General features: G+C 43.6%; 1 long non-coding RNA gene across 1 annotated transcript; it reads left to right on the plus strand.

Annotated features, from left to right (window-relative positions):
* The first annotated feature begins 5,578 nt into the window (after positions 1-5,578).
* On the plus strand, positions 5,579-51,084 carry LOC126177074 (uncharacterized). Its single transcript, XR_007535743.1, has 3 exons — positions 5,579-5,717; positions 38,117-38,329; positions 51,007-51,084. It is a non-coding gene; the product is annotated as an uncharacterized LOC126177074 (long non-coding RNA).
* The last annotated feature ends 21,005 nt before the right edge of the window (positions 51,085-72,089 follow it).

A 72,089-nucleotide genomic window follows, 5' to 3' on the forward strand; every position in this document is an offset into this window, starting at 1 on the left:
GCAGTAGGTGGCACCACAATGCATCTAATATGAAAAACGTATGTTTTTGGTGGTGTCCAGATACTTTTTATCACATAGTATGTCTGAGATGTCACTGGACAATTTGAAGAGGCTGTTATGGAGGTGCGGCTGTACAGCACGCTATTGTCTGTGTTACCCTGGTGGCAACGCTAGTAGGTGACTGGTAGAAGGTAGCGTGTCGGCTGTTTGTTGCCTGTGCCACTCTGATAAGTGACTGGTGGACAAACTCTCGTTGGTGATTGGAAGGCAACTGTAAATCGCCATCTTGTACTCGGGGGGGGGGGGGGGGGGGTTCCTGCAGCGAGGCGTCAAGGCAACACCGACTCAAAGGAAGGCCTCGGCGCTTGTTGGTGACGTCACGTCAGCTAGGCACGGCGAACGTCAGGTCTGTTGCAGGCAGAAACGCCTGGGCGTGCTTATCACTATAAATCTCTTATTTTTGGACAAAATGTTTGGTATTTGGATTCTGCAGTTTTATTTAGATGAAAGATTTTCTTACTATCGTAAAGCTACAAATGAAGATCATAGTTCTGTATTACTGAATCCTGTCGATACAAACGTAGATCAATATGAGAAGACGCTTTGCCCCATTGCGAGCCTAGGAAATTTTACATTCAAGTAATTATATTTACTTGATGAATTTTGTTATCGAAACTTACCCCAACCCCCTTACAATGAATTCGTTTCTTTTATTTATTTATTTATTTTCGTTTGACATCGTCACTGGAAATGTGAACTAATTTACATGTGTAAATGTCCAACTGTTGCCAGTCATTAGATAACAGTCGTTTTCAACGAAAGGAATTCTAAACAGGAAACAAAATTAGCTTCATACATCGAAAATACTGCTGACCTTAAACTTTTTTAAACATGCACATTAGAAAAGATAAATATTCCCCTCTTGCAACTGAAATGAGAAACTTTATAAGATAAAAAAAATTATTTGATAAAACAAGCATCTCTCTTTTGCCTCTTCTTCTGTCCCCCACCCCCTCCCCCAACGTGTAAAACCGCAAGATATTTCATTAACATTCAGTGCTCCTCACCCCATAGTCAACCAAAATACCTAAAGAAGAGCACCAATATGTTCACAGTTTCTTGTAAAAGCAACCCAGTACAAACGTAACTTCCTCAGATTTACAAATAAGGTAAAGAAGCACGAATTCTGTCGCTGCTGGACCATGAACTTGTTTTTGTATGTCAATCCTTAAAACAGGTGGAAATTTAAGTTCAGGAGTACACTATTTGTTAAGAAGTGAAATGAATTCACAATTAATTGATCGCAGAAATCTCTCAGAACAATGTGTGTTGGTCAACTACCGCCAATAGATTCACATTTTCCTGTGTCAGGGAGGGAGACACCACCATTATGAGTATGCCTGCAACAGACCTGCGGTTCGCAGTGCCTAGCTGACGTGACATCACGAACAAGCGCCGAGGCCTTCCTTTGAATCGATGTTGGTCAAGGCCGCCTGGCAGTTTTCTCGCGGCTACCGTCTACAATGCCAAACCCCGGTCAAATTACGCTGCCGGCCGGCAAACACAATTCATCTACCGGGCTGGAATCGCCCCCGGCAGCCAGGCCGCAGGTAACTTATAGCCATCCTCCCTAGGGGGCTCAATTATTTCAATGCCCGCCCCGATAGCTGAGTGGTCAGCATGACGGATTGCCGTCCTACGGGACCGGGTTCAATTCCAGGCTGGGTCGGGGATTTTCTCTGCTCATCATCATTTGTCTTCATCATCATTTCTACCCCATCCGACGCGCTGGTTGCTCAATGTGGCGTCGAATGTAATAAGACCTGCACAAAGTCGGCAGCTCGTGGTCGTGCGGTAGCGTTCTCGCTTCCCGCGCCCGGGTTCCCGGGTTCGATTCCCGGCGGGGTCAGGGATTTTCTCTGCCTCGTGATGACTGGGTGTTGTCCTTAGGTTAGTTAGGTTTAAGTAGTTCTAAGTTCTAGGGGACTGATGACCATAGATGTTAAGTCCCATAGTGCTCAGAGCCATTTGAACCATTTTTGAACCTGCACAAAGGCGGCCGGACCTCCCGGAAATGACGCCAAACGCTCGTTTCCATTCCCATTATTTCAATAGCTTCTTTAACTTCCCTTGCTGCATCCACGGGTGTCGAGCAAGCACGCGAGGTTCTTGAAACGGCTGCCGCGAGGGATCAGCCCTCCGACCTTAACACGTCCCTGCAGGAAAACACCTTCCCCTGCATACGAGCTACCGATCTGATGTTGCCTTCGAATTGCCAACCAGATTTTGCTCTCCAATCGCTTACCACAGTGGCACAGGCAACAGACAGCCGATACGCTATCTTGTACCAGTTACCTACTAGAGTTGTATTTCAATCAGCCACCAGGGTAGCATAGACAGGAGCGTACTATACAGCCATCCATTCATAACAACCTCTTCAGACTGTCCAATGACATCTCGGATATATGACCTCGGTAGCCGCGCGGGATTAGCCGATCGGTCTTAGGCGCTGCAGTCCCGGCGGAGGTTCGAGTCCTCCCAAGGGCATGTGTGTGTGTGTGTGTGTGTTTGTCCTTAGGATAATTTAGGTCAACTAGTGTGTAAGCTTAGGGACTGATGACCTTAGCAGTTAAGTCCCATAAGTTTTCACACAATTTTTTTTTTTTTTTTTGATCTCGGTAGCCACCAGATATTCGGAAATGACAGTATATAAAGGAAGATATTCACCAGTTCAAAAAAATGGTTCAAATGGCTCTAAGCACTACGGGACTTAACATCTGAGGTCATCAGTCTCCTAGACTTAGAACTACTTAAACCTAACTAACCTAAGGACATTACACACATGCATGCCCGAGGCAGGATTCGAACCTGCGACAGTAGCAGCAGCGCGGTTTCGGACTGAAGCGCCTAGAACCGCTCGGACACAGAGGCCGGCTATTCACCAGCATACAGCAGTGAACACCCCTGAAGAGAGCCACAGGAAATCGGTCAGAACGCCGGCAATTTAGCTGTTTGAGTTGTTACAATGACGTGGCCCAATACGAAAAATTATTTTATCCAAAACTGATATACACTATCTGATCAAGAATATCTGCACAACTATTAGTGGATCGTAATATGGGGCGTATCCACCTTTAGCCATTATGAGGCCTTGAAGCCTGCTGGTGACACTTACTTTCGCGTTTAGTATATTCATAAACGTAATATAGGAATCACACCATAACCTCGAAAGACACCCCGACACTGTAGAACTACCTCTTATGTACTTCATCCTCCACAATGCTAGACTGCCCCTCTCCACCAGTACACGAGGTCTGCATGGAATGGTTTATCTGTGGTTATTCCTTCGCGTTTCCACTTGACAATCACATCACCAACAGTCAGCTTGGTTGAAATGTCGATGATGGGTTTGTTAATCGGCTGACATCCGATAACTAGTACACGTTAGAAGACAGTGAGGCTGATGTTATTGCTTCCCCACTGATAACACAATACTCCCAACCTCCTTTTATGCTGCGCGGGTCCACCTCCCGTAACACCTAGTGATCAACATTGTTTTACATTGAGGTGTCCAGATATGTTTGGTCAGTTAGTGCAAACAAGTTGCCATAATATTGCAACTTTTTTATTTCATTGCTATTGTTATCATTAAGTCTTAGACAACTTTGGTATGTTCAGAGTGAGAATATAATCACATGATATAGAGAGTTTAAAAACAAGTATTGCAATCCTACAGTAGTATATTTCAAAATTAGAAAAGAGTGTTCGTTTAATGATACATCTGGATACCACTACCTCTTAAATTTATATAGCAAAAAAAGTTTTGCATCACCTCGGTTCCGAGAGTTCCGGAACCTATACAGAAAATTGGAATAGAGATCAACATAAACATAATTTCCGCCCTTTTTATTGTTCATGAAACCCACACATTGCATGTTGTACCACCATACAGCGAGACCTTCAGAAGTGGTGGTCCAGATAGCTGTACACACCGGTACCTCTAGTACCCATTAGTGCGTCCTCTTGCAATGATGCATGTCTGCATTCGTCGTAGCATACTATCCACAAGTTCATCAAGGCACTGGTGGTCCAGATTGTCCCACTCCTCAACGGCTATTCGGCGTAGATCCATCAGAGTGGTTGGTGGGTCGCATCGTCCATAAACTGCCCTTTTAAACCAATCCCAGGCGCGTTCGATAGTGATCATGTCTGGAGAACATGCAGGCCACTCTAGTCGAGCGATGTCGTTATTCTCAAGGAAGTCTCACAAGATGTGCACGATGGGGCAGCGAATTGTCGTCCATGAAGACGAAAGCCTCGCCAATATGCTGCCGATATGGTTGCACTATCGGTCGGAGGATGGCTTTCACGTGTCGTACAGCCGTTACGGCGCCTTCCATGACCACCAGCGGCGTACGTCGGCTACATATAATGCCACCCCAAAACAGCAGGAAACCTCCACCTTGCTGCACTCGCTGGACAGTGAATCTAAGGCGTTGAGCCTGAACGGGTTGCCTCCAAACACGTCTCCGACGACTGTGTTGTTGAAGGTATACACGACACTCTTCGGGGAAGAGAACGTGATGTCAATCCTGAGCGGTCCATTCGGCATGTTCTTAGGTTCATCTGTACTGTGCTGCATAGTTTCGTAGTTGCAAAGATGGACCTCGCCATGGACGTCGGGAGTGAAGTTGCGCATCATGCAGCCTACTGCACACAGTTTGAGTCGTAACACGACGTCCTGTGGCCGCACGAAAAGCATTATTCACCATGGTGACGGTGCTGTCAGGATTCCTTCGAGCCATAATCCTTAAGTAACGGTCATCCACTGCAGTAGTAGCCCTTGGGCGGCCTGAGCGAGGCATGTCATCGACAGTTCCTGTTTCTCTGTATCTCCTCCATGTCGGAACAACATCGCTTTGGTTCACTCCGAGATGCCTGGACACTTCTCTCGTTGCGAGCCCTTCTTGGGACAAAGTAACAAAGCGGACGCGACCGAACCGTCTAGGCATGATTGAACTAAAGACAACATGAGCCGTGTGCCTCCTTCCGGTGGACCGACTGGAACTGATTGGCTGTCGAAACCCCTCAGTCTAATAGGCGCTGCTCATGCATGCTTGTTTACATCTTTGGGCGGATTTAGTTCAAATGGTTCAAATGGCTCTGAGCACTATGGGACTTAACATCTGTGGTCATCAGTCCCCTAGAACTTAGAACTACTTAAACCTAACTAACCTAAGGACAGAAAACAACACCCAGTCATCACGAGGCAGAGAAAGGCGGATTTAGTGATATCTCTGAACAGTCAGTGTCCGTGATATATCCATAGTCAACGTCTATCTCCAGGAGTTCTGGGAACCAGGATGATGCAAAACTTTTTTGATATATAGTGTGTGTGTATGCTCGAATATGTGTACGCGTTTGCTTGCTTGTTTCTTCGCTAATCTTTTGGTGAATTTTAAATATTTCTATTACAGCTGACTTAGTTCGGGTGGCGTTGATACTAATGACAGTGCTACAGAAGAAAACAACCGTGTCATAATCTTTGGATTTCTTGTTCAAACAGGTCTCCAACTGGTGGCACATGGATAATGGGCGGGTTCCTTACTGCACATCGCACTTAAGAGGACTCTTAAACCAACATGATCGTTTGTGGCTCGTCAGGGACACAGCCAGGAGCTGTTGCCCACCCGTAGAGATGTACTCCCCAGAGAAAGGTATGCTTCCGGATGTAGTTGCATTTCATGACAGTAAAATGAAGTGTGTGAAATTTAAATTTTTCCTGGTGTGTAGACTACTCAATGAAATTTCGGGCAAAATGCCGAATGTATGTTAACTGGTGCCGTGCTACTTCGGCTCAGATTCTTCTGGTCTTCTTCAGATGTACGAGGTGTGTGAGAGAAGCAATGAGGCTGACAACAGTTCAAGCGGTCTCGCAACACTGTGTTGTTCTACTTGTGTAGAGCGGTGTGCTGATCCCTTCCAGATGCTCAGTCCGATTTTCAGCTGCGTATGGCCACCACCTGATTTTTCAGAGCGCCATCAGTGGTTTTTCTGCCGTGCGTCATGAAAGTGGAAGAGCGAAATTTCAAGCAATATTATGCCATAAGTTTTGTGTTAAACTTGGGGAATTCACGAGAGTGAGCTTCGTAAAGCTGAAACAGGGCTATGGGGAACATTGTTTATCAAGAGCATAAGTTTTTCGCTGAAAGAAATCATTTCTGGAACGCCGAGAACATGTTGATGATGAATCTCGCTCTTGGAGACATCAAATTTCGAAAAACCGACGAAAATGTCAGTAGGGCATCGTGCACAAGGATTTGTTCCGCCAGGACAAACTGTCAACGAAGTGTTTTACAGTGGTGTTCTTGAAACGTTTATGAAAATGGTGAACTGAGACCGGACATTGCAGACAAGTGGATGCTGCATCATGACTCGCCCCATACTATACGGTCACTTCCATCACGAAATTTTTGACCTCAAAAGGCATTTCTGTTGTTCCACAGCCACCTATTCACCTGATCTCAGTCCTTGTGATTTTTTCCTGAAATTGAAAAATTCTTAAAGTGACATCATTTCCGGACTTTGGAGAACATTGAAGAGAATGTGACCACATGTTAAAGGCCGTACCAGTTGAGCATTTCAACGCTGCTATCGAGATTGGGAACAACGACTCCGCCGGTGTATAGCTGGCGAAGGAACTGCTTTCAGGGGAACAATACAGCTGATTGAAAAAATCAAACCTTGGCAGATGAAAATCAGTCGTGTAATGGCGAAAATACACTGAACTCTCTTATTTAAGACCCTGTCATAACAAGGGCGCTGTAGTTATTTACTGCTTAACGTTTTTCATAGAAGAAATTTAGGATAGTATATTGAGAAACTGTATAAACACTTCATTATATTGCATTGTTGAATAGGGTTTGACTCTCAGCAACGATGGCCAAACTGCTATTTTCATATATACGAGATAACTTCAGTAAGTAATGCAATATATTTTTTTTCTGAAAGCAGGGTGGTTATATTCGGGGTTCCAATACATTGTATTATTCCCCACTCTTTTGGGTACAATTTTTCAACACAATCTCCACTCAATGGTTCAAATGGTTCAAATAGCTCTGAGCACTATGGGACTCAACTGCTGGGGTCATCAGTCCCCTAGAACTTAGAACTACTTAAACCTAACTAACCTAAGGACATCACACACATCCATTCCCGAGGCAGGATTCGAACCTGCGACCGTAGCGGTCGCGCGTTCTAGACTGTAGCGCCTAGAACCGCTCGGCCACTCCGGCCGGCCTCCACTCAATGCGACGGTCTTACCCCACCTTATTGGAAGAGCCGGCGTGCCCACATTGTACAACTTTACTGGTCGACGTCGGAGCCAACTTCTTGCTGCAGCAATAACCTCCCATCATCCATGTACTGCTTCTCGCTCGGTGCATCCTTCATTGGACCACACAGATGGAAGTCGGAATGTGACAGATCCGGACTGTAGGGAGGATGAGGAAGAACAATCCAATGAAGTTTTGTGAGCACCTCTCGGGTGTGCAGAGGTGTGTGAAGACTCGCGTTGTCTTGGAAAAGGTTTGAATTTGTCCGGCCACGAACATTCTGAAGTCTTTTCTTCAATTTCCTAAGGGTTGCGCAATACGCTTCAGAGTTGATCGTTGCACCATGGGGGATGACATCAAACAGAATAACCCCTTCAGAGTCCCAGACGACCGTCGCCATGACTTTACCGGCTGAGGAAGCGAACTTTAATTTTTTTTTTCTTCGGAAGAGAAGTGGTGTCGCGCCATTCCACAGATTGCCGTTTTGTTTCCGATTCGAAGTAGGGGACCCGTGTTTCATCGCCGGTGGAGATGTTCATTCAAAAATCGTCACCCTGAATCTCGTAACACGCAGGTAATCCCGCACAGATGGTCCTTCGTTGTTCTTTATGATCATCTGTTAGGCAGCAATGAACTCAGCGGGCACACATCTTTGAGTGCCCCAAATGGTGGACGAGTGGATTGGCACTGGCAACGGTGAGCTCAGACGTGCAGCGAGGTGTTTGATTGCCTTTCGTCCATTTCCAGTGAGAGTGTTCGCTCTCCCTCGAACACTGCAGGAGTCACAGCTGTATGCAGCCAACACCCACGCAGGAGATCGGACAGGTCTGCGTGACCTCGTCGTGATGATGACACACCTCGCCCAGCGACTCATCGCACTTTTGTTCACTGCCAGGTCTCCGTAGACATTTTGCAAGCGCCTTTGAATATCTGCGAAATTCAATGACAGTTCTCTGCTTGGAACACACCTCCGTCACAGACGACATTACAGAAGCTACATATAGCGCCGTAACTTATCGGAACTTCATGAAACTGTAGGGACTGAAGTGGAATACTCCACAAAGTCCCACTACAAATTCCGCATTTTTCAACCAAAACTAGCCAAGAATAAATGTGTTGCATTACTTGTTGAGCACCCCTCGTAGAAACAAAAGTCTCGCGACTGAGTTTACACCGTGAATGAACAGAATCAGTGTTCAGTAAAAAGAGGTTTTGTACTCATGAGCAACTGAATTAGTGAGAGCAACGTAGCAGAGCATTGTTGTTGTTGTTGTGGTCTTCAGTCCTAAGACTGGTTTGATGCATCTCTCCATGCTACCCTATCCTGTGCAAGCTTCTTCATCTCCCAGTACTTACTGCAACCTACATCCTTCTGAAGCTGCTCAGCGTATTCATCTCTTGGTCTCCCTCTACGATTTGTACACTCCACGTTGCCCTCCAATGCTAAATTTGTGATCCCTTGATGCCTCAGAACATGTCCTACCAACCGATCCCTTGTTCTAGTCAAGTTGTGCCACAAACGCCTCTTCTCTCCAATTCTATTCAATACTTCATCATTAGTTATGTGATCTACCCATCTAATCTTCAGCATTCTTCTGTAGCACCACATTTCGAAAGCTTCTACACTCCATACAAATACTTTCAGAAACGACTTCCTGACATTTAAATCTATACTCGATGTTAACAAATTCCTCTTCTTCAGAAACGCTTTCCTTGCCATTGCCAGTCTACATTTTATATCCTATCTACTTCGACCATCATCAGTTATTTTGCTCCCCAAATAGCAAAACTCCTTTACTACATTAAGTGTCTCATTTCCTAATCTAATTTCCTCAGCATCACCCGACTTAATTCGATTACATTCCATTATCCTCGTTTTGCTTTTATTGATGTTCATCTTATATCCTCCTTTCAAGACACTATCCATTCCGTTCAACTGCTCTTCCAAGTCCTTTGCCGTCTCTGACAGAATTACAATGTCATCGGCGAACCTCAAAGTTTTAATTTCTTCTCCATGGGTTTTAATACCTACTCCGAATTTTTCTTTTGTTTCCTTTATTGCTTGCTCAATATACAGATTGAATTACATCGGGGAGAGGCTACAAACCTGTCTCACTCCCTTCCCAACCACTGCTCCCCTTTCATGCCCCTCGATTCTTATAACTGCCATATGGTTTCTGTACAAATTGTAAATAGCCTTTCGCTCCCTGTATTTTACCCCTGCCACCTTCAGAATTTGAAAGAGAGTATTCCAGTCAACATTGTCAAAAGCTTTCTCTAAGTCTACAAATGCTAGAAACGTAGGTTTGACCTTCCTTAATCTAGCTTCTAAGATCAGTCGTAGGGTCAGTATTGCCTCACGTGTTCCAACATTTCTACGGAATCCAATCTGATCTTCCCCGAGGTCGGCTTCTACCAGTTTTTCCATTCCTCTGTAGAGAATGCGCGTTAGTAGTTTGCAGCTGTGACTTATTAAAGTGATTGTTCGGTAATTTTCACATCTGTCAACACCTGCTTTCTTTGGGATTGGAATTATTATATTCTTCTTAAAGTCTGAGGGTATTTCGCCTGTCTCATACATCTTGCTCACCATATGTTATAGTTTTGTCAGGACTGGCTCTCCCAAGGCCGTCAGTAGTTCTAATGGAATGTTGTCTACTCCCGGGGCCTTGTTTCGACTCAGGTCTTTCAGTGCTCTGTCAAACTCTTCACGCAGTATCGTATCTCCCATTTCATCTTCATCTACATCCTCTTCCATATTCATAATATTGTCCTTAAGTACATCGCCCTTGTATAGACCCTCTATATACTCCTTCCACCTTTCTGCTTTCTCTTCTTTGCTTATAACCATCTGAGCTCTTGATATTAATACAAGTGGTTCTCTTTTCTCCAAAGGTCTCTTTAATTTTCCTATAGGCAGTATCTATCTTCCCCATAGTGAGATAAGCTTCTACTTCCTTACATTTGGTCTCTAGCCATCCCTGCTTAGCCATTTTGCACTTTCTGTCGATCTCATTTGTGAGACGTTTGTATTCCTTTTTGCCTGCTTCATTTACTGCATTTCTATATTTTCTCCTTTCATCAATTACATTCAATATTTCTTCTGTTACCCTAGGATTTCTACTAGCCCCCGTCTTTTTACCTACTAGATCCTCTGCTGCCTTCACTACTTCATCCCTCAGAGCTACCCATTCTTCTTCTACTGTACTTCTTTCCCCCTTTCCTGTCAATTCTTCCCTTATGCTCTCACTGAAACTCTGTACAACCTCTGGTTTAGTCAGATTATCCAGCAGTTTCTTCGGTTTTCATCTACAGTTCATAACCAATAGATTGTGGTCAGAGTCCACATCTGCCCCTGGAAATGTCTTACAATTTAAAACCTGGTTCCTAAATATCTGTCTTACCATTAGATAATCTATCTGAAACCTGTCAGTATCTCCAGGCTTCTTCCATGTATACAGCCTTCTTTTATGATTCTTGAACCAAGTGTTAGCTATGATTAAGTTATGCTCTGTGCAAAATTCTACCAGGCGGCTTCCTCTTTCATTTCTTAGCCCCAATCCATATTCACATACTACGTTTCCTTCTCTCACTTTTCTTACTACCGAATTCCAGTCACCCATGACTAATAAATTTTCTTCACCCTTCACTACCTGAATAAATTCTCTTATTTCATCATACATTTCTTCATTTTCTTCGTCATCTGCAGAGCTAGTTGGCATATAAACTTGTACTACTGTAGTAGGCGTGGGCTTTTTGTGTATCTTGGCCACATTAATGCGTTCACTATGCTGTTTGTAGTAGCTTACCCGCATTCCTATTTTCCTATTCATTATTAAACCTACTCTGCATTACCCCTATTTGATTTTGTATTTATAACCCTGTATTCACCTGACCAAAAGTCTTGTTCCTCCTGCCAACGAACTTCGCTAATTTCCACTATATCTAACTTTAACCTATCCATTTCCCTTTTTAAATTTTCTAACCTACCTACCCGATTAAGGGATCTGACATTCCACGCTCCGATCCGTAGAACGTCAGTTTTCTTTGTCTTGATAATGATATCCTCTTGAGTAGTCCCTGCCCGGAGATCCGAACAGGGGACTATTTTACCTCCGGAATATTTTACCCAAGAGAACGCCATCATCATTTAACCATACAGTAAAGCTGCATGCTCTCGGGAAAAATTACGGCTGTAGTTTCCCCTTGCTTTCAGCCGTTCGCAGTACCAGCACAGCAAGGCCGTTTTGATTAGTGTTACAAGGCCAGGTCAGTCAATCATCCAGAATGTTGCCCCTGCAACTACTGAAAAGCCTGCTGCTCCTCTTCAGGAACCACAAGTTTGTCTGGCCTCTCAGCAGATACCCCTCCGATGTGGTTGCACCTACGGTACGGCCATCTGTATCACTGAGGCACGCAAGCCTCTCCACTAACGGCAAGGTCCATGGTTCATGGGGGGGAGCAGAGCATAGCTCACCATTTAACGATGCCGACAGTGACAACGTTTTGTGACACAGACTCCCTCAGACAGTAAAAGCGTTAGGGAGTCATCCTAATCCTCGACCGCTCAGGACCACCTATAACTATAGGAAATTGGTCATGTCTGGTAATAAGAAGGGCATGTCTCGTTTGAGGCAGATGTATCCAGAAATTATTTTAGTATTTTCATTCTGTGTCTTACTACACTCATCAAGAAAAGTTTTGCATCACCTCGGTTCCGAGAGTTCCGAAACTAATACAGGAAATTGGAATAGAGATCAACATAAACATCATTTCCGCCCTTTTTATTGCTCATGAAACCGACACATTGCATGTTGTACCACCATACAGTGAGACCTTCAGAAGTGGTGGTCCAGATTGCTGTACGCATCAGTACCTCTAATACCTAGTAGCATGTCCTCTTGCAATGATGAATGTCTGTATTCGTCGTGGCATACTATTCACAAGTTCATCAAGGCACTGTTGGTCCAGATTGTCCCATTCCTCAACCGCGATTCGGAGTAGATCCCTCAGAGTGGTTGGTGAGTCACGTCGTCCATAAACAGCCCTTTTCAATCTATCACAGGCATATTCGAAAACATGCTGCCCACTCTAGTCGAGCTATGTCGTTATCCTGAAGGAAGTCATTCACAAGACGTGCACGATTGGGCGCGAATTGTCGTCCATGAAGACGAATGCCTTGCCAGTCGCTCCCGAAATGGTTGCTTATAGGTCGGAGGAAGTCATCCAAGTATCGTACAGTCGTTACGGCGCCTTCCATGACCGCCAACGGCGTACGTCGGCCCCACATAATGCCACCCCAAAACAGCAGGGAACATCCACCTTGCTGCACTCGCTGGACAGTGTGTTTAAGGTGTTCACCCTGACCAGGTTGCCTCCAAACACGTCTCCGACGATTGTTTGGTTGAAGGCATATGCGACACTCATCGGTGAAGAGAAGGTTTTGCCAATCCTGAGGGTTCTATTCGGCATGTTGTTGGGTTCATCAATATCGCGTTACATGGTGTCGAGGTTGCAAATATGGACCTCGCCATGGACGTCGGGAGTGAAGTTGCTCATCATGCAGCCGATTGCGCACAGTTTGAGTCGTAACACAACGTGGCTACACGTAAAGCATTATTCAACATGGTGGCGTTGCTGTCAGGGTTCCTCCGAGCGATAATCCTTAGACAGCCGTCATCCATTGCAGTAGTAGCTCTTGGGCAACCTGAGCGAGGCATGTCATCAATAGCTTCTGTCTCTCTGTATCTTCTCCATGTCCGAACAACATCGCTTTGGTTCACTCCGAGATGCCTGGACACTTCCCTTATTGAGAGCCCTTCATGGGACAAAGTAGCAATGCGGACGCGATCGAACCGCGGTATTGACCGTCTAGGCGTGGTTGAACTACAGACAACACGAGCCGTGTACCTCCTCCCTGGTGAAACGACTGGAACTTATCTGCTGTCGGACCCCCTCCGTCTAATAGGCCCTGCTCATGCGTAGTTGTTTACTTCTTTGGGTGGGTTTAGTGATATCTCTCTGATTGTCAAAGGGACTGTGTCTGTGATACAATATCCACAGTCAACGTCTATTTTCAGGAGTTCTGGGAACCAGAGTGATGAAAAACTTTCTGATGTGTGTATATGAATGTGTATACCCAGAACTTAATTTTTTCGCATATTCGTATGAAACGAATTGCTGCAGAGTCGACTACCACTTGCTCAATCACAGGTATACACTATATGATCAAAAGTATGACACCTGTTAGTGGGGTTTTAATATTGGGGGTGTCCACCCTTTGCATTTATGAGAACTTTAACTCAGCTTGGGACTCTCTCAGTGAGGTGTCTGAATGTCTGTAAATAAACGGCAGCCGATTATTCATCAACAACCCAAATCACAGATGATAGTGGTGCTGGACGCTGGAGCCCCGAGCGAAGCCGACGTTCTAACTCATCCCAAAAGCGTTCCATTTGACTTAGATCTGACTGGTGGATTGGGCAGTCCATTCGAGGAATGTTATTGGCCATAAACCATTGCCTCGCAGATGCTGCCTTATGGCATCGTGCTGATACAATCATTGTCACCGAATTGTTCCTCTACTGTATGCGGTACACAATGTCGTAAACTAAATTCTTATCCTTCCATTTTTAGCTGTTTTGTGTGTGCAAAAAGGAGACGATACTATAACCACGGAAATCACCGTTATATCATTATTTTCATCATGGCAGCAACACCAGCAACCGTTACGAAATTGTTTCGAATGAAAAACAGCCCACAGTTGCACTAATTATATTTATACTAAATCTTGACCACGTACCATAGCGTTGTATGATTACTTCAATTACTGTTTTAGGACAATGCTCCAGCAGGAAATCGTCGTAAAGAGGCACGAACTATTATGTTAACAGTAGTTTGTGTTGAGACAGTTATGTTAATGTGCCTTTCACTATCTTGAGCCATATTACCGCACTTACGCATTAGACTACTATTCGTAGAACTATCGCCATTCATATACAACGATTAAGTTCGGCTGTAGAATTATCCCTATAAGCTGTTAGGGAGTATGATGTACGTTGAGTTTTATTTGTATATAATAGCGCCGTTTTTGAATGATGCTTCAAATAATGGTGCAAATTTTGTTATACGAATTTGTTAATGTTTGACCACTTCAATGATTGTATGCAACAGCATTTTAACTGTTGGTTAGTCGTTTTAATGAGTATATGGTCCTTCAGTTGCACTTGTAGGCTTTAATATTTTATCGTAGATATCGACTAGGTTCCTGATAAACGGTGCTCTGTAGCTCAATGTGTGGAGCGCCACCTATGGCGCGCGGGGTGTAGCACATTTGACGACCGTGCGGCTAGTATAACATATGTAGTGGCGGAGGACATACGGTGCCACATGTAGTTTTACTTATGATCGAAACAGGCTTATGTCTGTTGAAGTTATTTTATTTCATTGATCGTGACGCAGCCGCTGGGCTAAGACGTTTGGGATTTTAGAAGCTTATGTAAGCAGTACGTTATCACATACGTAATTTTAGAAGTTTATGTATAGATTGTGTTACTGGTCTAAATGTTATTTTGATCTCTTTTTAGGAATTCTGAAGAAGGCTATATTATTATAGTTGAAACCAATGTCAAGATTTAGTATAAACATAACTAGTGCAACTGTGAGCTGTTTTTCATTCGAAACACCCTTATATCGTTAAACCACATTCTCCACATTCTCCAACGAAGCAGTCTTTCTTCGGACATGGATGCATATCCGAAGAAACAGGCACTGCGGGACTTCAGCCCTTATGAAATACCGTCAGAAGGGAATGTCGCCGCCCGGAGTGACCGTGCGGTTCTAGGCGCTACAGTCTGGAACCGAGCGACCGCTACGGTCGTATGTTCGAATCCTGCCTCGGGCATGGATGTGTGTGATGTTCTTAGGTTAGTTAGGTTTAATTAGTTCTATGCGACTGATGACCTCAGAAGTTAAGTCGCATAGTGCTCAGAGCCATTTGAACCCTTTTGAACCAAGGGAATGTCGACAAAGACCACTTTGGCAGTCCGTGCATAACTCATGACCAGACCCGAACTTCCAGAAGTCGTCGCTTCTGCGTCGCATCTTGTACTTATACACACGTTATATACTCGTGATTCCCTTAGAGGGGAGGACATCTTAAATGAAAGTCGCTGCCTACTATTGAAGATCAATACGATTTTGCAGTGCCTGTGTTGTTAAGAAGAACGATGCAGTGTTCGCTCGGACATGAATGCCTGTATTTATCCGCCGATACCGGGCAGTGACTTTCAATTAAAATATATGAAGATGGCATCTGTTCTTTCTGACGTGTGCGAAAGAATAGATGCCATCTTCATATCGTTTAAGGCTAATCGGCTGATGACCTTCTTCAGTGCGGATGCACACGATTTGCCTGAACTCTTACGGGACTCGGTGGATTGTCTGCCACGAGTAATGGGTGTAACGGCAGGGGCACTACGACCGCGTCCGCCGCTCGTGGTCTCGCGGTAGCGTTCTCGCTTCCCGAGCACGGGGTCCCGGGTTCGATTCCCGGCGGGGTCAGGGATTTTCACCTGCCTCGAGATGACTGGGTGTTTGTGTTGTCCTCATCATTTCATCATCATCCAGGAAAGTGGCGAAATTGGACTGAGCAAAGGTTGGGAAATTGTACGGGCGCTGATAACCACGCAGTTGAGCGCCCCACAAACTAAAACATCATCATCACACACTACGACCGCAGTGTGTGGACTATAGGTTGACAATGTGGGTCTCATGGGGAGCGCGCCCGGGATAAATCCCTGCAGTCATACTATCCTCTGTGCCCTCGGTGGCTCAGAGCGTCTGTCATGTAAGCAGGAGATCCGGGAGATCGGGGCACACATTTTCAACTGTCCACGCTGATATCTATCAACACCCGTCGGCAGCTAATGGTATTGATTTAATTGTAACTTCATTCAATTAAAATGTCCTTCTCTGTGCAGGAATTACATAATGTGTGTACGAGTACAGCTAGTGACGCAGGAACGGTGCCATACGGAAGTTTGCATCTAGCTGAGAGTCGTGTACGGATAGGCAAAGCGATTAAGGCGACCGCGCGTGTAATTCCGGAAATCCAGGATAGAGTGTCTGTCTGGCACAAATCATCATTGTCGTCATTGCCTCATACAGCTGATGATTGTTGATATTAGCAAATGCGAATACATTCCAGGTCCTCCATGTTTCACTGTTGACACTGTACATGAGGGGAGGTAACATTCTCCAGGCATTCGGCAAATCCAAGCCCTTCAATAATGTTGTCGCAGGGCACAGCGTATCACTCCAAACAACTCATTTCTAGTTCATCACTGTCCAATGGTCTCGCTCTTTACACCCTCTCATATGTCGCTTTGCAATGACTATAGAAATGTGTGGCTTATGAAGAGCTCCTCTACCACTGTATTCGATTCTTTTAACACCCTACGCACATTCACTGTGCATGCTGGACTGCTGCTAGCACTTCGAAGCTCATTCCTTCCGCCGATACCACACGATTTCTTACAACCACCCTCGCAATGGTCGACGGTCCCTGTCCGTCAGTAAATGAAGTGCACCTGGTCTTCTACATCTACATGGATACTCTGCAAATCACATTTAAGTGCCTGGCAGAGGGTTCATCGAACCACCTTCAAAATTCTCTGTTATTCCAATCTCGTATAGTGCGTGGAAAGAATGAACATCTACAGGGTGGTCCATTGACAGTGACCGGACCAAATATCTCACGAAATAAGCATCAAACGAAAAAACTACAAAGAACGAAACTCGTCTAGCTTGAAGGGGAAAACCAAATGGCGCTATGGTTGGCCGCTAGATTGCGGTGCCATAGGTCAAACGGAAATCAACTGCGTTTTTCTTTTCTTTTAATAGGAACCCCCATCATTTATTACATATTCGTGTAGTACGCAAAGAAATATGAATGTTTTAGTTGGAACACAGTTTTCTCTTTGTGATAGATGGCGCTGTGATACTCACAAACACATAAGTACGTAGTATCACGTAACATTCCGCCAGTGCGGACGGTATTTGCTTCATGATACACAACCCATGTTAAAATGGACCGTTTACCAATTGCGGGAAAGGTCGATATCGTGTTGATGTAAGGCTATTGTGATCGAAATGCCCGACAGGCGTGTGCTATGTGTGCTGCTCGGTATCCTGGACGACATCATCCAAGTGTCCGGGCCGTTCGCCGGATAGTTACGTTATTTAAGGAAACAGGAAGTGTTCAGCCACATGTGAAGCGTCAACCACGACCTGCAACAAATGATGATGCCCAAGTAGGTGTTTTAGCTGCTGTCGCGGCAAATCCGCACGTCAGTAGCAGAAAAATTGCGCGAGAATCGGGAATCTCAAAAACGTCGGTGCTGAGAATGTTCATCAACATCGATTGCACCCGTACCGTATTTCTACGCACCAGGAATTGCATGGCGACGACTTTGAACGTCGTGTACAGTTCTGCCACTGGGCACAAGAGAAATTACGGGACGATGACAGATTTTTTGCACTCGTTCTATTTAGCGACGAAGCGTCATTCACCAACAGAGGTAACGTAAACCGGCATAAAATGCACTATTGGGCAATGGAAAATCCACGATGGCTGCGAAATGTGGAACATCAGCGACCTTGGCGGGTTAATGCATGTTGCGGCATTATGTGAGGAAGGATAATTGGTCCCCATTTTATCGATGGCAATCTAAATAGTGCAATGTATGCTGATTTCCTACGTAATGTTCTACCGATGTTACTACAAGATGTTTCACTGCATGACAGAATGGCGATGTACTTCCAACATGATGGATGTCCGACACATAGCTCGCGTGCGGTTGAAGCGGTACTGAATAGCATATTTCACAACAGGTGGATTGGTCGTCGAAGCACCATACCATGGCCCGCACGTTCACTGGATCTGACGTCCCCGGCTTTCTTTCTGTGGGGAAAGTTGTAGGATATTTTCTATCGTGATCCATTGACAACGCCTGACAACATGCGTCAGCGCATTGTCAATGCATGTGCGAACATTACGGAAGGCGAACTACTCGCTGTTGAGAGGAATGTCGTTACACGTATTGCCAAATGCATTGAGGTTGACGGACATCATTTCGAGCATTTATTGCATTAATGTGGTATCAACAGCTCTAGCAGCATGCGTTCCCAGAAATGATAAGTTCACAAAGGTACATGTATCACTTTGGAACAACCGAAATAAAATGTTCATACGTACCTACGTTCTGTATTTAAATTTAAAAAACCTACCTGTTACCAACTGTTCGTCTAAAATTGTGAGCCATATGTTTGACTATTACAGCGCCATCTATCACAAAGCGAAAAAAGTGATACAACTAAAACATTCATTTTTGTTTACGTACTACAAGAATATGTAATAAAAATGGGGGTTCCTATTTTTAAAAAAAACGCAGTTGATATCGGTTTGACCTATGGCAGCGCCGTCTAGCGGGCCAACCATAGCGCCATCTGGTTTCCCCCTTGAGGCTAGACAAGTTTAGTTCTTTGTAGGTTTTTCGTTTGACGCTTATTTCGTGAGATAGTTGGCCCGATCACGATCAATGGACCACCCTGTATATTCGACTAGAAACAGGTTTTTCCTTCGAAACAGTTCATTCATGTTGTTGTTGTTGTGGTCTTCAGTCCTGAGACTGGTTTGATGCAGCTCTCCATGCTACTCTATCCTGTGCAAGCTTCTTCATCTCCCAGTACCTCCTGCAACCTACATCCTTCTGAATCTGCTTAGTATATTCATCTCTTGGTCTCCCTCTACGATTTTTACCCTCCACGCTGCCCTCCAATACTAAACTGGTGATCCCTTGATGCCTCAGAACATGTCCTACCAACCGATCCCTTGTTCTAGTCAAGTTGTGCCACAAACTTCTCTTCTCCCCAGTCGTGTTCAATACTTCCTCATTAGTTATGTGATCTACCCATCTAATCTTCAGCATTCTTCTGTAGTACCACATTTCGAAAGCTTCTGTTTTCTTCTTGTCCAAACTATTTATCGTCCATGTTTCACTTCCATATATGGCTACACGCCATACAAATACTTTCAGAAACGACTTCCTGACACTTAAATCTATACTCGATGTTAACAAATTTCTCTTCTTCAGAAACGCTTTCCTTGCCATTGCCAGTCTACATTTTATATCCTCTCTACTTCGACCATCATCAGTTATTTTGCTCCCCAAATAACAAAACTCCTTTACTACTTTAAGTCTCTCATTTCCTAATCTAATTCCCTCAGCATCGCCCGATTTAATTCGACTACATTCCATTATCCTTGTTTTGCTTTTTTTGATGTTCATCTTATATCCTCCTTTCAAGACACCATCCATTCCGTTCAAATGCTCTTCCAAGTCCTTTGCTGGGTCTGACAGAATTACAATGTCATCGGCGAACCTAAAAGTTATTATTTCTTTTCCACGGATTTTAATACCTACTCCAGATTTTCTTTTGTTTCCTTCACTGCTTGCTCAGTATAGAGATTGAATAACATCGGGGACAGGCTACAACCCTGTCTCACTCCCTTCCCAACCACTGCTTCCCTTTCATGCCCCTCGACTCTTATAACTGCCATCTGGTTTCTGTACAAATTGTAAACAGCTTTTCGCTCCCTGTATTTTAACCCTGCCACCTTCAGAATTTGAAAGAGAGTATTTCAGTCAACATTGTCAAAAGTTTTCTCTAAGTCTACAAATTCTAGAAACGTAGGTTTGTCTTTCGTTAATCTAGCTTCTAAGATAAGTCGTTGGGTCAGTATTGCCTCACGTGTTCGGATATTTCTACGGAATCCAAACTGATCTTCCCCGAGGTCGACTTCTACTAGCTTTTCCATTCGTCTGTAAAGAATTCGCGTTAGTAGTTTGCAGCCGTGACTTATTAAACTGATAGTTCGGTAATTTTCACATCTGTCAACACCTGCTTTCTTTGGGATTGGAATTATTATATTCTTCTTGAAGTCTGAGGGTATTTCGCCTGTTTCATACATCTTGCTCACCATATGGTAGAGTTTTGTCAGGATTGGCTCTCCCAAAGCCGTCAGTAGTTCTAATGGAATGTTGTCTACTCTTGGAGCTTTGTTTCGGCTCAGGTCTTTCAGTGCTGTGTCAAACTCTTCACGCAGTATCGTATCTCCCATTTCATCTTCATCTACATCCTCTTCCATTTCCATAATATTGTCCTCAAGTACATCGCCGTTGTATAGACCCTCTATATACTCCTTCCACCTTTCTGCTGTCCCTTCTTTGCTTATAACTGGGTTTCCATCTGAGCTCGTGATATTCATACAAGTGGTTCTCTTTTCTCCAAAGGTCTCTTTAATTTTCCTATAGGCAGTATCTATCTTCCCCCTAGTGAGATAAGACTTTACATCCTTACATTTGTCCTCTAGCCATCCCTGCTTAGCCATTTTGCACTTCCTGTCGATCTCATTTGTGCGACGTTTGTATTCCTTTTTGCCTGCTTCATTTACTGCATTTCTATATTTTCTCCTTTCATCAATTAAATTCAATATTTCTTCTGTTACCCAAGGATTTCTACTAGCCCTCGTCTTTTTACATGCTTGATCCTCTGCTGCCTTCACTACTTCATCTCTCAGAGCTACCCATTCTTCTTCTACTGTACTTCTTTCCCCCTTTCCTGTCAATTGTTCCCTTATGCTCTCCCTGAAACTCTGTACAACCTCAAGTTGTTTCAGTTTATCCAGGTCCCATCTCCTTAAATTCCCACCTTTTTGCAGTTTGTTCAGTTTTAATCTACAGTTCTTAACCAACAGATTGTGGTCAGAGTCCACATCTGCCCCTGGAAATGTATTACAATTTAAAACCTGGTTCCTAAATCTCTGTCTTACCATTATATAATCTATCTGAAACCTGTCAGTATCTCCAGGCTTCTTCCATGTATTCGATCTTCTTTTATGATTCTTGAACCAACTGTTAGCTATGATTAGGTTGTGCTCTGTGCAATATTCTACCAGGCGGCTTCCTCTTTCGTTTCTTACCCCCAATCCATATTCACCTACTACGTTTCCTTCTCTCCCTTTTCCTACTATCGAATTCCAGTCACCCATGACTATTAAATTTTCGTCTCCTTTCACTATCTGAATAATTTCTTTTATTTCATCATATATTTCTTCAATTTCGTCGTCATGTGATGAGCTAGTAGGCATATAAACTTGTACTACTGTGGTAGGCGTGGGCTTCGTATCTATCTTGGCCACAATAATGCGTTCACTATGCTGTTTGTAGTAGCTTACCTGCATTCCTGTTTTCCTATTCATTATTAAACCTACTTCTGCATTACCCCTATTTGATTTTGTGTTTATAACCCTGTAGTCACTTGACCAGAAGTCTTTTTCCTCCTGCCACCGAACTTCACTAATTCCCACTATATCCAACTTTAACCTACCTATTTCCCTTTTTAAATTTTCTAACCTACCAACCCGATTAAGGGATCTGACATTCCACGCTCCGATCCGTAGAACGTCAGTTTTTTTTCCCCTCATAACGACATCGTGTTGAGTAGTCCCCGCCCGGAAATCCGAACCTCCGGAATGTTTTATCCAAGACGACGCCATCATCATTTAACCGTACAGTAAAGCTGCATGCCCTCGGCCGTAGTTTCCCCTTGCTTTCAGCCGTTCGCAGTACCAGCACAGCGAAGCCGTTTTGGTTAGTGTTACAAGGCCAGATCAGCCAATCATCCAGACTGTTGCCCCTGCAACTACTGAAAAGGCTGCTGCCCCTCTTCAGGAACCACAAGTTTGTCTGTCCTCTCAACAGATACCCCTCCGTTGTGGTTGCACCTACGGTACGGCTATTTGTATCGCTGAGGCACGCAAGCCTCTCCACCAACGGTAAGGTCCATGGTTCATGGGGAGGAGTTCATTCATAGTTTATATTAAAAATAGAAAGTAGGTGATCTGTTGAATGTGCCTGCATAGTACGCCTCAATATGCTTGTAGCCCTTGGAACACGACAACTTAATACGAAAAACGGGGTTCTCCAACCTCAGTTGTCACCCTTTGGCACCCACTATTCGCAATGCAAAAAAGTGGTATGATTCTCAATTACATCGTGATTTTTAACACAGATTTGGAAAGTTATAGTCTGTTACATAATACTGGTGAATTTTTTGTAGTATTCTAGCTCTTATTACTTTTCTAGAAAAGCATCAAACGGTGTATGGACTAAATGTTCTTTTATTTACTTATTTTATTTGAAGTTTTGATTCTATGTATCTAGAAACTTATGATGAAAAAATCTGAGGGAATTGTTCAGTCTTTGTTCGATATCTACGTGTATTACTGGAAATAATAGCAATAAAAAACCGAAAATCGGTAATTGAGGGAACCGATTATTCCGTGCGGTTTTAATTGTCGGGTTAAACAGCAGATGAAAAAGACCAGTATAACCAAAATGATTATTTATGCATCATTTGGAATACAGTTGCGTCTTGGGCTTGCCCTCACATGGAGATGCAATTCACACATCAGTTCTTAATTTCATTCATCATAATGGATATGTTTCGAAAGGTTGCAACTGTGTCATTAATGATAATAACGCATTGCACCGGTTACGTTTTTTCCTGGATATCACGGCATGTTTCAGGAATTTAATCCCATTTTCATGCAGAGCTACACTCCTGGAAATTGAAATAAGAACACCGTGAATTCATTGTCCCAGGAAGGGGAAACTTTATTGACACATTCCTGGGGTCAGATACATCACATGATCATACTGACAGAACCACAGGCACATAGACACAGGCAACAGAGCATGCACAATGTCGGCACTAGTACAGTGTATATCCACCTTTCGCAGCAATGCAGGCTGCTATTCTCCCTTGGAGACGATCGTAGAGATGCTGGATGTAGTCCTGTGGAACGGCTTGCCATGCCATTTCCACCTGGCGCCTCAGTTGGACCAGCGTTCGTGCTGGACGTGCAGACCGCGTAAGACGACGCTTCATCCAGTCCAAAACATGCTCAATCGGAGACAGATCCGGAGATCTTGCTGGCCAGGGTAGTTGACTTACACCTTCTAGAGCACGTTGGGTGGCACGGGATACATGCGGACGTGCATTGTCCTGTTGGAACAGCAAGTTCCCTTGCCGGTCTAGGAATGGTAGAACGATGGGTTCGATGACGGTTTGGATGTACCGTGCACTATTCAGTGCCCCTCGACGATCACCAGTGGTGTACGGCCAGTGTAGGAGATCGCTCCCCACACCATCATGCCGGGTGTTGGCCCTGTGTGCCTCGGTCGTATGCAGTCCTGATTGTGGCGCTCACCTGCACGGCGCCAAACACGCATACGACCATCATCTCTCATCGCTGAAGACGACACGTCTCCATTCGTCCCTCCATTCACGCCTGTCGCGACACCACTGGAGGCGGGCTGCACGATGTTGGGGCGTGAGCGGAAGACGGCCTAACGGTGTGCGGGACCGTAGCCCAGCTTCATGGAGACGGTTGCGAATGGCCCTCGTCGATACCCCAGGAGCAACAGTGTCCCTAATTTGCTGGGAAGTGGCGGTGCGGTCCCCTACGGCACTGCGTAGGATCCTACGGTCTTGGCGTGCATTCGTGCGTCGCTGCGGTCCGGTCCCAGGTCGACTGGCACGTGCAGCTTCCGCCGACCACTGGCGACAACATCGACGTACTGTGGAGACCTCACGCCCCACGTGTTGAGCAATTCGGCGGTACGTCAACCCGGCCTCCCGCATGCTCACTATACGCCCTCGCTCAAAGTCCGTTAACTGCACATACGGTTCACGTCAACGCTGTCGCGGCATGCTACCAGTGTTAAAGACTGCGATGGAGCTCCGTATGCCACGGCAAACTGGCTGACACTGACGGCGGCGGTGCACAAATGCTGCGCAGCTAGCGCCATTCGACGGCCAACACCGCGGTTCCTGGTGTGTCCGCTGTGCCGTGCGTGTGATCATTGCTTGTACAGTCCTCTCGCAGTGTCCGGAGCAAGTATGGTGGGTCTGACACACCGGTGTCAATGTGTTCTTTTTTCCATTTCCAGGAGTGTATTTACGTTGATATTGTGTGTTATGTCTGTGAATGTGTTGTTTTGCTTTTCTTGTACTGTGGTTTCATAGCAATCGTAAAATATAAATGTTGTGCTAATTTACACTTTAATGTTAGCAAATAGCATATTTTGTGTATTTACTTAGTGGTGATGAGCCTCCATCATTCTGGAGATATTCACGCACGTGAAAACCATCACTGACACTTTTTGTTTATGTGAAATCAAAATACTGTAAATTTAAGTGTTTTTCAATGTTTTGGTTTTCTTTCATAACATTATGTAGCCTTTATCTTCTATTGTGATTGTTGCCTGATTCTTTCTTCATTTTTTTCTTTGTACCATTTCTAATTGTCGAGCTGTTTTGTATGTGTCTACTGTTATCTTCGTATCTCTTTAGTTCCTTCTGTAGGATTCTGCTTAGTTGTAACCAAAGAATTATTTTTCGTTACTACTTCGTTTCAGATTCTTTCATTCTTTGTTGCCACTATAAACTGTTTTAGTATTTTAGCAGATAGATTTTTCTTCGCATTACATTTCAGAACTTTGTTTACCAGGCTTATTTTGTTCTCATTGAGTACTACTTTTGTGTTGTTCACTACTTTACTATAGAGACTGGGTGCGCTTTTAATATTATTCATTTGTTTATCATAGTGATCTCGTTTGGTTTAGACTATCAGATTGTTAGTCCCACCTCGTGTCCAGCCATAATTGAAAGTACAATAAATATTTCAGAAACAGTCCACGAGCTGTATCAGTACAGGTCAAGTCATACCTGGAGCCATTCTTCACGCACTGAGCACTGCTAATAATTGAGTTGGCCTTGCACTGGACAGGAGGAGCGGCAGTGACTGGTCCACAAGGCAAGCTGAACGAGGGCCGACTGGTAGTCTCAGGCTGGAGCAACGGTGTCAGACTGGAACAGTTGCTGAGCCCGAGGTCTACCGCGTCGGCCTTCTTCACAGCGATAGTCAGCAGGTCAACCTGGAGTGCCGAATGGTGAAGTGGATTTTAGTGAGCACAGTGCTCGCTGGTACCCGACGTTTAAGAGAAACGGCTGTCTAAAAACTGCCGCAATGCCATACAAATACTACAGTCCGGATTTCTGGCTTTTGCGCAAGGTGGAGAGACGGAGACGACCTGGGTAGGAGTATTCAAAGGCTTTAGAGAATTAATCGTTGTGCCATCCCTCTCTGCAGTATCTCCAACTGATGCAAGGAAAGGAAGAAGCGAGATTTGGGACTAGCGTCTTGTCGATGACCACATCATTTGAGAAGGAGCACAGGCTCAGTTTGGTGATAGGTCAAGAGAGAAGTCAGCATTGTTCGTTCCAAACGAACCATCCAGGCATTTCCGTAAAGTGAATCGAGGAAACCACAAAAAATGTGAATAGCTGGAGGAGGATTTGGACCACATTTCCACTGAACGTGATCTGACCCCTTTGGAGTGTAGCACAGATGTAGTTTTTGCTGTGATATGCAGGGTACAGGAACTAGAGACCATTCAAAACTATTCGACATCTGAACAGGGTCCGAAACAGCAAAGGGTGTTTATTAATTTTCAGCCCTCCTGTTTGGCACACTCCTGTAGTGTGATCACGGAGAAAGGGTCGGGGGGTGCCATTAATACATGGATGAATAAAGCGACGAAGGGTCCCTCTAAGGCCCACATGTTTGATAAGTCCCTCAGTGTCACCTGGATCCCTCTGTTGAGCACTTTAAGAATTCCTAAACGCCTGTGAGCACACAACCCTTTCGACATCCAAAACATTCTTCTTGCCAGCAATCAGGTGCTACACTAGCAATGTAGCGCCACTCAGCTGTAGCGCATCGAAGGTGTTGCCTGCCCACAGGCGCCTAGAAATCTGTTAATGGCTGTACATTACCAAAGCACTCAACGAAGGGTTCGGATGGTACCAAGGGTGTTAATTAACAGGGAGGTCTTAGAGTGACGTTTCACCATTTGCTTCGTGCACATGCCAATGTCAAATACCCTGTGATCACACCATAGGTGGGCGCAAAATAGGAGGATCAAGAAAGCACAAAAATTCTTTGCTGCTTCGGATCGCGTTTGATTTCGTTTAATGGTTTTGGATTATCACTAGTGGTTCCACTCCGTAAACCAGAGCAAAAATTGCAGTTGAACTTCACTCCAATGGGTTCCGATCATATTCAGTGAGGTTGCAGCCACAGGCGCAAACTGCCGTTTTCAGTAGCGAAATGTGTGTAAATGGACACCCCAAGGCAAGGGATAGTTTCATTGACTTCCATTATGCCACCTCCTGAGGTCTTTTCGTGTCGATTGTTAGCAGTGGTGTGTATGAAATGTTTTCCTCGGTCACCCATAACAAAACTGCTTGATTTCAACGATGGGCATCGCTGTTCCTACCTCCATCGTAAAGGCATCAAGAGAAAAGGTGTGATGTGGTTAGAGGGGCTGGAAGGGGGACGGTGACATGTTGACAGTAGCGTTTGGCAGAGTTGTGGTGAAATCTGGTGCCACTGTGACATCATTTACCCACCTTACACTTGAAGTGGTATTTTTTTCGAGCGTGTAATATTTTTATACCTGTGTGACACCTTGCTGTTTGAATCGTCGCCGAACCCGAATTTGAAATCACAGGGTGCCATGCTTTTGCACCATCATAGAGGAAGGTTGTGGGCACCTTTGAGCCAAATTTCACACCTCTGTGCCGCAGTGGGGAAAAATGACGGGGTTTAAAGCAACTGGCCTCTTAAAACTTTGGTGCAGCTTACATTAATGGCCATGACACATTTCATGGTTGATGCCCAAAATCCAATGATAAATTTAAAAAAAAGATACGTCATGGAGATAGTACCAACAGTAGCTGACTGACCGTGCGGCGATCGAAAGATCGAGCAAAGCCCGAGATTTCTCGTACTGTGACGTCAACTGCTCGAACAATTCAGGTCGTTCTCAAGCACAGCACTACAGTGAAGTATGTCTCTAAAGTTGTTTGCAGTGCTACATCAACACACACTATTTTCAAAGACGACACTGTACATTTTAATGAACGTAAAAAATTGCATGAATAGTTCAGTAGGACAATGATAATAAATAAAGAACTTATTATACAACAGAAATTAATTTTTAAACAAATTTTCTCTTTACATATTCCACTGAAAAAGTAATAATATCGTATTACACAAAAGAAAACCAACGTACGCAGCTATACCATAAATTTTAACAAAATTTACATATATCCTTCTTACACTGTTCAATACAGTTTCACAAAATGCAATTTGGAATGCACCAGAACTTCCACAATGCGCTTTTACGGCGTGGTGACGTCATATTGAAGGTCGCTGCGTAACAACTGAAGTTCTGATTATGAATCTCTCAGTGACTTTGGAATGTACGCAAAAACTGTGTTGAATAGACAAACGACTTTAGTTTATTTTCAGTTTTCCATTTTTTTGCTGCCTTGGTTATGCTATGAAGTTTACCAACAGATTAATAACAAAACCACTTTTCCTTCTTCGTATGAGCAAAAGTTAGGTTTTAACGACTTTTTTATGAAAATGTGGCACCTCATTTCTTCCGGAATTCGAATTTAATATGCTGTGTCATGAATAATTATGCTTTAAAAGACAGGGCCCTCATTCTCAAACAAGCACTGCAAATTACTGGTAGATAATTAGCGTCTTTCAATAAAATTTTATTAATTTCAAATATTTATTAAATGAATATGATACCACTTTACTCTGTATTGCTTATCTCCCTGCACTTGTCTTTTCTTTTTCCACATTGCCCTAGACAGTTTCTTACAAGAAAACACATTCTTCGTGCGAGATATTTTTATTCTGCAATACCTGTTTCATAAATATCAATCGCCAGTAAAAGAAAAATAAGAAATACAATAAGATTTTTATCTTTATGACGGCTGACGTTTACTTTATATGAACGAAATAAAATTTTGAAAGTTTTTATACATGTGAGTGTTAAAGTAATTCAAATAGTGTCATTTCGTTGGAACTGTTTGAATCATTTTGGAGCCTATTTATTGTTATATTATTTTCTCTGAAATGTGGAGGAACAGTGGTCAAAGACCTGATAGCGGGAAGCGAAAAGTGAGAGGTATCAAAACTGAGACTATCTCCTTACTTCGGTTCGTCAGTGAACCTGTCACCATGCTTCAAGATTAGTTGGTTACAATCGAACTTACTAGTTTTATAAATGCCTTAATTGTTGAAACTGCATGTTTCATTGGTCTAAATATTGTAATCCGCATGCAAACTACTACATCTTACCGACGTGAGGGACTGTCCCACGGGGATGTTATACATGGAACCTGATGGTAGAAAAGCATTAAGAGCAGAAAAAAAGAGAAACGGCAGCACCTACAGAGGTAAACAGGGTAACGGCTCGGTGGTAAGGCGACGGATTTGCATTCGGAAGGAGCAAGGTTCAAATCCTAGTTCGCTCATCCGGTTTTGGATCCACATTGGTTTCCCTAATCAGAGTAAGACAAATGCCAGGACGTTTCCTTTGAAAAGTACACAGCCAGTTTCTTTCTTGATCTTTCTCAATCCGAGCTTCTGCTCCGTCTCTGATGACGCCGTTATTGACATGACAGTAAACTCTAATTTTCCTTCGTTGGTTCCCTATATACGTGGAAGATATCCCAGAAAGGGTGACTACACGAAGCTTAGATCTCTACTTATACAGGGTGGTCATAAATAGTCTGAACAGCTTGCAAGGGTGTAGCAGGGTAGGATGTGCTGAGAAATAATTGTCAAGAAAACAATTCGATACGTTGCGACGTTTCCGAGATAATTAGCATTGAAGTTAGCCAATCAGACCGTTGCGGGCAAAAATTCAAGCGGCCCATTAGATACAGTTACTGTCAGATTCTGTCATAGTGCAGATGACACGCACGAGACTGCTCAGCCTTTGGCTCGGGTTCGATTCTTACTACTCTCCCATGTCAATTTTTGTATCGCTGCCTTGTTTGCCTTTTGCCGGGTGGGGCAAATAAAAGTGGTCCGGAGGACAGAGTTCCAGGGTACAAAGCAGTACAGCAGAGACGAGGAAATAAAGTTCTAACCTGACTATAGTAGACGTTGAAAATGACCACTATTCATCTCTTGATACCTTTGGGTCCTGGTCAGCAAGTTTCTGGAGGTGGATCGAAGCTGGGCTGCTGGAATTGCTGTAATCTCGTCCGAAAAATTCTGCTGTAATTCTTGAAGACTATGAGGGTTGTTGCTATACGCATCAGACTTGAGGTCTCCCCAAACAAAGTAATCACACACTGACAGATCAGATTACCTGTGTGGCCAGCTAGGGGTTCGACCAGACTGTCATCTGCTAACGATTCTGTCAGGCGTGAAGATCGTGTAAATGTGCTAGAAGGTTCGGCCATCTGCTTGGGTCGGGTTGATTTGCTGGTACAAAGAAGCATTTTTGAGTGAAATACAGCAACATTTTATGGTGTGCGGGCTCTCTTTGGAGTGTGTTTTGATTTGTGCACTGCATGGCACTCTTTACTGGTACTTTGACACTTTTTAACTTCTCAGCAAACAAATGACCGCACCCATTCCACAACTTTATTGTCACATAACTTTCCACAGCGAACACCCACTGCTCTACTGTGGGTACCATCGTCCCCTTTGCACTGCTCCACCCACACAGACACAGCCCACACTAAGATCTGAACCGGTGTTGATCATATGGTGGACACAAACGTGGTGTACGCGTCATGAGGTGTGGTTATATGCATAAATTCACGACCAGACGTATCCACTTTTCCGAGTCACTTTTATTTGCTCCTTCCTGCAGAAGATCAAACAAACAACACTCTTGTTAATGCCGTCTCTTGCGGGCCGCTTGAATTTACGTATGCAATTCCTGATTGGCTAACTTCAATGCTAATTAACTCGTAAAAGGCGCAACGTGTCGATATTTTCCCTCAAAAATTATTTGTCACCCTGACCTACCCTGCACAACCTTACAAGCTTTAGAACATTTTCGGACCACCCTGCATAGTAGTTTTCTAGTTAATGTAATGCTTTGTCTTACTTCTCCCTAGATCGTTCCCGTCTCACTAAGTTGTGCAAGTTACATCTACATCTACAGCTACATCAGATCTACATCTACATTCATATGCTGGAATATACTGTAAAGCATGTGGCAGAGGGTACCTCTTTTTATACCATGAAGTATGGTTTATTCACGTTGTGTTCACATAATGACTGCAGTAAGAATGATTCTTTACATGCCCCAATGCGTGCTGTAAATGATCTTCATAGTCGTCACGGGAGAGATATGTAGGGGGCTGTAGTATATTCATAGATTCTTTAGGTTCTTCATTTAATGCTGGTTCTTGAAACTTTGTAAATAAAGTTTCCTCCAGCGCCTATCAGCTCAGGTTTTTCAATATGTCCATTGTCTGTGAGCTAAAAACTAAAACATTCATTTTGCCCCTACTTCGTGTTCATTCATTCACCACTGTTATTCCTATTTCGTATTGGTCCCACGAACTTGAGAAATATTCTGAGGAAGATGAAATGCGTTTTTAAAAGAAATCTATTTTTTAGATTGATTGTATTTTTCCCAGTACTTTGTTAATGAACCGAAGTTTTCCGCCCATTCTCCAGCAACTGATCTACATGATCAATCTGTTCCATATACCCACAAGTTGTTACACTCAAGTATTCGCCGTACGAGTTTACTGATTTCGACTGCGATTCACTAATGATGTAGTCACAGAGTAGTATGTGTGAGTAGGTAGACTGAGGGCATTCTGGTGCAGAGTGTGTTATCGCCAGACTTCCCTGTCCCTGTCCCCCTCCCATCCCCCTATGACATCATATGCTGTTGCTAGATATCTTCTAATAGGCAAATCACCCTTTGTATCAAATGGGGGAAATACAAATTTATGTCATAAATTAAAATGTTGGCGCAAATTTCAAATAATGGTGCGAAATTCAAAAATTGGTGGGAAAGTAAAAAGTAGCCCAGCTACAGTGCAAGGTTTGCCGCAAGTCACATGTTATCACTGTGGAAGTAAGGCTGTTATTCTAAGTATAAATTGATGGCTGTTTAAAAAAATCATGATGGTGTACTGTAATGCTAGAATTATCAGAAATACTGGCCCTACTTACATTGTTGTCAAATTTCTTGGATGTTCCCCTTTTACAACACATGTTTTTTCCCCTGTAGGTCCACACCTGAATGTTAGACAAAAGATACCAGTCTAAGACTAGGATTATGGGATGAAGGCTATTGTCTCCCAATGTCACATTCTCTCTCCCACACCAGTTCTAGGGCAATGGGTTTTTGTATCTCCTGCAGGTTCAGACTTGTCTGTTAGATGGAGGATGCCTGTCTAAGCTTGAAGATCTTTCTCACCCTACTGGAAGTAACCCTTTCAGTGACATGAAATATCACTTAACATATCTTCCCCCAAGCTGTTATTCCTCTGACATTACCTACAGCCTACCCCCAGTTGAAGCATAGCTGTCCAAAGTTTAAAACAATTACTCCATAAACTCTTTACATCATAGTTAACAATTAAGTTTCAAACTGACTTAAGTTTCATTCCACTCAGTATGTCGCTACTAGTTGCACTACTGTCAGACGATGACAATTAGCTGTGCTATGCTGACCTGAGCAGGGCTAGATCAGGTCATGAACACTGACTCCCACTCACCTTGGGGTCATATGACTGACCACCAGTGACAGCTCTGTTCACAGATACACAATACATGTACTGCCAGTTCAGCTGTCTGATGGGAAGTGGTAGATACGATTTCTGCCAGCTGCATGCTTTTTTTGATAGCTCTGCAACCTGAGTTGAAACAATGGGGAACATGCAAACTGGAGAAAATCGATGTTACGTAAAGGATAATATTGTCATATACCAAAAAAGTGTGGGGTCGTTGCAGCTCCTATACAAGAGTTTTATCCTCTATAAGTTTGTTACCCTAGTGTGTGGACCCATATGTAAGCAAATCATGCTAGGTGAATGTATGTCATGCACTGAAGATGGATTTCCTACTTTGAAATGTTAATAGTGTCACAGTCGAGATGACTAAGAGGTCAGAAACTGTACAGTTCTAAAATTGAAACGTGTTCAACTGTAAAACTGTGTACTTTTAGGAAATTGTCTAAATGGACACTGTCTGTATGGGAGGGGGGTGGGGGGGAGAGTGAGGGAGGAACAGTGCATTTATCAAGCAAAGGCTGTATACATGGATTACTAACCCATGACGTGGTGCTGACATGCCTATACATGCATAGTTCAGGCAGAAGATGGACCACTTGACTTTGTAACTTGAGGGGGATGGAGGGGGGTTGAATATGATCCCATACAGATCTTCTACACAACACAGAAGACACTCACTAGGGCGAGTTGACTAAAAGATAAGTATAGGTTCAGAAACTAAGCTTGTAAAATTCACCACAAAACAGGAGAACCCAGTGGCCATCCAGCATTCCACAGTTATAACAGATGATATGAGTGAATAATAGCTGGGAAAAACAGGTTAAGTGGTTTTCTATGTCACTGAAAGTATGCTGGTAGACTGGTTACTGCTGCATGGTGGAAAACATCCTCAGGCTCAGAGTGGCATCATTTGTCTGACATGCCTGGAGTTGTGGGGGAAACAAACCCCTTTTGTCCTACAAATTGTATGGAGCAGGTGACCTTACAATTTGTTCCAGAATCATAGGCTTGGACCTGTAGAGATAGCAAACCCCCTTTATCTCAGAGGGAAAACACAGGAAATCTGGTAACTATGTACACTTTGCTCATATTCCATGCCAGCCATCTTAGATTGTGATGCCATAGAGATATTTTACTGTTCTAAAAATCTATACTTATCACAAGTGACCTATTTCCACCAGCATGACCATATGTCATCTGGGATTTTTGAATTCCCCCAATATGTACTTAGGACAACATAACTACTTCCACAGTGATATCATAGAAGTGGACAGAAATCCATAGAGAGTCATCAACAGAAGTAGAAGTAACTCTAGGTGTACCCCATGGAAGTCTGTAACATGTGGTTTGTGTTATATGTTATTTAGCGTGTAATAGTATATTGTTTGGGATGTGATGTGTGGTGTACTGTGTGGAGTTTGATGTTTTGTTGTACATTCTGTGCCATTTATTGTGCTAGTTGTTCTGTGTCTTGTGTGTGTTGTAATGTGCATGGTTTCATGGGGTGTGGTTAGGTGTGTAGTGTGTGGTATGTTCTATGTTGTGTATTGTATGATGTGATTTGTGTTGTCATATGCTTTTTGGTGTTTGTGTTTTGTATTTTATTGGTGTTTCGTAGATGAAATGCATGTTGTGTGTAATTTTGTGGTGTGTGGTGTATGTATTAAGAGTTGTATGTTGTCTGTTCTATGCAGTGAATGTATTATTAAATATATGATGTGTGGTATGTCATGTCATCTATGTGGTGAATGATGTTGTATGTGGTGTGTTGCTTGTGGGCTGTGATGAGGCGTATGCAGTCTGGTGTAGTGCAGTCTGTTTTGTGTGATGTCTGCTGTATACATTGTGTATGGTGGTATGTTGGGTTGAGGTATAGTGTGTAGTGTGATATTTTTTGTGATATGTTGGGTGTTGTGGTGTGTTGCATCTGTGGTGTGTGTTACATGGTGTGTGTTACCTAGTGTGTATTGAGTGGTATGAGTATTGTTGTATGGTGAATGGTGTAGGTGGTGTGGGGTAATGAGTGTATGGTGGTGTTGTGGGTGCTGTGTGAGGTTTGTTTGGTGTGGTATGTGTGGTTTCTAGTGTGTGCTGTGAGTGGTATGTGTGGTATTTGTGGTTTGAGGTGTGTGGCATATACGGCATAATGTGATGTATATGGCATGATGGTATATGGTGTATTGTTTGTGGTATTTGGTGTGTGGAACATGGTATGTGTGATGTGTAGCATTTTCTATATGCTATGGTATGGTGTAATGTGTTACATAATGTGTGTTTTGGAGTGGTGTAGTATGTGGTGTGTAGTGTGTGAAATGTAGTGTGGTGTGCATGCTGTGGTGCAGTAAAGTGTGAGGTGTGCAGTGTGATAGGGGTGTAGTGGTGTGGTAGAGTGGTGGTGTGTTGTATTTTTGGTGTGTAATGTGTGCAGTTGGTGTGTAATTTCTGGCTTTTTTGTGTGTGTCATGTGAGGTATGTGGTATGTATACTGTCTGCTTTGTGGTTTTCATGATGTGTGGTGTGGTGTATTGTGGGCTAAGGTGAATGTGGCATATGTAGTGTATCATGTGTGTGGTGTGTAAGTGTGTGTGTGCATGTGCATGTGTGTGTGTGTGTGTGTGTGTGTGTGTGTGTGTGTGTGTGCGTTGTGTACTGTGTAGTCTGAGTGGTATGTTGGTTGTGTTGTGTATGGTGGGGATATGGTGTCTGTTGTATGTGTGTCATGTGTGATATGATTTACACCGGTGTCCACACTTAAAGCAACAAACTGCTATTTACATTCTGTGTCTAATTCACTATATAACCATACAAACTGTCAAAAGACATCAGTACAATTGTGCGCAGTGAGTGAAGATGGCGTTCTGATCAACAGACAATTATGCAAATCATGTCAGGGCACCTATCAAACAGGGTAGTGCTTCCCTGGTAGTCCCACATACACAACTGCTGTGTATACATTCACAGGCAGTGCAGTACAGCATAGACAAGACGCCTACCAGACTCTCTGCAGAGGAAGAATGGGAAAAGGACAGTCACAAACTGAGGGCTTAATGTGAATTGTTCTGTTGTTTCTCGGATGTGGTGACATTTTATATAGACCAAACCTGTATCACAAAGACCTGTCCAGGACTGACCACGAGTAACATCATAAAGAGAGGACCATTCTTTGGCTGTAAGGGCACTATGGTACCACCTTAGTACTGCAAGGCAACTAGCATCTGACCACAGTATCCATTGGACATGTATCGAGGTAAATGGTGTACAGAAGCCTTTGGCAGAGTGGCCTTTATTGTTGGAGATCTGCTTGTGTGTACCTCTGACGTGTCTTCACAGAAGGGAACATGTAGAGTGGAATTGTCAATATGGCACCTGCACAGTCGAAAGTGGGCCAATATTCTTTTCGCAGATGAGTCCTGATTTCACCTGCAGAGTTATTCTCGATGAATTCACGTCCGAAGGAACACGATTTTGGGAGCCAAACATTGTGGAAAACACTGATATTAAGGAGGATTCCTAATGGTGAGGGCACATATAGGTTGGCAGCTTGAACAACTCGTCACGAAATTGTACTGGTGAATCAGCAAGGATTAACTGCTGTCAGTTATTGAAGTATGGGCATTATTGCCCCGACATGAGATTGATATCATTCACAGTATGCCCCTTGTTGTCAAGTCTGTATTGTGGTCAGAGGTGGTCCTAACCCATACTGAGCACATTAACCACTCGTCAGAATTTGAGCACAAATCCGTTAAGTTGGAGAAAAACAAACGTTTTTGTCTGTCATTATGCATGTTGCAGTTGCTTACATTCTGGATTCTTTACATTGTTTCTACTATAATATCACATGTTTATATTGTTTAGTGGCAAAATAAATGCAACTTTTGCAAAATTTCCGATTGTAGCTTTAATTTTGGACACCAGAGTATTTTTGGTGTGTGGTATTGTGATGTGGAATGGCATGTGACTAGTACTGTATGTGCTGTTTGTGTGATTTTTGTTTTATGTGATGATGATATGATTACTGTGAGGTATGTGTGGTGCATGGTGTGACATGATATTGTTTGGTATGGTATGTGGTCTACATCACGTATGGTGTGGTTGTGTTAGTTGTGATGTGGCATGTGCTGCCAGGTGTGGTGTGTAGGATATGGAGTGATGTACCATACTGTTAAAATAACCATTCACCTGTGAGTGAATAAAAGCTTGGGGGAAAACATGTTGAGTGGTATTTCACATCTCTGAATGCCTCACTACCTTAGGGTGAACAAAATCCTCAGGCTCAGACTGTCATCCTTTGTCTAACAGACAGGTCAGGACCTGGTATAGGGGGGAAGTGAGTGACCTTGGGAGACAATGGGCTTTTTCCAAAAACCCCTGGCTCAGATTGGCATTTTTTGTCTAACAGGTAGGTCTTGTCCTGCAGGGGAAATAAACTTCCTTTGTCTCAGGAGAACATCAAGGATATGTAGCTACAATGAAGAATGGGCCAGTATCCTTGGTCACTCATCTTGAATTCAATTCCAACATGTCAATCCATACCTTGCATTTTTTTTAATTTCTCGCCGATTTATGTTTAGGACAACAGCCCTACTTCCACAGTGACATCATTGGGATGTGGAGCCAGTCCTGGAACACAATCAGTCTATTTTTAAATTTCCTATCAAACCTGAATTTGCTGTCTTTTTGTACATAGGGCAAATGGCCTATTAACAGAAATGTAGCAACAATGCATATTGTTGTAGGGGGAGGGACAGGGGCTGGGAATGGGAAAATCTGGCGACCATGCACTCAGCACTAGAATGCATTCAGCCAACATACTTATATCTTCTTTTTGTGAAGGGCACCATTCTACAGTTCTGAACGTTTAGAGAGAGTTGACAGTGTTTTCATCACCTTGAAATCTCGTCGTAATCTGACTGGACATTTGTGTTTCTCTTTAAGATAGTGCTTCATAATAGGCAACTGCTTCATCTTTAGGAAATCTGATGTCACTATTAATATTGTCTGCTAGGTCAGTAATATACTACATGAACAGTTAGGGTTTCAGCACATTTCCCTGGCCATACCTGAAGCTACAGCCCTATCTATCAATGCCTTTCCATTCGAAATAACATGATTCATCCTCCCTACCAATAAATCATGTTTTCACAAGTGTTCCTGGTTGTGTTTTGTGAGGGAGGTCATTCTGTAGGAGATGCTTCATTACATCTGAATGCAGTATTTGTCCTAAATGTCTATAACAGATGGAAATTAGTGATATGAGACGGTCGTTTTGTGAGTCACTTCCGCTATCCTACTTACAGAAGAATGTGCACTGCCCTTACTTTCAAACACTGGGCATTGTTCCATGTTAGAAGGATTTACAGTAGTATATGGTTAAAAGGACGGTTCAGCTGCAAATTTTGCATACAGTTTGATAGGAATTCCAACAAGTCATAGGTCCTTGTTGAGTTTAGCTATATCAACTGTTTCTCAACGCCACTCACGTTAGTATCTATATACCTTGTCTCTGCGATTGTGCCAGAATTAAACTAGGGCAATAATAATGCCTGTTTCATTGTAAAAGAGAATATTGAAACGGATTTAAGAATGACAGCTTTTTTGTTGCCACCTCAGTTCCGGTTCCTGTGTCATTCATAAGTTTGTGGACACTAACTTTGGTGTCACCGACAGCCTTTACTGATGATTAGAATTTCTTTGGATTTTATGAGAGCTCTTTCGATAACTACATAGTGTGATGGTTTTAGGAGCGTTTTGTCGCTGATATGGCGAAACTGATAGGGTTCATTAAAAATTTCACTGTTAGTTTTTGTTGTTATTAGATTTAAGTTAGTACTGTTTAATTTTAGCTATGAAAAAGTGGTCCATATTAATCTACTGTACTGTAAGATAATAACATTACAATTTTCTTTTATTTTTTAAGTTCCATCTACAATGAGGGCTGTGATTTACGTTTCTTCAGCCTGTGCATAAGATATCTTCGAGCACTGATGCTGCTGTGCAATCTGTTGCAGTTCAGGAAGAAAATATGGGGGAATGCAACCTTGTCTTCGCGAGGAAGGAGAGCAATCCGTGCAAGTCTTTGTAGCTAGCACTGCTTTAACCACAAACGGCGAGAGACCTTCCGATCACGGTGGCCTCACATCTATGAAGACGAAGAAAACGAACTAAAACGTGAAAGGAAGGGAAATTTAAAAGTTAATTAATGGAAATAACATTTTAAAATGGTAAGGTAAACATTTTGCTAGCTAAGATTTTCTGTATCTGAAAATGATAGTTAAAGTGCTGCACGTTTATAGTTAGCAGTCCTAACACTTCGTTTAGTAAGCTATACAATTTGTGAGATTATGATAGTTACTGTATTCTATAACCATGATCTATATACTTCTTTGTTACGTTTTATGTGAAATCAGAATCTGTTAAGGAGTTTTGTATTGATTGAGAAAGAACTAGATAGCGAGAATTTCACTTAGTCTGCAGTATCCTTTCAAAGCAGAACATAGGTAGGTTTTAAAAAACACAATGCACTGCACAGTCATTTCTGCTTTATATTCAAGCAGTAAATTTGTTAAAACTTGCTTCAAGCGTGCATCAACTATATTCCGATTAAAACTACTTGATAGTTGAGGTGTGCCATTTGCCGCTACAGTGTTGCCACATTGTCGGTTACCGATCTGGTGTAGGTGACATGCAAACACGACGGATCACTTCACAAATGTGTTAATATGTAACGTGGAGCAATAACGGAAGTGGCTGCTGCTAGGTACGTCAGAAATGCGAGATGCTCTGTGGACAGCTGCTTTTAAGTGCCCAATGGCTGTACTGCGGCAGACAACACGTTTTGTAGCCCTGAATTTAAACTCATGTCCTAAGTTGATCACAACCTCGTGATGTTCAATGTATGCGTGAAAACGACGCTCAACAATCTGTGGCAGAACTAAAATCACGATCGCTTTATCACGGCTATTAAAGATAACCTCTAAGACCAAACTCAAGAGAGGAAACATTCAGTTTCAGCGCTAAAAGCAAACTGTAAATTCTCACTCTCATTGGTTAACTGAAACTAACCTCACATTGGCTACACGAGCTGCCGCATTACCAACCGATGAGCAGTTCTCGTTGGCACTTGGCTGTACATTACGGGTGAGACAGGCAGATTACAAGCGAAAAAAGAATAATGAGAATAAAAATAATAGCAAATCAATACTATGGTGAAATGAAGTGGCAAAGAATCAGCAATAAATTGAATGAACATAATCAGTTTAATGAACATAATAGAAAAAACTCTTTTGATTAAATTTAGATGTTTAAAAAATTTCGTTATATTTCACCAGATTCGAAAGTACGATCGTCGACAGATCAGACTGACTAATTCGCTAGGCACTGTGGCACGCCACAACGCTGTGGTAAGTCTGGCTGCGGTGAGTCAGTCTCAACTATGAATTGCCGTCTTCAAAAACTCGGCTTCACGCAATGTCCTGCGAAGCTTAGCTAATGTAAGCAGATCTCTATGATTATAATAACTGTCTATGTGACGTTCAGTCGCGTCTTGTGCGGAAGTATCTAGCAGTGTTTGCATAGTGCTGTGTATGAAACGCGTGTATTTCATTAGCATTGTTGTGTGTGTGCTGTTTTTGGTGTGGATATCATGAATGGTGAAATACGAAATAAAAGTGCCAGACCCATAATTCAGAATCTGAATATGTCAAGAAATAATGCCGGACAACGGAAATGGAAGTGAACTGACCAGGTGTTGTGATAATTTGCAATGGTGACCCATTCATGTGTGACGTTGAGAGAACTAGCTCCAATGCGTGAAGTGCCAACTATCAAGTAATTTTAACCAGACTATAGTTTTGCCTTTTATATCAGTATTATTTATTCTCATTTCATTAGGGTAAAGTTTTTAGTTTATTAATATATTTTTGTTTTATAAGCGCAAATAATATAAACTGAAACAGCAGTAGATCAATTTTACAGTAAAAATTTCTGTTTAGTTAACTTAATAATTACGGCATTTTTGAGAGTAGGCAACATCGTTGGAATACGACGTTTTGCAGATTGTTTTATTGAGTCACAGAAGTTTAAGTGCAAACAGAATCACCCATGAAACCTTTATCAGTTTAATGGAAGTTATTTCAATATATGGCGAGACGTCTTATCTTCACATCGATAAATAAATGTTGTAAGCAGGAAAGCTGTTACATATGGATGAAGATTGCTAAAACAAGCGAAACAAAAAAGGACCAAAGACAAAATTGTGAAATATGGTACATGTTAACAGCAACAGAGGTACATTATGTGATGATACTTTTGGTAGCACCTGAACTATCGTGAAGGAAGCACGCTAACATGAAGCTGTCAAGATATTCAAAGAACGGTACGATATTGGTTTGATAAGCTTTTTTTTCATCAGTCTTCTGACTGATTTGATGCAGCCCGCAACGGATTCCTCTCCTGTGCCAAACTTTTCATCTCAGAGTAGCAATTGCAACTTCGTCGTCATTTATTTGCTGCTGTATGTCTGTCTTCCTCTATAGTTTTTGCCCTCTACAGCTCCGTCCAGTACCATGACAGTTATTCCCTGATGTCTTAACAGATGTCCTATATACTGTCACTTCTTCTTGTCAGTGTTTCCCACATATTCCTTTCTTCGCCGATTCAGTGGAGAACTTACCCATTCCTTATCAGTCCATCGATGCTCTTCTGTTCCGTTTTTCCCACTGTTCATGTTTCACAGCAACACTATCATCCAATGCTGTGCTCGACAAGTGCATTCACAGAAATTTCTTCCTCAAATTAAGACCTATGTTTGATAGTAGTAAACGTCTCTTGGCCAGGAATGCACTTTTTTCCAGTGCTAGTCTGCTTTTTGTGTCCTTCTTGCTGCGTCCGCCATGCATTGCTTTGCTGCCTAGGAGCAGAATTTCTTAACTCTTAACTTCATTTACTTCGTGATCACCAGTCCTGATATTAAGTTTCTCTCTGCTCTCATATTTGCTACTTCTCACTACTTTCAGATTTCTTCAGTCCATATTCTGTACTCCTTAGTGTGTTAATTCCATTTAGAAGATCCTGTAACAACACCGGTATCCTTTCGCCTTGAATTTTAACCCACTCTTGAACCTTTCTTTTATTTCCGTTATTGCTTCTTCGATGCATAGATTGAACAGCACGAGTGAAAGTCTACATCCCGGTCTTACACCCTTTTGATGAGAGAGCTTCGTTCTTGGTCTTCTAGTCTTATTTTTCTCTTTTTTTTTCCTTGTACATATTGTATATTACCGATCTTTCCCTACAGCTAACCCCTATTGTTCTCAGAATTTCGAACAGCATTTCACAGTGTCCAACGTTTGTACCAGGTTGACAAATCCTAATAACGTGTCTTGATTTTTGTTGAGTCTTACTTCCATCAGCAACCGCAACATCAGTCAGCTTCAGTGGTGCCTTTACCTTTTCTAAAGCAAAACTGATCGTCATCTAACGGATCCTCAACTTTCTTTTCCGTGCTTATGTGTGATATTCTTGCCAGCAGCTTGGATGAAACAGCTGTTAAGTCGATTGTGCTATAATTCTCGCTGATAGCTCTTCCTGTCTCTGGAATTGTGTGGATGGTGCTTTTTCGAAAGTCTGATGGCATATCATCAGTTTCACGCATTCTACATTGTTTCCAATTCCTCCAATGATTTTAGAAATCTCTTCTGCTTTATTTGATCTTAAGTCGTTCAAAGCTCTTTTAAATACTGATTGCAATACTGGATCCCCTATCCCTTCCCTATCGACTTCTGTTTCTTCTTCTATCACGTCATGAGGCAAGTCCTCCCCCTTCAATGTACACTTCCCGCCCAATCGCTCTCGCCACTGCATTTAACAGTGGAATTTCCACTGCACTCTTCATGTTACCGTCCTTGCTTTTAATTTCACCGAAGCCTATTTTGACTTTTCTCTATGCTGAGTCACTCCTTCCTACAATCATTTCTTTTTCGATTTCTTCACCCTTTTTACGCAACCGTTTCGCCTTAGCTCCCCTCCACTTCCTATTTGTTTCGTTCCTAAGTGACTTGTAGTTCTGTATTTGCGCATTGATTCTTCCTGACTGGTGTCTTAAACTTCAGCCTATTCTTCCTCATTATCAAATTGTTATCTGAGACTACGCCTATGCCTGGGTGCTCCTTACAATCGAATATCTGATTTCAGAATCTCTGATCATAATGTAATATAACTGGAAATTTGCCGTATCTCTCGCTTTTTCCAAATATACTTTATTCTTGAACAGAGTCTTCGTTGTTACTGACTGCTATATATTTCAGAACACGGTTAGTCTTTCTGCTCTCTCATTCCTCTTAATAAGCCCATGGTCTCTCGCAACTCTTTCTGCTACTCCTTTCCCTACAACTGCATTCCAGTTCGCCATGACTATTAGAATTTTATCTGCCTTACGTACTGAATCACACTTTCAACATTCTCATATACATTGTTTATCACATCCTATTCTGTTTGCGACGTCAGTATCTATCCCTGAACTTTTGTGTCGGTACTGGTTAGCTGTCGATCCTGATGAGAACAAGCATGTCAGTGAACTGTTCACAGTAATTAAATCTCTGCCCTACATTCCCATTCATAACCAATAATAGAGATCAACATAAACATCATTTCCGCCCTTTTTATTGCTCATGAAAACTACACATTGCTTTTTGTACTATCATACAGCGAGACCTTCAGAGCTGGTGGTCCAGAATACTGTACACACAGGTACCTCTAATACCCAGTTGCACGTCCTCTTGCATTGATGCATGCCTGTGTTCATCGTGGCATACTACCCACAAGTTCATCAAGGCACTGTTCGTCCAGATTGTCCCACTCCTCAACGGTGATCCGGCGTAGATCCCTCAGAGTGGTTCGTGGGTTACGTCATCCATAAACAGCCTTTTCAATCCATCCCAGGCATGATCGATAGGGCTCGAGTCTGGAGAACATGCTGGCCACTCTAGACTATCGATGTCATTATCCTGAAGGAAGTCATTCACAAAATGTGCACGATGGGGGCGAGAGTTGTCGTCCATGAAGACGAATGCCTCGCCATTATGCTGCCGAGTACGTCGGCCCCACATAATGCCATCACAAAACAGCAGGGAACCTCCATCTTGCTGCACTCGCTGGACAGTGTGTCTAAGGCATTCAGCCTGACTGGGTTGCCTCTAAACACGTCTCCGACGATTGTCTGGTTGAAGGCATATGCGACACTCATCGGCGAAGAGGACGTGATACCAATCGTGAGCGGTCCATTCGCCATGTTGTTGGGTCCATCTGTACCGCGCTGCGTGGTGTCGTAGTTGCAGAGATGGACTTCGCCATGGACGTTGGGAGTGAAGTTGCGGATCATGCAGTCTACTGCGCACAGTTTGAGTCGTAACACGACGTGCTGTGACTGCACGAAAAGCATTATTCAACATGGTGGCGTTGCTGTCAGGGTTCCTCAGAGCCATGATCCTTAGATAGCGGCCATCCACTGCTGTAGTAGCCCTTGGACGGCCTGAGCGAGGCGTATCATTGACTGTTCCTGTCTCTCTGTATCTACTCCGTGTCCGAACAACATTGCTTTGGTTCACTCCGAGACGCTTGGACACTTCCCTTATGGAGAGCCCTTCCTGGCACAAAGCAACAATGCGGACGCGATCGAACCGCGATATTGACCGTCTAGGCATAGTTGAACTACAGACAAATTGAGCCGTGTACCTCCTTCCTGGTGGAATGACTGGAACTGATAGACTGTCGGATCCCCTCCGTCTAAAAGGCGCTGCTCATTCATGCTTGTTTACGTCTTTGGGCGGATTTAGTGACATCTCTGAACAGTCAAAGGGACTGCGTCTGTGATACAATATCCACAGTCAACGTCTATGTTCAGGAGTTCTGAGAACTAAGGTGATGCAAAACATTTTTTGATGTGTGTACATTATGTGTCTTTTCCGCTCCAAGGGCAAGAGAGTGCCCTGAACCTCTCTCCTTCCTTCAGCCTCTTTGACGTTGGTAGAACGAGAGTGACTTCTTATGCAGGAAGTCTTCTGTCGCCATTGATGATGATTTTATTCAAAATTTAAACAGTAGCGCGGGTTGAACCCGGACCTGAGGAACGTTTTGATTAATGGTCAAAGACACTAGTACAGTCCCCCCTTTTGTTCGTCATTTCTCCCCTCATTTGTTTTGGGTAGACATCACAGGACATCCCTTCATGTTCGTTGTTGAATACTTCATTCAGTCTTTTTTTTTTTAATTGTTATAGAGGGCAGCCACCCTCTGACCGAACACGCTGGCGGAGATACTGTGTCGGCGCGCTAAGCCACGGCATCTCCAATGATTACATTAACAGTTCTATATTACTTGAATGGTCTGTGGAGAGCCTCCTGAACTGCAGTGTTCATGGGTAAACAAGATGATGAAAAATAACCTGTGATACGTGAACAAATCCACTGTGTACGTAAAACATGTTACTCGTACAAGTATGTGTTACCTATTCACAACGGTTACCTGGATACATATTCAAAACTAACAGTTTCATGCACGCTGGGTAGTGTGTCTTTGACTATGTTGGAGGCTCTTTGCTGGTTACAAGTGCTGGAATGTACTTGCAGCTGGATAGAGGTAGTGCACAATGATCACGGTCAGCAGTGTAGGATCTCAATGAGACCATTTCTGGAGGCTATATTGTTAACACCAGTGTTTTTGCATGACCACCAAGGGCAGTTCACTATTTTTCAGTAGACCTGGCCGACTGCTTAGAGAATTAAGTCAATAAGAAAAAAGAAGTGCAGTCATACTTCGACAAGGAGAATCAAATCCTGATGTTGTTTTGCGAGCCTCCGCAGACGAATTAAACGACTTTTTATCGAAATCAGTTAACTCACAATCTGCAATAAACTGCCATTTGTGTGGCCCACAAAATGGCACATAAGACTATTCGAATGATGACATGTACGACCTACTACAGGACATAACGAAATGTTGTCAGGAGTCGCGGTCTTGTAGTTTACGTTGCTAGCTCTGGCTCGGTCCCGAGGTTAAAACAAAGAAATGACTCTGAGCACTATAGGACTTAACATCTGAGGTCATCAGTCCCCTAGAACTTAGAACTACTTAAACTTAACTAACCTAAGGACATCACACACATCCATGCCCGAGGCAGGATTCGAACCTGCGACCGTAGCAGTCGCGCGGTTCCGGACTACAGCGCCTAGAACAGCATGGCCACCGCGGCCGGAGTCCCGAGGTTCGATTCCCGGACGGGGCGGGCATTCTCTTCTCTCGAGAGTGGGTGTGTTTGTTTTCACATATGTCACTTTAACAAAGTACTTACAAAACTATCTCAACTATGCCTCTGCGTAATTACTGTACCGGTTATCAGATGTACAATGTTCCATCATTACTGTTAGCCGTATAACACTGGATCCACTTACCTTCATAGCTGTAAGCTGAACAGAATAAGCCAAAGATTATCTAATGAAACACTTAAGGCAGAGCAAAGATGCAGTGACTAGGAAGATCGATTATCAATACCTCACTGACGTGAGCATTATCCTAATAACAAACTCAAGATGCATTCATTTTGTTACAACATTAATATTCCCCTCCCCCCCCCCCCCCCATGAACCATGGACCTTGCCGTTGGTGGGGAGGCTTCCGTGCCTCAGCGATACAGATAGCCGTAACGTAGGTACAGCCACAACGGAGGGGTATCTGTTGAGAGGCCAGACAAACGTGTGGTTCCTGAAGAGGGGCAGCAGCCTTTTCAGTAGTTGTAAGGGCAACAGTCTGGATGATTGACTGATCTGGCCTTGTAACAGTAACCAAAACGGCCTTGCTGTGCTGGTACTGCGAACGGCTGAAAGCAAGGGGAAACTACGACCGTAATTTTTCCCGAGGGCATGCAGCTTTACTGTATGATTAAATGATGATGACGTCCTCTTGGGTAAAATATTCCGGAGGTAAAATAGTCCCCCATTCGGATCTCCGGGCAGGGACTACTCAAGAGGATGTCGTTATCAGGAGAAAGAAAACTGGCGTTCTACGGATCGGAGCGTGGAATGTCAGATCCCTTAATCGGGCAGGTAGGTAAGAAAATTTAAAAAGGGAAGTGGATAGGTTAAAGTTAGAAATAGTGGGAATTAGTGAAGTTCGGTGGCAGGAGGAACAAGACTTCTGGTCAGGTGACTACAGGGTTATAAACACAAAGTCAAATAGGGGTAATGCAGGAGTAGGTTTAATAATGAATAGGAAAATAGGAATGTGGGTAAGCTACTACAAACAGCATAATGAACGCCTTATTGTGGCCAAGATAGATACGAAGCCCACACCTACTACAGTAGTACAAGTTTATATGCCAACTAGCTCTGCAGATGACGAAGAAATTGAAGAAATGTATGATGAAATAAAAGAAATTATTCAGACAGTGAAGGGAGACGAAAATTTAATAGTCATTGATGACTGGAATTCGGTAGTAGGAAAAGGGAGAGAAGGAATCGTAATAGGTGAATATGGATTGTGGCTAAGAAATGAAAGAGGAAGCCGCCTGGTAGAATTTTGCACAGAGCACAACTTAATCATAGCTAACACTTGGTTTAAGAATCATGATAGCAGGTTGTATACATGGAAGAACCCTGGAGACACTAAAAGGTATCAGATAGATTATATAATGGTAAGACAGAGATTTAGGAACCAGGTTTTAAATTGTAAGACATTTCCAGGGGCAGATGTGGACTCTGACCACAATCTATTGGTTAAGAGCTGTAGATTAAAACTGAAGAAACTGCAAAAAGGTGGGAACTTAAGGAGATGGGACCTGGATAAACTGAAACAACCTGAGGTTGTACAGAGTTTCAGGGAGAGCATAAGGGAACAATTGACAGGAAAGGGGGAAAGAAGTACAGTAGAAGAAGAATGGGTAGCTTTGAGGGATGAATTAGTGAAGGCAGCAGAAGATCAAGTAGGTAAAAAGACGAGGGCTAGTAGAAATCCTTGGGTAACAAAGAAATATTGAATTTAATTGATGAAAGGAGAAAGTATAAAAATGCAGTAAATGAAGCAGGCAAAAAGGAATACAAACGTCTCAAAAATAAGATCGACAGGAAGTGCAAAATGGCTAAGCAGGGATGGCTAGAGGACAAATGTAAGGATGTAGAGGCTTATCTCACTAGGGGTAAGATAGATACTGCCTACATGAAAATTAAAGAGGCTTTTGGAGATAAGAGAACCACTTGTATGAACATCAAGAGCTCAGATGGAAACCCAGTTCTAAGCAAAGCAGGGAAAGCAGAACGGTGGAAGGAGTATATAGAGGGTCTATACAAGGGCGATGCACTTGAGGACAATATTATGGAAATGGAAGAGGATGTAGATGAAGATGAAATGGGAGATACGATACTGCGTGAAGAGTTTGACAGAGCACTGAAAGACCTGAGTCGAAACAAGGCCCCCGGAGTAGACAACATTCCATTGGAACTACTGACGGTCTTGGGAGAGCCAGTCCTGACAAAACTCCACCATCTGGTGAGCAAGATGTATGAAACAGGCGAAATACCCTCAGACTTCAAGAAGAATATAATAATTCCAATCCCAAAGAAAGCAGGTGTTGACATATGTGAAAATTACCGAACAATCAGTTTAATAAGCCACAGCTGCAAAATACTAACACGAATACTTTACAGACGAATGGAAAAACTAGAAGAAGCCGACCTCGTGGAAGATCAGTTTGGATTCCGTAGAAATACTGGAACACGTGAGGCAATACTGACCTTACGACTTATCTTAGAAGAAAGATTAAGGAAAGGCAAACCTACGTTTCTAGCATTTGTAGACTTAGAGAAAGCTTTTAACAATGTTGACTGGAATACTCTCTTTCAAATTGTAAAGGTGGCAGGGGTAAAATACAGGGAGCGAAAGGCTATTTACAATTTGTACAGAAACCAGATGGCAGTTATAAGAGTCGAGGGACATGAAAGGGAAGCAGTGGTTGGGAAGGGAGTAAGACAGGGTTGTAGCCTCTCCCCGATGTTATTCAATCTGTATAGTGAGCAAGCAGTAAAGGAAACAAAAGAAAAATTCGGAGTAGGTATTCAAATCCATGGAGAAGAAATAAAAACTTTGAGGTTCGCCGATGACATTGTAATTCTGTCAGAGACAGCAAAGGACTTGGAAGAGCAGTTGAACGGAATGGATGGTGTCTTGAAGGGAGGATATAAGATGAACATCAACAAAACAAAACGAGAATAATGGAATGTAGTCGAATTAAGTCGGGTGATGTTGAGGGTATTAGATTAGGAAATGAGACACTTAAAGTAGTAAAGGAGTTTTGCTATTTGGGGAGCAAAATAACTGATGATGGTCGAAGTAGAGAGGATATAAAATGTAGACTGGCAATGGCAAGGAAAGCGTTTCTGAAGAAGAGAAACTTGTTAACATCGAGTATAGATTTAAGTGTCAGGAAGTCATTTCTGAAAGTATTTGTATGGAGTGTAGCCATGTATGGAAATGAAACATGGACGGTAAATAGTTTGGACAAGAAGAGAATAGAAGCTTTCGAAATGTGGTGCTACAGAAGAATGCTGAAGATTAGATGGGTAGATCACATAACTAATGAGGAAGTATTGAATAGGATTGGGGAGAAGAGAAGTTTGTGGCACAACTTGACCAGATCGGTTGGTAGCACATTTTCTGAGGCATCAAGGGATCACCAATTTAGTATTGGAGGGCAGCGTGGAGGGTAAAAATCGTAGGGGGAGACCAAGAGATGAATACACTAAGCAGATTGAGAAGGATGTAGGTTGCAGTAGGTACTGGGAGATGAAGAAGCTTGCACAGGATAGAGTAGCATGGAGAGCTGCATCAAACCAGTCTCAGGACTGAAGACCACAAGAACAACAACATTAATACTTCAATTACAAAATACTGGAAATGCATCAATTACGTTGCAACATTAATAATTCAATTGCAGACCATTTGTACGTCTTGATTACTACATAAAATTAGTAAAAGCGTTGGTAGACACACTTCAGTCGAACCAACATTTAAAGTAAAATCGGTGCTACTCATACAGATCACATGTCCTCTGTAATCTCAGGTCTTTTTTTATACATAGCAAGATAAGATACATAGTTTAATAATCATTAGAACTGATTTACATCGTTAGACATCATAATAACTCTGTAGCGGGACTATGAATTTCGCCGCGCTACACTCGTTCCCTCAGATATAAATTATACCGTCGCAGTTGTATGAGCGCTCGACGGCAGAGAAAATATTTATAAGAAAATGAAGGTACAAAAATTGTAGCTCTTTTTGTTTCCTAGCCGCTCTTGTCTCTTGAGAGCGAAAGCTTAACTTCACTTATTCTCTAGTCTTGGTATGAGTCAGACGTAAAAACTTATTCGTTAGTCTTGGTCTGATTAGAACGTAAAAACTTATTGATGTGCAAACATATTGTATTGTGGAAGCTTGTATAAAATTTGGAGGATGGAAGCAGCCGTAAAATACATTGCATTCAACATCAAGATGGTTTTAATTCGTAGACATTAGTAATTCTTGGACGATGAAATTTACTGCAAGATTTTGGAGCAGCTACGACTTTTTCATGCAGAAATGAAGCAGGAGATGTTGGAGAACAAGAGCTGGACGCCGCACGAGAGAAGACGTATTACCTTGGTAATGAATAAACTCTTATCTACGCCATTTCCCTTGTTAATCAAATTTTGTTATTCTCTGTTCTCTTTCAAATGATTTTTGTAGTGGAAATTGGTTTGACTTTTGCTCAGAAGCGCCACAAGGACCACCCCAACAATAGCTTTTCCGAATCACGAAGTCCAATAGCTTTTCTGTAATACGCAGTCCAATTTACATTTCATTCTTTCCATTTTTCACGGCCATTAACGATTTTAAAAACCCCTTTTTACTCCCCATTCTTCCCACGTTTTCAACCTTTTCTTTTCTTTTCTTTTGTTCTCTTTTTCTTTTTTATTAACCACTACAACTCTAGTCTCTTGTCTGTTTAACATACCACTTATTGATAGTTCTATTAATGTACTTAACCAGCCTACGTCATACTAATATTTTCTTAATAGTCCTCAACTGGGATTTTGGTCTACGAACTGTCTTGATTTATCAAGCTTAATTACATGTCAGTTCTTAAAGTGTTCTTGTACGTTTTATCGACAGTAATATCTCTGCTTTGACAGTTAACCGTCCATAGAAGCTATGTTACAGTGCTGTTGAAAGACTACTTGCTACTTGTTACCTCCACTTACTGATTCTTTGCGCTGTTGTAATAAAATGAAATATAGCATAGTTCAACCCCATTCGGCTAATCGCCACTCGACTGTTGTCATTTGGTGACTGCTTATTCTGTTTTCTCAGGTACAATATGTACTGCTTACGAAATAACAGAAAAACTTATCAAATATACTTATCCTTTCTAAACATTTAGAACTGAAACTTGATCTGTAAAAATAGTAAAAATACGAAAAATCACAGCACATCACGTAATGTGCAAAAGCCATTTACAGTGCCTTCAGCTCTATTGGAAAAGTATTATTATGATATGTCGTCCATCGTACTCTTATCTGGTGTGTTTATGTGTACGTAATGAATTTTAATCACATCATTCTTAGCTATACTAGTTAGAACCTGTACCTTTCTTTAAGAGTCAGATACCCAAGATTATCATTATTATTATGAGAATTTATATTTTACACATACGATTAATACCCGATAAGACTCCCGGTGTAAGGGCATATCCTACATATAATTTGGCACACGTTCGAGGACGCTTTAAAATCTTGAATGTGTCGAATATTCATGTATACTAACATGTATTTGCTTTCTGTTTCATGGTCCTGACTTATCCTAATCTGGAGTGTAGATTTACGACCGCAAAAAGTTCAGAAAAATCCATACAGCGCTTCGGAGATCCGGCATCTGTGGAGCAGATTTCACGCAAGTAAATTTATACTTTTTCAGAAGCGTTTCTTGTATCAAGCAATGACATTTCCCACAGTTTTACAGTGTAGATTGATTGTTTAATAATGCTGTCGATAGGTAGTTCAAGTAATCTGAATTTTTTTCTATAGCGTAGCGCAATACTTACTTAGGCACTACGAGAATATTTGAAAAGCAACAAAACAGTGACGTCATTATTATTGCTTGTAACGATTATTATTACCTTTACAATTGTTATTATTATTATTATTATTATTGTTAACTGTATAATTAAATGGAAGCAGGATTTATTGAATTTATGGTTATTTGGTGATGTTGGAACGCATTATCGGAAGTCCAACTAGAGACCAGCACGGAGCAATCGACTACTGAGTCATAAGTTAAAGTAGAACTGACGGCCTAGTAACAAAATGTTTTGAAAATGTTTGTTACAAAGATACATGCTATTTGCAAGTAAACAAGACACGATGGCTCGAAGCAAGCTACCATCGCACCTGAAATTGCAAATTTTGTTAATAGGCAGTATGAGATTGCGAAGAAACTGACAGACGCAGTGAAGCAGGGATGTACTCGCCTACTGAAATCCATGCAGAAACTTTCCACGGAAATGACTGAAAAACCAAAAGTAATTGTCGGGCACATTTCAGAGTCTTACACTGCAAGTTGAGCAACATATTGTTGTTGCACACGACAAGAAAAAATCGATAGACCAAATATACACCGAAGTTGCTTAAATGAAAACTATATCTGGCACTGTTGTCTATAGTGAAGTGGTGAGGGCTAACGAAAATCTAAATCATGGTTTTTCACTTTGATGATAAGTTATCAATGAACAGTTAGGTTGAAACGAAAGAGGAACTGACCGAAGTGAAAGATATTGTCCGAATGCTTGTTGGGGGTTGGTGCGGGAGGAAATTTCAATACAGAAGTAACGCGGAGAAAATTATTGCGAGTGCAGCCCGACTCGTCAGCAACCAAGTCACTGAAATTAACTTCTGACGCAGGAGATTCCAGAGCTTAAATTATGTTCTTTAGAGAGATCAAAGAAAATTCCTCTGTCTACTCTTGTTATCAAACTAAGTTGTATTTATTTTTCACAGGAAGATTTTTAATATTGTTGATTACTAATATTTTTGTTTTTTACTCTTTCATGTATTTAGCAACCTGATATGGCGTGTTGAGCCCAGATGTCTCTTCCCCTGCTGATCTACCGCAGGTGTTTCTTCACGACACCGGAAAACTCCTGGCTGATGAAATCCATATCTCCTGCTCCATACGGTCGCTTCCATTACTAATGTACAAAAGCAAAAAAGATACTTCGCTGTTTGTAACAAGCCTTTGTAAGAAATTGTGTATCAGAACATTTTGACAACGAAATGTGTACACTTTGATGAAATACAATTGTATATTATACTCTTTATGTATTTAAAATCTATCGTAAGTAAGCAAATCTTGACACAAATTCTGAACTCAATTTATTCGAAATGTTATATAAAGCAAAACTTTAACTTCATGTACGAACGATTACTAAGTTGATTTCTCGATAAAGAACCTGAAACATTTTGAAGAACTGTACGAAATAGCTGCACTAAAATTGCAAAAATGTAAATATGAGGGCCGTTTCAAAAGCCCTGCACACTGCGCATGCACGACCAAGTGAAATTTATGTCAGCTGTGCGCGTGACGTTAGATGTCACGGTTGTACGTGCAGGGACGCTAGTTCAGAGGGAATCATGGTAAGGAAAAACAATTTTAGAAATTTTCGTTATCTGCCTTTCAACTTCAGATAACGTAGAAGCTCTTCTCAGAGTTGGCTTGGCCTGGGTACCCACCATGGCCATACCACGAGCTGTCCCCATGAATACCACGTAGCTATCCATGGGTGAAAGTGCTGAGTGTACGGCGCCGCTATTTCCGCGGTCCGCTCAGAGGGAACCAATAGTGTGCGAGGTATGTATAACATGAGGCCCTGGGGCGAACACTGAAGAGACGTAGCCACACAGACGACGCTCTGTTCTCTGCTGGCTCCCGTACCGAACAGGCGCACTTATCCTTGTCTCCCTGATGGCTTCCTCTCAGATCATTCCGTTTAAACACCTTTGAAATGGCTCCATCCGCCTGGTGACGATGTATACCCAACCTCAACAAATTTTCATTATGATTTAACTTGCAATTTTACTTCAAAACGAAAGGACGCCCCAACCTCGCCTGTTCGCTTCCGACCGTCGTGAATAGGTGTATATGTTCCTTGGTCGCATGGATGTGTTGTGAGTAATTCAGTTTTAAAACGAAAGCTGCAACCGAGTGAGGCAGGTTTACACGTAGTGACCAGCGTTCCTACATCAAAATCGAATCCCTACTTGGAAAGAACACATCGAAAGTTTACAACGCTTGGAGAGAAGTGTGTCGGAATAGTGTAGTGGATCGTAACACAGTATCACGGTGGTCTGCTCGTCTCGTTGACGGTCAGGTGAGCACTGAGAACAAGCCAAGAAGTGGAAGACCATCAGGTGCAACAGACTCCACATCTCAGGTTACCGTTAATTACATTTTGAGAGAGAATCGACGAGAAACATGTGAGAAAACTGCATATGAGGCCAGAATATATGTCACTTCAATTTATAGAATCGCTAAAGAAAAGAAAATTTTCTGACAGATGAGTTTCGCATGATGTGATTGAAGAGCATAAAGCAGGCCGCAAAGGAATCGCAGAAGAAACTCTCGACAAATATAGTCTTGATAAGAGCCCACCAGACTTTTATCAGTTTCCCAGACCATGTAAATCGTTTTGATGCAACTGATGAAGCTTCCAGTGTCGTGACCCGAGTAATCAGAGAGCTCAAAAATGAAGATGCTCTATCCGGAATTCAGCGGTTGTCAAAACGTTGATAATCAAGAACGGAGATTATGTTGAGGGCCTATAAATGTATATCGTAAAATAAATTATTTTCTTCATTTCTGTTATTACAGTGCGCAGAACTTTTGAAATGTTCCTCGTATTAATCATTAGAATCACTCTTTGACAAAATGTCAACAAAACTCAAAGTCTTTAAATTACATTACAAGTAAATGGTTTCATGAGGTTGAATGCCGTTTCCATAGTTTTCCCAGGTTTTGCGTGGAGCCGGTCGGAGTGGCCGAGCGGTTCTAGACGCTTCAGCCTGGAACCGCACTGCTGCTGCTACGGTCGCAGGTTCGAATCCTGCCTCGGGCATGGATATGTGTGATGTCCTTAGGTTAGTTAGGTTTAAGTAGTTCTACGTTCTAGGGGACTGATGACCTCAGATGTTAAGTCCCATAGTGCTCAGAGCCATTTGAACCTTTTTTTTTTTTTTTAGTGGAACCGCATTCGAATGGGAAAGCATGTAATTAACGTTATACTGGGTTAAGAAAGCGCAGTCAGCCCAATGAATAGCTAACAATCAGTAGAAATAGCAATTATGTAATCTGTGAAATACCAGTGTTGTTACTGAAAAGATAAAATCTCAATAAAAATCATGTGCTATAAAAACCAATACACCATAATCATACAGTTTCGAAAGAAAAGAAAAAATTTAAGATAACTGTTTTACATACACTACTGGCCATTGAAATCGCTACACCACGAAGATGACGTGCTACAGACGTGAAATTTAACCGACAGGAAGAAGATGCTGCGATATGCAAATGATTAGCTTTTTAGAGCATTCACACAAGGTTGGCGCCGGTGGCGACACCTACAACGTGCTGCCATGAGGAAAGTTTGCAAATGATTTCTCATACACAAACAGCAGTTGACCGGCGTTGTCTGGTGAAACGTTGTTGTGATGCCTCGTGTAAGGAGGAGAAATGCGTACCATCACGTTTCCGACTTTGATAAAGGTCGGATTGTAGCCTATTGCGATTTCGGTTTATCGTATCGCGACATTGCTGCTCGCGTTGATCGAGATCCAATGATTGTTAGCAGAATATGGAATCGGTGCGTTCAGGAGGGTAATACGGAACACAGCGCTGGATCCCAACGGCCTCGTATCACTAGCACTCGAGATGACAGGCATCTTATCCGCATGGCTGTAACGGATCGTGCAGCCACGTCTCGATCCCTGAGTCAACAGATGGGGACGTTTGCAAGACAACAACAATCTGCACGAACAGTTCTACGACGTTTGCAGCAGCTTGGACTATCAGCTTGGAGACCATGCTGCGGTTACCCTTGACGCTGCATCACAGACAGGAGCGCCTGTGATGGTGTACTCAACGACGAACCTGGGTGCACGAATGGCAAAACGTCATTTTTTCGGATGAATCCAGGTTCTTTTTACAGCATGATGATGGTCACATCCGTGTTTGGCTACATCGCGGTGAACGCACTTTGGAAGCGTGTATTCGTCATCGGCATGCTGGCGTATCACCTGGCGTGATGGTATGGGGTGCCATTGGTTACACGTCTCGGTCACCTCTTGTTCGCATTGATGATACTTTGAACAGTGGACGTAACATTTAAGATGTGTTACAACCTGTGGCTCTACCCTTCATTAGATCCCTGCGAAACCCTACATTTCAGCAGGATAATGCACGACCGCATGTTGCAGGTCCTGTACGGGCCTTTCTGGATACAGAAAATGTTCGACTGCTACCCTGGGCAGCACATTCTCCAGATCTCTCACCAATTGAAAACGTCTGGTCAATGGTGGCGGAGCAACTGGCTTGTCACAATACGCCAGACACTGCTCTTGATGACCTGTGGTATCGTGTTGAAGCTGCATGGACAGCTGTACCTGTACACGCTATCCAAGTTCTGTTTGGCTCAATGTCTAGGCGTATGAAGGCCGTTATTACGGCGAGAGGTGGTTGTTCTGGGTACTGATTTCTCAGGACATACGCACCCAAATTGCGTGAAAATGTAAACACGTATCAGTTCTAGTATAATATATTTGTCCAATGAATACCCGTTTATCATCTGCATTTCTTCTTGGTGTAGCAATTTTAATGGGCAGTAGCGTATGCTGCTTAAACTGTTTTGCCCAAGGCAAATGTGCATCGAAGTTTAGTCCTCGTGTAGTGACTAACTGCATCATTAAAACTTTATAAAAAAACAGTTGAGTTCCTTGAAATCAAATGAAAGTGATTCTGAATCACGAGTAGAAGAAAACGGTTTGATCCATGGTTACATAGATAGCCCAAGTCTGTCGCCATTGGAGGCTAATGCACAAGGATTATTCCGAAAATAATTACGAGTGTGCTCTATGCGAGACAGTTATATCTCTGATTTGGCTGTTAGTCTTCCATAGAAGCTATGTTGCATTGCTATTGTATTGCTCGTCGCTACTTATTACCTCAACTCGCTGATTCATTAAGTTAATAAAATGAAATTTGTTCGTTGTTGCATAAGCTCGTAGTGCTTTTGTTTTGTATGTTGGTCTTTCTGTTGCAATGGGTTTATTTATCGAGTGACATTTTTTATTCGCAGTTTACTGTTACTATTTGAGTTTCCATACTGTCATTTTGTCGGCTGGAGATAGTTGAGTGGAGCTGTTGACGTTAAGAAATGGAGTGGCAAATGGAGAAATCGGAATATTTCCGACATATTCTTCTGTTTCAGTTCAATGGAGGGGTGACAGCAGCAGATGCAGGCCGGAATATTTCCGCTGTGTGTGGGTATAATGCCATTCGACAGAGCACGGCAAGGAACTGGTTTTCTCTTTTTAAGGTGGATCGTTTTGGCATTAGTGACTCTCCACGTTCACGGTGACCATTTTGGTTATATGAATATTGTTTAAGCGCATTAACCCACAATAATCCACATCAGTGTACTCGATAACTGGCAAATGTGATAAACTGTGATGACTCCACCGTCGTGTGGCATTTAAATGCAATGGGGAAGGTTCAAAAATCGGGAGTATGGTTACCGCATGTTCTGAGGCAAAATCACGAAAATCAGCGGGTGGCCATACGTACATCTCTGCTTGCTCGTCATGAACTGGCACGCGAAAACGCCGACCATTCCTATCCTGGTGACGAGAAACGGTGTCTCTATGCTAACGTAAGGAAAAGCAAGGAATGGTTGAGCCCAAGCAAAGCAGAAACTTCCCGTACAAAGACCTGCGCGCATCCACAAAAGATAATGCTATGCATGTGGTTTAACAGCGGCGGTGTGGTGTGCTACGAATTGCTACCCCGAGGTGTAAGAATCACTGCTGACATTTACTGTCAACAGTTGCGACGTCTTGCAGGAGCAATGGAGAACAACGACCATACGAAGTGATGGTATTCCACGATAACGCCCGTCCGCATTCTACTAGACTGATATGAAACATTATACGGGAATTGGGTTGGGAAGTCATTTCGCACACACCTTATTCCACTGATCTGGCGCTCTCTTTTCTGTTCTCTATTCAACAGTCTTCAAGAAATTTCCTTTGCGGATGAAAATGAGCTCCAAAAATAGCTGGATGGTTCTTCGCCTCAAGACCACGTGATTTCTACAGTCGCGGAATCTAGAAGTTACCCCATCCTTGGCAGACTTGTGAGTAGCGAAGGAGAATGTTTTACTGATGACTAAAGCCTTTGTTATGTGTATCTGTTACGTTTATTAAACTTAGGGAAAGACGCTAAGATCTTATGCATCAACCCGATAACAGGGTTCAAACCCCCCTTTCTGCAGCCGGCTGGTATGGCCGAGCGGTTCTAGGCGCTTCATTCTGGAACCGTGCGACCGCTACGGTCGCAGGCTCGAATCCTGTCTCGGGCATGGATGTGTGTGATGACCTTACGGTAGTTAGGTTTAAGTAGTTCTAGGGGGCTGATAATCTCAGATGTTAAATTGCATAGTGCTCAGAGCCATTTTAACCAACCCCCTTTCTGCATATGGCCACGCGACTATTATCATTTGTTAATTGCTCATTCCGCTTGCCCAGGCACTATATGTATTGATTACGATACGACAAAATAGGTTGTTAAATGTGTTCATCGTTTTTGAGTATACGGAACTAAATATTGACTTGTAATCACAGTAACTACTTGAAAATCATAGCGCATTACGTAATGTGCAGAGTCATTTAATGAGCCTTGGACAGTAATATTATATGTCGAGCATCCTGCTTTTATCTGGTGTGTTTTTGTTCAATGAAACCTAATCACATGATTATTTAGCGGCACTGGTTAGAACCTGCACTTTTCTTTACAAGTACGATAACCGAGATTACCTTTATTAGTTCGAGAATATGTATTTTACGAATACGATTGACACCAGATAGGACAGCCGAGTAACGGTATACTATACCGTCATAAAGGTGACGGATGGAGACACCCCATGTTAATGCTCAGTAATAGGTGCTCGGACACTATTGATCAGTCACTTGAGACCATCGAGATCCTATATGGCTTGAATGGTCCATCCTGAAACTATCGATTTCACATCCGTGTGCCAGTCATGGGATTTCTCGTATCGTATCTTCGCTGTCCTAATGCGCAATGTATGTTGGATGCAGTAGAAACGTTCATCAGTCAGCTTCAAATGCTGATTATCTGTGTAACACTCACGTGTTGTTCGAATCTACCGGTAACGAATCTAGTACCTCTCAATTGCTTCGATGTTTTCCTTCGATCCGACGTAGTACAGATCCCAAACACTTGAGCAGTACTGAAGAATAGGTCGCATCAGCGTCCTATATGCGGTCTCCTTTACATCTACATTTATACTCCGCAAGCCACCCAGCGGTGTGTGGCGGAGGGCACTTTACGTGCCACTGTCATTACCTCCCTTTCCTGTTCCAGTCGCGTGCCCGCATCTCGTGGTCGTGCGGTAGCGTTCTCGCTTCCCACGCCCGGGTTCCCGGGTTCGATTCCCGGCGGGGTCAGGGATTTTCTCTGCCTCGTGATGGCTGGGTGTTGTGTGCTGTCCTTAGGTTAGTTAGGTTTAAGTAGTTCTAAGTTCTAGGGGACTTATGACCACAGCAGTTGAGTCCCATAGTGCTCAGAGGCATTTGTTCCAGTCGCGTATGGTTCGCGGGAAGAACGACTGTCTGAAAGCCTCCGTGCGGGCTCTAATCTCTCTAATTTTACATTCGTGATCTCCTCGGGAGGTATAAGTAGGGGGAAGCAATATATTCGATACCTCATCCAGAAACGCACCCTCTCGAAACCTGGCGAGCAAGCTACACCGCGATGCAGAGCGCCTCTCTTGCAGAGTCTGCCACTTGAGTTTGTTAAACATCTCCGTAACGCTATCACGGTTACCAAATAACCCTGTGACGAAACGCGCCGCTCTTCTTTGGATCTTCTCTATCTCCTCCGTCAACGCGATCTGGTACGGATCCCACACTGATGAGCAATACTCAAGTATAGGTCGAACGAGTGTTTTGCAAGCCACCTCCTTTGTTGATGGACTATATTTTCTAAGGACTCTCTCAATGAATCTCAACCTGGTACCCGCCTTACCAAAAATTAATTTTATATGATCATTCCACTTCAAATCGTTCCGCACGCATACTCCCAGATATTTTACAGAAGTAACTGCTACCAGTGTTTGTTCCGCTATCATATAATCATACAATAAAGGATCCTTCTTTCTATGTATTCGCAATACATTACATTTGTCTATGTTAAGGGTCAGTTGCCACTCCCTGCACCAAGTGCCTATCCGCTGCAGATCTTCCTGCATTTCGCTACAATTTTCTAATGCTGCAACTTCTCTGTATACTACAGCATCATCCGCGAAAAGCCGCATGGAACTTCCGACACTATCTACTAGGTCATTTATATATATTGTGAAAAGCAATGGTCCCATAACACTCTCCTGTGGCACGCCAGAGGTTTACTTTAACCGAAGTCGACTATTCGCCTTCCCTATCATAGTTCTCACATGTTCGTTCCGTTTCATATCGCTTTGCAACGCTACGCCAAGATATTTAAACGACTTCACTGTGACAACAGGTCGCTACTAATACTGATTCGAGCATTTTTCCACATTTAAAGCAGGCTGCCATTCATCACTCCAACTAGAAATTTTGTCTAAGTCGTCTTGTATCTTCCTACAGTCACTCAACGTCAACACTTAACACACACCACAGCATCATCAGCAATCAACCGCAGACTGCTGCCCACCCTGACCACGAAATCAACAACAGCGTTCCTATCACACTTCCCTGGGGCACACCTGACGATATCGTTGTCCTAGATGAAGTATATCGTTCCAGGACTTTTGGAGTTCTCTGACGACCTGGTTTCCCATGTATAAACGTGTTACAGATATATTTATCTATGCTATATATTAAATAATATATAACATATGTTCATCAGGATGTACATTAGAGTACCGTGTAACATTCTGAACTCAATCGGTCAAGAACTTTACGAGATTTTTGGTATCATCTGCAGAAACCAGCACGGTTTTAGGAAACAGCGGTCATGCGAAACAGAGTTGGCCCTCTTTGTGCATGACATACAACAGGGTCTAGATACCGGCTCCCAGGTTGATGCCATATTTCTCGACTTTCGAAAGGCGTTCGACTCAGTTCCGCACTGTCGCTTGCTCCAAAAAGTGTGCGCTTACGGTCTATCCGGTCTATCCGATGGATAGAATGTTTTCTAACAGACAGAGAACGGTATGTCGTCCTGAATGGGGAGACTTCAACAGAAATAATCGTAACTTCAGATGTGCCCCAGGGCAGCGTAACAGGTCCGCTGCTTTTTACGATTTACACAAACGATATGGTTGATGGTATTGACAGCTGCATTAGGCTGTTTGCCGATGATGCTGTAGTTTACAGGAAAGTAGTATCACACGACAGTTGTGAATAAATCATTGAGGGTTTGCAGAAAATAAGTGCGTGATGTAATGACTGGCAGCTATCTCTCAATATTAGTAGGTGTAATCTACTGCGTATAACAAGGCGAAAATCCCCATTAATGTACGAGTACACAATAAATGCCCAGTCTTTGGAAGCGGTAACATCCGTCAAGTATCTGGGTGTGACTGTTAGAAATGATCTCAAATGAAATGATCAGATTACACAGGCAACGGGCAAGGCGAACTCTAGACTGCGGTTTGTTGGTAGAATTCTGAAGCGATGCAGTCCTTCAGGAAAGGAAATTGCTTACAATACGTTAGTTCGTCCAGTCTTAGAGTATTGTTCGTCTGTATGGGCCTCTTACCAGTTGGGTCCAAAGAAGAGCGGCAAGATTCGTGAGTGGTACATTTAGCCATCGAGAGAGCGTTACAAATCTCATAGAAAATTTGAAGTGGGACACACTTGCAGATAGAAGGTGCGCTAGACGGAAGGGGCTGCTCACTAAATTCCGAAATCAGATCTTCACCGAGGATGTAGAGCATATATTACTACCACCAACTTTCAAGTCGCGCAATGATCATCATTCAAAGATAAGGAAAATAGAGATCGTACTTAGGCGTTCAGACAGTCGTTTTTCCCTCGCGCGATCCGCGGGAAATATGACTTTGGCGCGAATTGTGCCCTCCGCCACACACCGCTTGGTGGCTAGCGGAGTGTATATGTAGATATAGAGTTCTGTGAGCACAAACGTACCCAGGCTAAATTTTCGTATATAAAGATGTGTGAGGAACGTTTTCTGAAATTTTGGCCATCCCTTTTTGTTATACCGTGTAAACAGATAACTGCAAAAAATACAAGAGCGAGAAGAGTAAGAAAAGTGGGTAGAAACGCAAGACGCGGCCATAAGTGGATAAATAGCTCTACTACGGCCTTAGCCCGTACACGGCGCGGCCACTCCTGCCCGGCAGCGGTTCAGGTAGCGCTTACGAGACCCTGGGGGCTGCGTTTAATCGCCGAGCGGCGCAGGCCCGTCCGCGGGCCCTATTCTCGGCGCCTCGCCGTGAGTTATTGCGATATCAGGGCAGACACGCAGTTTATCACGGCTCTTTTCTGCGGGCGGCGCGCGCTTTGTGACGGCGGGTGGCGCGCCGCCACTACATCAGCGCGGCAGCCTGGGAATGCCAGATAGGGGCGCTCGCCTCCGCCTCCGCCTCCGCCGCCGACCCCGCGCCGCAGCCGCTGCCGCAGTCGCCGCCGCCAAATGGAAACCCAATAACCCGCCCTCGCCCTCGCTCGTGTCACCGGCCGCCGCTTGCGCCGATCCGATGAAACGCTCCGCCGAACATCGCCTCTCGCCAGATCTGCCCTGACACAGGAAATTCACTTTTCGCAAGACGAACACTCGATAGCCGAATCTCTCGAACGGCTTTTAACTTACGCGGGGACCTAATGGGCTCGTCCTCTTCGGTTTCCTATATACTTATAGGATATGAAGCTCAGTGATCGGACATAAGTTCCATAAAACAGTACGACGTGCTTCTATAAAAATAAAAACAAGGTTTGGAAAATGATCTTCGAAGATTAGAACTCTGGTACCACGCGCCGCGGAATTTGAATCCCCGCCAGACGTCGAAGACCCCTAGAGGTCTCTGCACCATCGCGCCATAAGCTGTGGCGACGCGCGCCTCCTGGCCCGCTTTTAGTGTGAGGGCGCCACAGTGGAACACGTGGTTCCAGCGGCCAATAGCGGCGCCCCCTTCTCCAGTTTGCTGATGACACCGCCTTCCTAGCCCTTTATCCTACCCTTCAACGGTCCCAACATACCCTCCAAACCCACCTTGACCAAGTCACCACTTAGTGCAACCAGTGGTTCCTCCGTATCAATCACTCCAAGACCCATGCGATCATCATAGGCCGCACCACCCGCTCCTTCTGCGTCCATGATTTCTACCTCACCATTTATGGCCGTCCTATCCACCTCACTCCTACCCTCTACTACCTTGGCCTCACACTCGACCGCCACCTCACCTGGACTCCCCATCTCCTTACCATCCAAAACAAAGCTCACAACCGCCTCCGCCTCCTGAAACTCCTGTCCAGCCGGATATGGGGTCTGCATCCTTCCACCATCCTTCACACCATCCTTCACACCCCATCCCCTGTTATGCCAGCGTAGCTTGGATTTCTGCCCCTCCGCGGTTCTATAAAGCCCTCCAAATCCCCGAACGCCATGCGCTCCGGCTCGCCTTCCGCATCTGCCTTCCGTCCCCCACTCGCATCCTCTACAATCTCGTCCCCTTCCCCCACCTTCTCCTTTTCCTTGAACACATCCACACACTATATATATTGCCCGCCGCCTTGATCCCCCTCACCCCCTGGTGTCTCCCTTCCTCTCCAACCCCAACCAGTTGCCACGCCTTTACCGTTGTGTCCCACCCTCTCTCCATCCCCACACCCTCCATCTCCTTTCCCAACACAACTTCCACCACCTACCCCTCCTGGATGATGAGCTTCGCCCTGAAATCTACCCTTCCTATCAACTCTAATCCCATCTTCCTGCCTCCTCCTCAGGGCTCCCTCTCCTCCCTCCTGAGCGGCTTCCCCCTCCCTCTCTTGTGCCCCCTTTCAGTGTCTCTGCACCCCCTCCTGCCCTGTCTTCCCTCTTCATCTCCCACCCCACGTGTCTCCTGCCTCTTCATGTACCCGCTGATGCCCCTACTTTCATCCCGCCGCTTCCCCTGCTGCCCCTTGCTCTCCCCTCCTTTTCCATCCACTCTGACCTTTCCCTCGGCAGGTCCCAACTGGCACTTTTATTCTTCGTTGTGTGTGCTACAACTGGGTTTTAAGTGTGTTGTTCTGGAGTGTTTTCAATACTGTGGCTGACTTTTAACCTGTGCATGTCCATTCAGTGTCTTCTCTGTGTTTTAAGAATCGCCAACTGTGTTTTTTAACTTTCTGGTGACTTTTTTAACTGTCCCCCATGGACGTCTCCCTGTCAGTCTATTTTTACCTCCATTTTCTCCCTTTACTCTGTTTTCTGTTCCTTTTTTTTTATCGCCTTATCTATGTAACATTTTATTCTTATTTTAGTTGCCATGTCACTCGGCTGAAGAGCGGCGGATTGTGCCACTGACATCGCTCGCCTGCCCATATGGGGCAGGGGAATGAAATCACAATAAAGAAAAGAAAAAAGCTGAGCGAGCCAGTATCTTGCGTACGTTTGTGGACACATCACCTCGCATTACACAGCTTACTTACTTTCTTGTTCTGTGTAGGGGTGGACGTTCTAACAACCCTACCACAACAAAGGTCAAAAATTAATTATGATTGTAGTGTTGCTCACGCTGCTAAATATTGCATTTTCGGGCAACAACAAAGTTATATTATTTGGCAGGTAGCATTAGAACACAGTTAATAAAGTCATTTCTTGAAATAATGGATAAACTTGGCACTCATCTTTTCGTGTTTCCCATGTTGGTCTCGTTGTGAACTCATGGCTCAATCGTCAAAAATCTAGGTAGTGATGATTCCAAGTTCGGATGCAAAGAGGCCTAGGTGTTATTCTGCGATATTCAAAAGTTTTATAGATGTGTTTCATAAACCATTCTTGAAGATTAAACTTTTGCAAGTTAGGACAATGGTGATGCAACAAAAGTAATAAAAAAGAAGTCTAACTTAAATTCGGAGTGCTGATTATTTTGTTACAATATCACATAACTCGTTCCAAAACATCACTTCACAATATAAAACATACTTGAAAATATCTTCCTCACTGTTAAAGTTCACATTTCATAAACTGCCTACAATTTGCGTCTTTTTAACATGACGGCCAAAGCTTGTCTCTCTCATAACCGCTTACGCATCCAAAAATCAGAGTTACAAGTACGTCAATGATCATAGTGACAAAAGAAAGAATACATATAAGAATAATATCATTGCAATATGTACATATCGATGTATCGAAGTACCTCTACAGTAATGAAATCAAATCTGAATGTTGTCACAGAAATATGTTAACTATTTTGCAGAAACACAGTTGAATATTGCTGGTATCGAGAAGTTGAGGTGAGGTGCCGTAATGGTTACGTAATTCAAGTACCATTATAACGTGTTTGTTAGGTTTCCTTGTGACTCCATTGTTCGATCTTCTTCTTGTTCGTTCTTGTTGTTGTTCGTTCTTGTTGTGGATCGTTCTGTCTTTCGTTGGTTGTCCGTCCTCTCCCGTTGTGTTGTTGTTTGTGGGCCGCTCTGCGGGTCCAGCCGCGCTTTCCGTCATTTCAACCCCGCGACCGTCCCGATCGCAGTTACAACAAGAACATTTCCGAGCTCTGTTATGTCCAAAACTTGGTTAGCGTTGCCTGTTGCTGAATACACAGCGTAAAATTCTCGTAATTGGAAAGTCGTTGTTTTGAACGTCGCTAAAACGTTTTTTGATTTACTGATGTTGAAGAACACCGTTCAGTCATATTAGTTATCCACCTGTCAGAACCCTGAATGATTTGGCAGTGCGGATGTGCAGAAAGAGTCAGTGAGGTTCTGAAAGGTACTGATAGGGATGTGAAACCACTCCGATTCCAGTGTCGAGGCCACTTCAGGCTAATTTTTCGGTTGAGGATCCGTGGCGCGAACAGCCCGATCCAGGTGCGCCCACAGATTCTCGATTGGGTTTAAATTCAGGAACTTTGTTGGCCAGGGGAGTCTGGAAAACCCATTCTGGTGCTCTTCGAGCAATGCACGCACAGTGTCTGAACTGTGTAATATGGTATACAGGGTGATTCAAAAAGAATACCACAACTTTAGGAATTTAAAACTCTGCAACGACAAAAGGCAGAGCTAAGCACTATCTGTCGGCGAATTAAGGGAGCTATAAAGTTTCATTTAGTTGTACATTTGTTCGCTTGAGGCGCTGTTGACTAGGCGTCAGCGTCAGTTGATGCTAAGATGGCGACCGCTCAACAGAAAGCTTTTTGTGTTATTGAGTACGGCAGAAGTGAATCGACGAGAATCCGCGGGAAACAACTCAGTATGAACGTGACTCGCCTAAAGTGAACGTTTTCTGTGCCATTTCAGCCAGTAAAGTTTTTGATCCCTTTTTCTTCGAAGGTGCTACTGTAACTGGACTACAGTATCTGGAGATGTTAGAGAATTGGCTGTTCCCTCAGCTCGAACAAGAAGCGCAACAATTCATATTTCAGCAGGATGGAGCGCCACCACATTGGCACTTATCTGTCCGTAACTACCTGAACGTCAACTACCCGAGGCGATGGATCGGCCGCCAGGCAGCCCGTGACAGAGCACTTCATCACTGGCCTCCAAGAAGCCCTGATCTTACCCCCTGCGATTTTTTCTTATGGGGGTATGTTAAGGATATGGTGTTTCGGCCACCTCTCCCAGCCACCATTGATGATTTGAAACGAGAAATAACAGCAGCTATCCAAACTGTTACGCCTGAATGCTACAGAGAGTGTGGAACGAGTTGGAGTATCGGGTTGATATTGCTCGAGTGTCTGGAGGGGGCCATATTGAACATCTCTGAACTTGTTTTTGAGTGAAAAAAAACTTTTTTAAATACTCTTTGTAATGATGTATAACAGAAGGTTATATTATGTTTCTTTCATTAAATACACATTTTTAAAGTTGTGGTATTCTTTTTGAATCACCCTGTATTATCCTGACGGGAGATGCCTTCATGCAGAGGAAAAACAAACTTTGTGTAGGGGTGGACATGGTCCCTGACCCGTGCTGACCCCAGCTTATGCGTTGCTTTAAAACTTGGCTGTTACTCTGTGTTTGGTTTCCCGCAGTTATTGCGGTTATGCCATCGTTGCCCCTCTTTCTACGTGTGGCAGCAGTGGTGTGTATCGATATTTGCACCGTATACCATCTTTGGTCTGCTGCCTATAGTTCCGGCTTGGCTGTGTGCAGCCAGTCAGTCGGTTGAAGCGGATCAGCAAACAAGTCTCTGTGCGGCGCAGTCGGCCGGGCCTGCTGGTGGTCTCTACGCAGTGTCGGAGCGTGTGGGGGCTGTTCCAGGTGCTGCAAGGTTCATGACTCACTGAAAGTTGAGTGGTGATTTAATAACCGAATCCACGTCTGTTCACGTAGTCCCATTGGTTGGTGGTTTGCGGTTGGTGGTATTCCTGGGAGCAACAGCGAGTGTTTGCGTTGGTGAAGATTTAGCCGCGGTGTGGTGGAATTAACTACATTTGTCGATTTGAAATTGAAGTGCACCAACGGAATTTTCTGCATTGTGGCCGTTGGTGTTCCTGATACCTGCCCTGGTCGCTAACGTGAATTCAGGCAGTGTCTTTCCTCACCTGTTGTCGCTGTCCAACATAGTGTGTAGTTTTGACAGCTTAATGTATTTTTGGTTGTGGGCGGCTGTGTCTAACGTTTTGGCTTTGGGATGCTCGTATACTAGTCTGTGGTTAGCAAGTCGTCTTGTAGGTAGGTCCCTGACTGTCTCTTGGTTGTTTTGCCGACGGATCGAGTATAGTTGGGCTGACTTCTTGTTGCACCAAAGCGAACGTTAAGATTTTAAGGGCAGACCGAGTCCCCTGGAAACTTTATAAAACAGGCCTTCTGCCTGTTGAAAAGTATTTGTAGTCATGTTGCTTGAAAATTTATTGCCCTTCAGCTGCTTCATCATCATCATCATCATTTAAGACTGATTATGCCTTTCAGCGTTCAGTCTGGAGCATAGCCCCCCTTATACAGTTCCTCCATGATCCCCTATTCAGTGCTAACATTGGTGCCTCTTCCGATGTTAAACCTATTACTTCAAAATCATTCTTAACCGAATCCAGGTACATTCTCCTCGGTCTGCCCCGACTCCTCCTACCCTCTACTGCTGAATCAATGAGTCTCTTGGGTAACCTTGCTTCTCCCATGCGTGTAACATGACCCCACCATCTAAGCCTGTTCGCCCTGACTGCTACATCTATAGAGTTCATTCCCAGTTTTTCTTTGATTTCCTCATTGTGGACACCCTCCTGCCATTGTTCCCATCTACTAGTACCTGCAATCATCCTAGCTACCTTCATATCCGTAACCTCAACCTTGTTGATAAGGTAACCTGAATCCACCCAGCTTTCGCTCCCATACAACAAAGTTGGTCGAAAGATTGAACGGTGCACAGATAACTTAGTCTTGGTACTGACTTCCTTCTTGCAGAAGAGAGTAGATCGTAGCTGAGCGCTCACTGCATTAGCTTTGCTACACCTCGCTTGCAGTTCTTTCACTATGTTGCCATCCTGTGAGAATATGCATCCTAAGTACTTGAAACCGTCCACCTGTTCTAACTTTGTTCCTCCTATTTGGCACTCAATCCGTTTATGTTTCTTTCCCACTGACATTACTTTCGTTTTGGAGATGCTAATCTTCATACCATAGTCCTTACATTTCTGATCTAGCTCTGAAATATTACTTTGCAAACTTTCAATCGAATCTGCCATCACAACTAAGTCATCCGCATATCCAAGACTGCTTATTTCAGCTGCTTTTAAAAACTTAATCTATCTGACTAGTCAAGTCTTACATCGCTTGGGCTTGAATACTATTTTAAGCCTAAAGCCGTCTGCCTCTAAAAAAGACATTTTCAGTCGATAGTCAAGCTTAGAAGTTGCGTTGTAATGTTTGGACAACTAAATAAAGTGCTATGTTTGGAGTGTAACTGACAGCCGCTCATTCTGGCCCCCTTCCACAATTCCTACTACTTTTCCTGTCCTGCGGGTTTAGCAGGGCGTCTCAGGATAGAGGCATATTTATACTGATCCATTCTGTGTTACAGATTGTGAAGATCACCAAGGGAATGCAACGAAAACATTCCCCAGATCATAATGCTCCCTCCCTCGGCCTGGACACTTCTAACGATTGTTGTAGTTCGAAATACGTGTTGGAGTGATTATTTTATTTTCCTGTGTGCATATGTGAAACGTCACACCACTACCTCTAATAAACCACCGATCGAGGTGGCACAGTGGTTGGCATTCGGGAGGACGACGATACAAACCCGCGGCCGCCCATCCTGATTTAGGTTTTCCGCGATTTTCCTAAATCGCTTCAATCAAATGTCGGGATGGTTCCTTTGAAACAGCACGGCTGACTTCCTTCCCCATTCATGTCTAATCCGATGCGACCGATGACCTCGCTGTTTGGTCTCATTCCCCACACCAACCCTCGCAAGGATCTGAAAACTGCATCTAAAGGAATAAATTTGATCCTGTGACACTCAGTTTAAGATTCGACATTTAGTACAAATTGCCCCTAACTGCTTCCAATAACGTATGACTTACATGAATTGAATCTGGTACTTCTTAAAATGTGTCTGATCTATATAAATCTAAATTTAGTATTTATTCATAGCGCAACTGACTTACGTACAATTTTCAAGAAGGAATGGTGCTATTGTTAGAAACAAGACGTTACGTTGAATGAATACCACATATTTCCACCACACAGAAATGGACACTGGACATAATTTCAACACTGCTGGTCACATTAAACATGAACCACAAGCTCCATTAGAAAACCAAGAATGAATTTAATGGAGCTAGTTGACGTGTGTTCGTATAAGGAAAAGGAGGAAACAGAAACCAATAGATTTCCAACTTCTCGTTCACAGATTGGCTTTCCCGAATAACAATGAATGTGCATTACAGATGTTAAGCAAATCGTGCATGCCTTGACGACGAAATAAAAAATATTGAACCGAAAGAAATTAAGTTGAGTCGTGCCTCCTGACTTTTCGAACCTGTCGGAGCTGATAGGTACTTTACTATTCTGACTGATTAACCTGCGGCGTCCCAGCCGCAACAATTGGCGCTCGTTGGCGTGTGTTCAGCATACCGGGTTTGTGTTCTTGCAGTATCTTGCATGGAGGCAGTGATGTAATTTTCGAAGGCAACTTTTCGTAAATAAAAGATCCTAAATTTTTTCTATTCTAGGTTCTCCCGCATTGCACAGGTTAATCAAAAAAATGGTTCAAATGGCTCTAAGCATTATGGGACTTAACATCTGAGGTCATCAGTCCGCTAGACTTAGAACTACTTAAACCTAACTAACCTAAGGACGGAAGCGCCTAGAACCGCTCGTCGCAGCGGCCGGCACAGTCGTTAATCCTATAGGGGATCTGGACAAGGCATCTGCAATGATGATTCTTGACCCCGGTGTATGCACATAGGTGAAGTTGTACTGTTGAAGGTACAGCACCCATCTCCCTAGTTTTCCTGGGGACGGCTTCGACGCCGGTCGCTGTGGCCGAGCGGTTCTAGGCGCTTCAGTCTGGAACCGCGCGACCGCTACGGTCGCAGGTTCGAATCCTGCCTCTGACATGAATGTGTGCGATGTCCTTAGGTTAGTTAGGTTTAAGTAGTTCTAAGTTCTAGGGGACTGATGACCTGAGATGTTAAGTCCCATAGTGATCAGAGCTATTTGAACCATTTTTGAACAGCTTCGACGTCAACAGGAAATGAAGAGCTTTATGTCCCGTATACACCTTTGTCTTGTGTCCAAATAGTAAATATTTAAATTTTTGGAATGCCCAGACTACCACGACTGCCTCCAGTTCCGTGACGGAGTAATTTCTCTCAAATCTGGACAGAATCCGTCTTGCCATCGATGCTTCTGGAAAAGCACAACGCTTAACACCGTTTCTGCAGATTCTGTCGCCATACAAAATTCTTTCTTCCAATTAGGATGTAAAAGAATTGGTGCAGATACCAATGCCGTTTTCAATGCCGGAAATTCTCTCTCAGCAACCTTGTCCCATACCCACGGCGTTTTCTTGGCAGTAAGTGAACACGGGCATGAGGAGGCAAGGCTGTAGATGTAAATAAACTTCTTGTAAGAATTATTTAGACCCCCCACAAAAAATGGTTCAAATGGCTCTGGGTACTATGGGACTTAACTGCTGTGGTCATCAGTCCCTTAGAACTACTTAAACCTAACTAACCTAAGGACATCACACACATCCATGACCGAGGCAGGATTCGAACCTGCGACCGTAGCGGTCGCCCTGTTCCAGACTGTAGCGCCTAGAACCGCTCGGCCACTCCAGTCGGCTAGACCCAAAAATCCTCTTATTACTTTGACATACACTCCTGGAAATGGAAAAAAGAACACATTGACACCGGTGTGTCAGACCCACCATACTTGCTCCGGACACTGCAAGAGGGCTGTACAAGCAATGATCACATGCACGGCACAGTGGACACACCAGGAACCGCGGTGTTGGCCGTCGAATGGCGCTAGCTGCGCAGCATTTGTGCACCGCCGCCGTCAGTGTCAGCCAGTTTGCCGTGGCATACGGAGCTCCATCGCAGACTTTAACAATGGTAGCATGCCGCGACAGCATGGACGTGAACCGTATGTGCAGTTGACGGACTTTGAGCGAGGGCGTATAGTGGGCATGCGGGAGGCCGGGTGGACGTACCGCCGAATTGCTCAACACGTGGGGCGTGAGGTCTCCACAGTACATCGATGTTGTCGCCAGTGGTCGGCGAAAGGTGCTCGTGCCCGTCGACCTGGGACCGGACCGCAGCGACGCACGGATGCACGCCAAGACCGTAGGATTCTACGCAGTGCCGTAGGGGACCGCACCGCCACTTCCCAGCACATTAGGGACACTGTTGCTCCTGGGGTATCGGCGAGGACCATTCGCAACCGTCTCCATGAAGCTGGGCTACGGTCCCGCACACCGTTAGGCCGTCTTCCGCTCACGCCCCAACATCGTGCAGCCCGCCTCCAGTGGTGTCGCGACAGGCGTGAATGGAGGGACGAATGGAGAAGTGTCGTCTTCAGCGATGAGAGTCGCTTCTGCCTTGGTGCCAATGATGGTCGTATGCGTGTTTGGCGCCGTGCAGGTGAGCGCCACAATCAGGACTGCATACGACCAAGGCACACAGGGCCAACACCCGGCATCATGGTGTGGGGAGCGATCTCCTACACTGGCCGTACACCACTGGTGATCTTCGAGGGGACACTGAATAGTGCACGGTACATCCAAACCGTCATCGAACCCATCTTTCTACCATTCCTAGACCGGCAAGGGAACTTGCTGTTCCAACAGGACAATGCATGTCCGCATGTATCCCGTGCCACCCAACGTGCTCTAGAAGGTGTAAGTCAACTACCCTGGCCAGCAAGATCTCCGGATCTGTCCCCCATTGAGCATGTTTGGGACTGGATGAAGCGTCGTCTCACGCGGTCTGCACGTCCAGCACGAATGCTGGTCCAA

Source organism: Schistocerca cancellata, chromosome 3 (genome assembly GCF_023864275.1).
Source record: "Schistocerca cancellata isolate TAMUIC-IGC-003103 chromosome 3, iqSchCanc2.1, whole genome shotgun sequence".
Classification (NCBI taxonomy): Eukaryota; Metazoa; Arthropoda; class Insecta; order Orthoptera; family Acrididae; genus Schistocerca; species Schistocerca cancellata.